The sequence below is a fragment of the Gossypium raimondii genome, chromosome 8 (assembly GCF_025698545.1).
Source record: "Gossypium raimondii isolate GPD5lz chromosome 8, ASM2569854v1, whole genome shotgun sequence".
Lineage (NCBI taxonomy): Eukaryota > Viridiplantae > Streptophyta > Magnoliopsida > Malvales > Malvaceae > Gossypium > Gossypium raimondii.
In genome coordinates this window covers 56,273,549-56,345,637 of record NC_068572.1, presented here as the reverse complement: position 1 = coordinate 56,345,637, position 72,089 = coordinate 56,273,549, and the positions used below count along the sequence as shown (strand labels likewise).

Below are 72,089 nucleotides of genomic sequence, written 5' to 3'. Positions count from 1 at the left end.
CCCAAAATAAACAGAAAACTTGATATTTATTCAAATATCATCTTAATATTTAATTTTTTATATTTTCATGTCCTTTTAAAGGTTTTTATCTGAACTCGTCTTTAAAATTGAACATGCATTTTCAAGTATTATTTGTTAAATCGAATGGTAAGTATTTTAATACTTTTTATATATAATGCTTTGAATAATAATTTTGTGAATACAAAAATTTTGCTTTTTGTATGAGAATCTTACTTGAATGAGCTCTCAATTTAATCTAATACAGGACAACAACAACAAAAAAAATAAATAAATTCTGCTATTAATCTTTGGATTTTAAGTAAGTTGTGGATTAGTTTTATACTCTAATTTGGTTTATTTCAGTTTCAGTACTTTTTTTTTTAAAATTTGAAATTCTAGTTTTGAGCCAAATAGTAGTAATTAAATCTATTATGTCAAATTTTGTCATTAGTTTCATAAGTCGGTGATTTAGCCATTGTTCTTCAATTTGATCGTTTTAGTCCTTATAATTTTTAAAATTTGAAAACTTCAATCTCGACTCATAGCCATTAAATTCATTAGCTAAAATAACACGTGGTATTTCGATGAGTATTATGTAAAAAATAAACTAACATGACATTAAAAATGTGAAAGATTTTGTAAACATCATAATTTATATTAACAAATTTAGCAATTATTGTTTGTTTAGGATTAAAATTTTAAAATTTGAAAATAATGGACTCAAATCAACAAAATTAAAATATAAAATTAACTCCATAATTTATCTTTTAGGAGAATTTGAAAATATATATTTTTTACACCATGCTTACTTTTTACCCATAACTCCTCATCAACCCTTAAATTGGAGAAAAAACAAATTTAAGCGCCCTGTTTATGAGCTGCGCTACTTGCCTAAGCCTGAAAGTCCACTTGAAATTTGAGAGCGTTTAGACAAAAAAATAAGTCCGTTTAAAATATGGGTCAAGTTCGAGCTTGAACACTCAAGGCTCAAACCCAGCTCGATTCTTTTTGTTAAGTTTGTAATATTTTATATTATATAATTTATAACACATAAAAATTAATTTTATAGTAATATATAATACTACTATAATGTAAAACATTAAAAAAATGTTATAATAACTTTAAATAAAAATTTTGGTAAATAAAATATATAAAATATAAAAATAAAATTATATAAATATATTTTTTAAAATTTTTCAAAAAATTAATATGGATAAATCTAAAATGAGTTCGAGTTAGTCATTTATAAATATAAATGAACTTCAAAAAAAATAAAATATTAAGCTTAGATTTATCTAAAATTGTTTCGACTTGACCCATAAATATTTTAATTCGAACTCGTATATTGCTAATTATTAAATAAAAAATCACTTTTTGTCTATATTTTTCTATCATTTATTTCAGTGTATTATTTTTAAAATTATTGAAGAAAAAAATTCAGTGGAAATTTGTTTTTTAACCCCTGGCTGTTTTTATTTTTCAAGGTTCCCGAGGATGATGAAAGGCCGTACAATTGGCAAGCGTGTGACTTACTCGGCCCTCTTTACTCTCTATTCCATTTAATTACTTTTAATTGTTTTTTCACGTCCTCCCGCCTTTTTTTTTTGATGAAAATGTGAATCCAAGCGCTAACATAGAGCGTGGGTTACACATACCGATGAAATCGTTTATAACGAGTGAAGAATAGTTTTTGGACAGGTTATACCTACGGGCCCAAAATTTCATGTTTTGCAATCGCTTTTTTACCGACATTGCCTGCAATTTTCTGGTCTCTTTAACCAATCAGAGGGCGCGTGAGAAAGTAAGTACATTAAGAATTCTCGGAAATAATCGGAAGCCCAAGCCCAAAACCTAAATAAAAGTTCACCTGTCAAGATCCGATTAAAAAAAAAAATTAAGACCGGACCTGAATCCAGCTCCATCTATTCAAAAGCTCATATTTCTGCTTGAAAGATAATAAAATATATAATTTCATATCAATATTTATAAATTATTTTATAATTAATTCAAATAAAATTATTTTTATTTAAATTTCGACCGGGTCGGATCAAATTGCGGGCAAAACTCTTTGTTCAAGCTTGATCTAAATTGGGACAAGCCGGGAGGGCTGGCCATCATGAATAACTCTATTATGAATTATAGACTAACAAAATGCACTAAATGAATCAAAGTTGGTTCAAATTAATTTATGATTAAGTTGGTTCACAAGATCAATTCAATTTATAAATTGGCTATGAATTATGAATTTTCATAACCGAATCGACGGGTTTAGTTGACTTTTAATTTATATATTTTTCTCGTTTTTACATATATTTGAAGTTAATGTACTGTTTGTAGATTTTTTTATATTTTTTCACAAATTTAACCAAATTCATGAAATTGATTCTTAGTGTAATCTCTGCATGCTTAACAGGTCAAACCATATATTCTCCAACCATGCTCTTTTTTTCACAAATACCCATAATTCTTTTAAACAATCTCATTATAGGTTCTGATCGTATTTACTCTTTTTGACATAATGCTTAGAGCTATTCATAGCCCATTCCAACTCATAAATAGGGAGATAATGTGCTTCAGTACACTCGAACCTACATCCTTTTACATTAGAAACAAAACTCATGTCAATTGAGTTAAGACCCAATAAATCACAAATACCCCTAACTTTGAATTATTGTCGTAAATAGGAGAAAGGGATAAGTGAATTAAGCTTAAATTTTTTAGTTGATATTAATCTACATTTATAAAAAGGAATATATGATGGAAAGAATAAAAGTTGCAACTGAAAAAAGAGATGTATTACTTATGCTTATGCGAAGATAACCCTTTATGGGTTTTGATGTTTAACTATACTCATTGGTTTGGTCCATTATGCTTTTTTGGGCTTCAGCTTGTATATATATATATCAAATCTGGGCTCACTTAATTTTAGATATTAATCATCTTAATAAAAGCAAATGTTTAATTATGGTTTTAGTTTATCAACTTATTAATTTTAGGATTTAATTGAATATTTTTCTTGGTGCATATTGTTAATTGAAATATGATTGATTGGATTTTAGGGTACCTCAAATTATAATCATATTAAGATAAAGGATTAAATCTAAAATTTCAACATAATAGGAGGGTTAAAATCAAATTAAACCAAAAACAACAAACTCGCTCGCTGTACATGGCGCGGGACTCCTCACGGCTCACGCCAGAGCCGCGTTTCTTTTGCCACTTAGGACCGTCACCGTCCTTAGCACATTAAAACCAACACGTGTCAGAAATAGATTGGATAGTAAGTTCTAGAAGGTCATAGAAGACTGCGAATCAAGCAGAATCTCGGAGCACCGAACAAACCTAACCGCCCAACTATAAATTGACCTCTTTCCTTTTAATTCGTCCAGTTTCCAATCTTACGCAAAGCGGCAATTAGAGGAATAAGAACTAGAAAAGTTATTGCGATTGCGATCTCGGGTGCGTTTCTCTCCCTCTCCGTACAGTTTACATTCCCCTAATAAATTTGAAAATTTGATTGCTTGAGTCAGTTTAGTCTTTGTGTTTATATTTTAAATTTGAAGCGATTTTGATTATGTATATTTCGGGTACTGTTCGATTCGGTTTCGTTTGTGGTTTGGATTGTGTGTTATGTTTCACTGTGGAGTTGTAAATTTTAATTTTCGTGGTTTGTTGTGAGGAAGATTGGGAGTTTTCAAGTCAATCGAAATTTCTTGGGTGAAAAGTTAGGTTTTTTTTCGTTTAAGCTAGTTACTAATTGGCTAATTTAGGTATAAAATTTGATATAAATATGTAATTTTCAAATAATGTGTTGAAGTGCTGAAATCTAGTTATTTTAATTTATCTCTAGTTATTTTAATTTAAGATAAACACGATAAGAAGCGTTTAGTAGGAAAAATTGCTTGTAAAATCAGAGAGTATTTCTCCTACAATTAATTGTATTAAGATTAATCAATCACAATTCAGAATTATGTAGGTCTAGGGTAGTGTTATACTTTTAAGCGGTGAATTCAAGCATAATTTTTATAATTATTGGACATCATAGTATTATAATAAATTTCATTGGAGGCAAGATGCTTCCTTATAATTGATCTCATTGATATGTTTGGACTTCGGTTTCGACAGGTTACCTTCTCCAATAAATTAGAGGTTGCATTTTTTCTTTTTCTTGCAAGAGCTTTTATATTGAACTGCTGGAATGGCTGAGGTATTAAATTCTTTGCACATATATTAACTTCTTTTTTTTATTCTTTCCTTTGCTCTGTTATATTTCTTTGCATATCTTCACTTGGTTCTTTACAATATCTTTCATCAAAGATGCATGTGACCTAATGATGGCTTTGGATTGGTGGCAGGAGGGTCATAAGGTCACCTTGAATGTGTATGACTTGAGTCAGGGAATGGCTCGGCAGCTTTCGATGACCTTATTAGGGAAGGTTATTGAGGGAATATGGTAAGCATTCGTTTGAGGGTAGACAATAGTAGCATCTGATTGTTTGAGATTTTCTGACTTGGTTTATTGGTTTATCTTTGCTTGATAGGCACACTGGTATAGTAGTTTATGGTAATGAATACTATTTCGGTGGAGGAATCCAACACATTCCTGCTGGGACGGCACCATACGGGAGACCAATTAAAGCGATCGATCTAGGTGTCACTCATGTGCCTAAAGATTTGTTTGAGATGTATTTACAGGAGATTAGTCCTCGTTACACAGCCGAGACCTACAGTTTGCTTACCCACAATTGCAACAACTTCAGCAATGAAGTTGCCCAATTTCTAGTTGGTACTAACATTCCAGACTATATTTTGCAACTTCCAAATGAAGTTATGAGCAGTCCAATGGGTTCACTTTTAAGTAAGTTACCATAACCTATGTTACTTGAACTCGAGTGTAATTGCCTTTTCAGCGATCTGCTAATTAGTTAAACAATATGTAAACTTGACCATTTTGTTTATGCTTTATACAGTGCCCATGATACAAAATCTGGAGACAACTTTGAGGGCTGGTGCTGTTCCTCAAGTTCCCCAATTCAAGCCTTCTGTTTCTGCTCAGCCATCTCAGCCCTCAAGTGCCAGTGTGAACAGTTCATCTGATACCACCAAGAAAGACGAGGTTAGCAGTAAGGTGAAGGCTGATCAGCAGCCAAACCACGCGGAGACGGATAAGACTACATCATCTGTCAAACCGACAGGAGCACAGGAGAAATCATCGAACAGTGGAACTGCAACAGACCCTCTTGGGGATGCTCGAGCCAAGGTCCAAGAAGAGATAAGCCGTGAATTTGCTGCTATCATGGCAGCTGGAACGCTGAGAGCTAGCGAGGCAGCTGCACTGGCCACCAGGAAAGTGATGCAGAAATACGGACACTTGAATGTTGTTATGCCACAGAGTTAGAAGCAGGGGAATGTGATTTATTCGGATCTTGCTCTGTATGTTGCAAAATATGGATTTGGGTTAAAAAGAAAAAGTGAAACAAGTTGTTTCAGCTTTGTTTTCAATTTTAAAATGAAAAATCAATCAAATCAAATTATTTGTTTCTGTGATATGATCGTGTTTACCGGTTAGTGAAAAAGTAATAGTGGGGTCATTTTGATTTTGGGGCTTATTTCACATTTTTTTCCATCATGGTTTCCTTGCATCTTACAAATTATATTTTCTTTTTTAAATTATCGTATTAGGTGAAATAGAAGATTTAATTTCATTGGGAAGGGTGGAGACTGGGGAGAGAAACAACTAGAAACATCACCAAATGCCAACAAACGAGTACCGATTAATCTGCTTAATAGTGGATTTGAAAGAGGGATTATGTTGCATGTATCCCAATCCTCATAGAAGGTTTCAACCATTTATACGAACACGCAGTAGTCTCCTAACTCCACTGATTAATGGACTCGAAAATTTTATGAAGAAAAACAAGTACAAGCACAAGAAAGTCGAGGAACACAACCATCATTGGTAGAAGGAAAAATTATTAATCTGGCTAGACTTCATCCTACTAGAAAAATTGGTCGGAATCTGGAATACGGACAGCCTATGATAGGAAAGGGGCCAGTGACTGGTTGTTCCATGACAAAACAACCAATCACCACATCAACAATAACTAAACAAACACAGCTGCTCGAGATCTCCTACCGAAGATTTCAGCAGACCAATGGCGGCAGAGTAGAAACGAAAAAGATAAGCAGCATACTGGAGGTGCTACCAACAATGGATTGAAGCAGTGGGAGGCCGTCTAGTCAAGGTCAGCGACAACCCTCTCTCCGACAAAGAAAATGCACGAAGCATGAAAGGCGTCGTTTTGTTATGCTTTTGGTTGAAGAGGGGAGAGACCTTTTGAAAAGCCTACAACGGTGGCCGGAGAAACAAATGGCACCGGCAGAAGTAGCTCTCCTCGGGAGAGCAAAACAAGAGAGAAAATGGGGTTATATTTTAAACCTTTTGAAAATTCAATAAGAATTTGATTAATAATTTCTAAATTCTACCTTTTTCTTTTCCTATCATACTCTATGATAACTTACAAATCACAATCTTTATGGTACCGTAAACCTCTCTAACACCTACCTATGACGACAAAATCTATTGCACATATAAGGTGTTTTTATGCCTTTAGGCCTAGACCATCTAGAGATGCTCCAACTTCAACTATGCCCCATACGCTCACGGTTTTGATGGTCACAATGTCTATATCAACACATCTTCCACCCTTTTTGTCGAGTTCTACACAATTCAACTAACGGTGGAACTTACAAAAAGAAATGAATAGATTAAAGTTATTGTTGAATCGAATTGCTCTGAGCTCATTAACAACGTTAAGGATTGGCTCAAGTTTCATAAGAATTGCATGCTATTGTTCACAACATTCTTGATTTATCTTCTTTTTGTACATTCTCTATGTTATGATATTATTATAGAACAACTAATTTAATCAATGACAAAAATCACTAATAATTAACTGATCATATCTGAACGCATTGATTAAACCCTTCAATCTCTCTTTTGTTGTAATCTAAAATTGTTTTATTGATAAAATAAAATATTTACTTGAAGATAGTGTAAACACTATCAATTTGAGTGTCATTAATATCCTTTTTTTTTTTCTTATGTCGAAGATGTTATTGAAAATAAAACATAATAATTAAATGAAAGAGAAGAGACATGATTGGATAACAATATATATAGTACTTATTCAACAACAGGAAAATAACACAGTAATAATTATCAAATCATGACTTTACGGCATCTCGACTTTCTCGTATTATGTGTTCCCACAAAGACAAAAGCAATGTCCAAATTTACTGACCCCAACCCCAAAATTATTTCTTCACACCAACACCAAACAAAAAAAGTTGTCCTTCTTCACTGTGACATAGATCTGTCACAGTCTACACACAGCTAGCTGCCCCCCTTCATTTCCCTTCTTATCCTTTCCTTTCATCTTTAAAGAAACATCCCCATGGGAGCTAATCAATGCACTTAAAAGCTTCCTTAATAGAAAAAAAGAAGCAAACAAAAACAATTCACTAGCAATCACACTTTCGTTCACTTGCAAAAAAGTTAAAAAAAAGAGATTCATATCCCAACCACCATAAGATATTAATTATATGAATGATAGGAATAAAAGTATCATCATGACTTAATTAATCCAACATGGAATTGAATGAAATCATATAAACCATACCACCGCCATTATCATCATCTATATATGATAAAACATGTAGAAATATATATATATATATATATATGTTTATATATATAATAGAGTAGCTTTCTTCCTATACATTCCTAGTCCATAACCAAAACAAAACTCATCACAAAAAGGACAACAAGTATATTAATGGAGGATCTAAAACAAGTAGCTAGGCATAAAGATATCACAAAAACAAATTAACAATATAACTTTTTTTTTTGGTCACATATTCCATATTCTTCAAGCTTCAACTCCGATTACATCACCTATTGGAAATAGGGTTCGGACCGCTCGGAACCTCGTGAGCTTCGGCTCCAAACTCTCTACGTGACGAAGACGACGTACCCAAGGTTCGTGTTTGCTTGGGATGCAAATTCATGTTTGAGGAAGCATCTAAAAGAAGCCTTTTGAAAGGGATAGAAGGGGTGCCATTGGGTGAGTCCATGGGGTAGTTTGTGGGTTTAGGGTTAAGGAGTAGAAGGAAAATGAAGAAAAGGGTGAGAAGGAAAAGGAGAGAGTGGGATTTGGCAAAGGTCTCAGCCACTATGGATGATGATGATGATGGTGTTTTAGGTGTAGCTGCCATGCAATCAATGAAAATAAAAAACCACCCCCCAAGATCCCACAAGGGTTCAATATCCATGAACCAGCACCAAGGCTAGAGATGGGGGAAGGGGAATTTGAAAAGAAGAGAAAGTTTTTAGTAGAAGTGAATGGAAAGTAAGATTTGGAATTCAAATACACATTTGTTGAAGAAACCAAATTAAAAAGAAAAGTGGGAAACCAACTTGACATGGAAGCTTTATATCAGAAGTCTCTGCTATTTGATTGATAAATTCACCAATAAGCCCTTACATTTATTATATATTATTCAATAATTAAGTTGTGAGCATAATATAGATTTAATTATGAATTTTATTCTTATATTTTCTTAAAAATTAAGAAATTAGTCCAATTTAATTTTATTAGGATTTGGTCCTCATACTATGCAATTACTGAGAAATTAGTGAAGTTGCTAGAAATTTGAACCCTTAATTTTTACTAATTGAACTCTTGTTTTTAAGCCAATGAGTTAACGACAACGTTTAATTTAATTAATTAAAGTGTGATAACCAAATTTAATAAATTAGAGGCATCAAATTCATAATTAAAAGTTTAATTTTATATAGTTATTTTTGGATGGGTATTTTTTCTTATAGTAAAGTTTGATTTTATTTTATTTTATTTTAAGAATCATCCATTTGACTAATGATTACATACAACCAAAAACATTGCATTAAATTATTGCCTTTTTCCAAATGCTGAATTCTTTACCTATGGAAGCAGCTAAAGTTGCTAAATTATCGAGGATCATGTTTTGCATGATAAAGCAAATTAAATTATTTGTACCGTTTTGATATTTCTAAATACCTATTAAAAAATTAGATTGATGAAAGATTTTCCATTATTTTGAAAATATAATAATAATTTAAGTGTCATTTATTCAAAACTTTTGGTATGGTGATTATGCAAGTCTTGAACTTACCATACTAATATTATTACCATCATATTCTGCCCAACTAAGCTAATAGGCTCATATGTAGTAGAGTAGAGGCTCAAATCTCATCAAGGGTTAAGCCTTAACATTTTATTAGTAGGTGATCATGTGTCTCGCATGGTTCTGTTCTTAGGTAACTTCAAACGCTCGAGGTTCTCATTAGAATCAAAAGAAAAAATTCTGGCAACTTGAGAAAGTTGATGGGTGTTATTGAAAATGGAAAGAAAAGTTAAAATGGGGTTGAAAACATGAAGAATATTTTAGTATTGATTTAAAACGCAAATGGGTGGAAAATCAAATAAAATAAAGAATCTTGAAAGATATGAAAGAAAAATAAAGGAAAAGAGGAATAGAATAGGATATGGTGGCTTTTATGGCTTCCCCAATAAATCTTTCTTTGACTGCTTCTACCCTTTAATAAATAATATGCTAATGATTTTCTTTGCTTTTCTTTTCTGCAAAATAACTATGATTTTACTTCCTCTTTCCGGCGCGTGAATTACACTCCCAAATTCCTATTTGTGCAAGGACTGGGGATGAAATAAACCCCAACTCCCCGGTTTTGACTAGACTCGAATTTTTTTAAAATTAGGTTTAATTTTTTTAATCAATCCGGTCATATTTACCAAAAACTTGCCCTGCATTGAGATAATTACTAAAATACTTTTTTGAAATGTATATTTATTAATTTAAAATAATTAACAATAATGTTTACATTAATAGTTTCTCTAACATAATTATACCTAGATAATAATTAATAAGATCTTTAAAAATAATAAATAATCAAATTATTTTGATAAAAGAAAATGTGATATATCAGGTCAGGTCAGTATAGCTTTGATTTTTCAGATGGGATCAATCGAGTTATATTGATGATATATCAAGTCGGGATTGGGGTGAACAATAAATTACCTCGACTTGTCTCATTGCTATCTCTACCAAAGATTAGGTAATTTGTTCGGTTTGATAGATTTTATTTGGTTTGAATCAAATTTGGATAAATCTAATTTTAAAGGTGGGTTTTAAATTAATAAACTTAGTTTATAGTGGGTAAGCCTCATAAAACCAGTCTCATAAGATCATAGGCGAATTTAGGGGGCCTAAAATAAAAAATTACTATTTAGGTTATTTAAAATTTTTTAGTAAAGGTAAAATTGTACTCTACTCCCCTTAAAATTATAAAATTATAAAGATACAGATTATTAAAAAAAAACTAAAATTTCATTCAACTCCTAAAGATTGTTACGCTTCATACAGTATAAGATTATTGCTCTTAGATATGTTAATGTTCCCAAATTATTGAGAGTTAAATGTAGAAAACATGGATTGTCCATTATTATTATTTGTTGTTTGTTATGCAACATACAATGATAAATGTGCCATTTCTAGTCTTAAGATTATCAAAGAAAAGTAAGCTAAAAGGAGAAATGATATACACCAAAAGTGATGAATGGTGTATCATATCATCATCATAATATTCAACATATACTTTTGTACAGAGAGGGTGATGGCCAAATTTTGTTTATATATATATATTAGATTTTTCACCCTCACCATTTGGGTGAACGGAAATATCTTATATTAAAATATATTAACCGATGTTCATTAGTAAAGTGGTAAGAATTTTTTATGTGAATTTGTTAGTTTTGGGCTCGATTCCTAAATATTATTTTTAGTTGTTTTATTTGAAAATTATATGAAAGTATGAAAAGATGAGAGTACCCTTATAATAATATTAAAGTAAGGGTGTTTTAATAAATACATAATTAAATTGGTGTTGAGTTCGTGACACCAACTTAAGTGAGCTACTTTATATATGGTATAGATATTGAAATTTTTTTATTAAACAAATTTAATTCGATTCTTAAAAAATTTCTAGATTTCCGGTTTCCAATACTTGAATTCTATTATTACATTTAACACTTATTGATTAAACTTGTTTTTCATTTAAATTAATATAAATGGATCCCTCAACATGTATATATAATTATGGGTAAATTACATAAATGATTACTCGATTATTGGAAAATTTCTTATTAAGTCACTCGACTTTAAAAGATTACAAAAGATCATTTGACATACCAATTAATTTATTTTAATCGAAAACCATTAAAATACTAATAGTAAGCTGACATGGAAGTTAACTTAATTACATGCATTTTTTTCCATTAAATTTTCCACATAATTTACACGTCATTTTAAAATTAAAATATATAAAAGAAACTATTTAAAAACCCCCAAAACGGTACTGTTTTGATAAATTTGAGTGCTTTTAAAACCCTAAAAATATAGGGGCAAAGTTGAAGAATAGAAGGCAAGGTTGCCGCGACGGCCGGAATGCGTCGCCGCAGTGTCATATAAGGGAGGCGCTGCCACCTCCGTCTCGGCTTCCGTCAACTCTGGATCCGGAAGCAACATGGTTCGGTTCTACACAGACGATGCTCTGGGCTTGAAGATCTCCCCTACCGTTGTCCTAGTCATGAGTCTTTGCTTCATTGCCTTCGTCGCCGCTCTCGACGTTTTTGGCAAGATATATCGTGCCAAAGCCGGAGGTGGACCATGAGTCGTGACCCGACCCGATGTCATTTTTTTAAAACTTTTAATACTGTAAATGATGGATCGGTGGCAAGCTTGTAATTATCTAATGTTGTTTGATCCAATTACTTTAATTCTTCGTTCACTGTTTCTACTTTGCCCTTTCTCTATAATGGAAGAAGATGGAGATATATCAGATTTTCATGGTTTTAAAGCACCCAAAACGGTACCGTTTGGGTTTTAAAATAGTTTTTTTTTAATTTTAATTATAAAATGGAATGGAAATAAGGTGGGAAAAAATATTTTTTTTTAATACTCTCATTATAGATTCTGATCATATATGTTCTTTTTAATACAGTATCTAGAACTACCTATAGTCTCTATCTAATCCATAAATAGGAAGATAATGCGTTTCAACACATTTGAACCCACGTTCTCCTGTATTGACAATAATATCCATACCAATCAAGTTATGACTCAATCAGCAATATGCTATTAAGTTAAGTACGGTTAGTATTTTAGTGATTTTGGACTAATTTTTTTTAAAAAAAAAGTTAGGTGACTTAATAAGAAATTTTTTAATAATCGAGTGACTATTTATGTAGTTTGTCCAATAATAATAATAATAATAATAAGGAGAATGGACAACACGGAAAGAAAAGGAAAGGTAAGCATCCAATTCTCTCTTCTTCTTTTAATGTTGTGTGTGTCTCCCCATTGAAACAAGGAGAGTGGTTGGATTCTCTCGGCATATTGCAAAGGCCGGTAGTCTGTATGTCTCCCATTATGGGTGCTGCATGGGCCCTTCCCCTTCCTTTCTCAACTAATTTTGATTACTTCTATATAGGAATTATATTTCTGCGTAATATAAATGTAAAATAGTATGTTCATAAAAATAGAATAAAAAAAAAAATGTATAATAGTATACATTTAACCAAATTTATGTATAATTATAATATTTAACCTTTTTTATTTTCAGTAATTTCTTAAAATTATTCATTAAGTCATTCATGATGGAATACCCTTTTGCTATGGATGTGGATCGTTTACGAATTATGCCAAAATATGATGTTAGTCCTTGTGCGTTTATAGAATTTGTGATTTAGTTTTGTATTTTAATAGTTTAAAGTATTTTTTTATTAAAATAGTCAATTTGACAAATTTATTTCTCATCAAACATATATCATGTTATATGCGAACACATTAGGTCAAATTTTGTTATTTATCCTTGTATTATACATAAATAACGGATTTAATCTTTATATTTTAATTTTTATATTTTTAAAATTTGAAATTTTAATCCTAACTCGATATAATTGTATTGATTGTGCTTAATTATAGGTAATGCTGATATCATGCATTATTTTCCCATTTTAAATAGTTTTAGTGTGCATAGTTGATGGAAAAAATGATTACTTGCACAATTTGTAGGCATTGATAGGATTGCATTTAGAGTGTGATTCAAGAAATCACATGGTTGACGCAGGTAGCAAAAATAATATAAGTGAAGTCTTTTCTTAATTCACTTCCGATTTGATATGAATATGATATATAATTAAAATGCATTAATAAAAAAGTGGGTTCCCAATTTAAATATAAAATTTATTATTTAAAAGTTTATATAATATTAATTATTATAATATTAAAATTTATTTAATTATAACATTAGGGAAGATAAAATGGATACGGATGTGGAAACGAACGAAGATAGAGTGACAAAAAAAGTACGACGTCAGGACGATGAGCCACCGAATGTGGGAGACAAAGGGATGATTTCCTTCTTTCAAATTTGTGCTTACTAATGGTAGCAGAGCCGTAGAAGACAAGGAAGATTATGAGAGTGATGATTTTGATATGAGGGAGGGAGATGTTATCACGTTCATTGTTGAAGGGATACTGAATATCTGTTTCTCTGATAGAGTACACTCGTTGGCTCGACAAAGTATGGCAAAGCCCATGATTATTAAAATAATGGGTAAAAAGATTGGATTTAGCACTCTATGTAGTAAGCTCTATTCTTTATGGAAGCCGACTTGAGCATTCCAACTAATGGATCTTGATAACGACTACTATATCATTAAATTTCAAGCCAAAGCGGACTTTGAAAAGGTTTTAGCTAAGGATTTAAAATTGGGGATCAATTTTATTAACAAGATGGATGTACCGTGGGTGAAAGTTTTACATGCTAAATATAAGGTTACTGAAAGATTTCTTAGTGGTGTATCCTTGAACCAGTGTAGCCATGTGTGGAGATCAATGATGAGCATTTGGGAGGATTTAAAAGAGAACGTGGCTTGGAGGATTGGTAATGGTTGTGATGTAAAATTCTGGATAGACTCTTGGTTAGGGACTTTGGTTCGTTGATCGATTATTGCACTCAAACGACACCTTCGTTCCTGGAAGCTACAATCCTTGGGATGGTGACAACTGTAGGGGATTGGAACTGACAATATTGTCTTGTTGGTGAACTTCCATTGGAGATTGTACATTACTTTGTTGAATCCAATCCACCTTTAGAAGCAAAAGGCAATGATATTTGTGTGTGGAAGGGCTCAAAATTAGGCAATTATACTGTGTCAAGGGGCTATAAATCTATCCAACAAGATATTTAGCCTGATATGAACGAGAAATGGAAAGCTATTTGGAGAATTAAGGTACCACAATAGATAGCACAATTCCTCTAGCTGTATTTACATGGCGCGCTGTTAGCTAACGAGGAGAGATGTCGTCATCAATTAATGGACGATAGCTCGTGTCAAATATGTGGTAATGTGTTGGAATCAATTGAGCATGTTTCAAGAGAGTGTCCATTGGCGCAAGCTGTTTAGAAAAGACTAGTCCCAGTGGTGCTTCAATAGAATTTCTTTATTGATAATTTTGAGTTATGGCTACTGTTGAATATTAAAAATTCAAAAAAGGTTCTGGTGAAAGAGATTAAATGGAAAATAATCTTTGCAAGTACATTATGGAGGCTATGGAAAGTAAGGAACTTGGCTGTGTTCACAAGCCAGGACCTGAATGGCGAGAGTGATCATGTATTCTTTTGCAGATTTGAACCAAATGTCTACAGAATGGGAATGTTCACAGGTGGGATGGTTTAAAATTAACATAGATGGTGGAGTTGATGTGAATTCTGGAAACGCAATGGCGAGTGGCTTGATAAGGTGCTCGAATGGCAATTGGGTTTTAGGATATGGCCGGAACATGGGAGTTCATTTGGTTTTAGATGCTGAACTGCAAGCGATTATTGATGGTATGAACATGGCTTGGGATATAGGGATGTGTCATTTGATCGTTGAATGTGATAGTAAATAAGTGATTGATTTAAAAATGGGACCCGGAGGCATGGGGTTATTGTTGTTGGGAATAGAGGCCTGTGGATGGATGAGGATGCATTGACAGATTAAAATTAGACATGTGTCACGAATGACAAATATGATCGCTGACGCTCTAATCAAAGTGACTAAAAGGTGCATATCGAGATTTCATCTTTTTCCTCCAATCGCCATTGGAGGTGCAAGTTGTTCTAGACCATGATCAATGCAATTCTACTTAATGTTTTTCCTTTAGGTTGAGCTTGTTGCTCAACTTCCTTTTGTAAACTAAAAAAAAAATTATTTAATTATAAAACACTTGAAATAGGACATGAGACAAAATACGATATGAAGATAGATCATCAAAGTCTAATCTTATGCCTTCTTTTCTCATCTTTTTTCTTCTCAACTAGTTAATGAAAAAAAATTAAATTCCCACTCTTATAAGCGAAAAAGGAAATGTTCTACTTCAAGTAGAATTTAAGGAATCTTTTAACTATTTATTTATTAAAATATGGCATACTTTGTAAATTAAAAAAAATTATAAAATTATAAAAATTAAAATTTGAATATAATATCTATTGCAATGTATCTTTGATTGCATGAACTAAAATCAACTCATTTAAGACTCGAATCCCAAAAAAACTACATCTTTAGGAGAAGTTTTATGTCGTCTTTTAGGAGTTAATAAATCTCTTAATGGGTTGATATTATCTCCAATTGAAGTTTTGTCTCTTAAAATTAACGAAAATCTAAATCTACCAAAAAAGAGTAAGCATTTACACTTGATAGGGTTTTAAGCCTGTGCCCTATAGTATATAGGGTATTTGTGGGCAACTATACTATTACTTGTCTTTTTAGGTAGCTTCATATATTGAGAATTCTCATAAGATTTTATGTGACACATAAACCAATAATTTGAAGATCACCCTGCATCAAAATTGAGGCATCTAATCTAATGTACCAAACAAGATTTTCTCTCTCTACGTTAAGGCTAGAGGAGCCTTGGCCTCCAAAAGTTTTTATAATTTTTAATTAAGTCTTTATTTTTTTGAAAATTCTATTTAATTCCTATAAAAGTTTTAAAAATTTTAGTTATAACTTTTAAATTTTGTAATTTTGATTGAAAATTGTTATTAAATTTCAAAAAATTTTAAAATTTTAATTAAATTCTATCAAAACTTAATTTCACGTTCCCTGGAGACAAAACTCAGTAGGCCTGCAAAATACCGTATATATGTGTACCTTAAAAGGGCTAACAAAAGGGGGCCTTCTCTCCATCTTTTTCTCATGTCCTTGTTCACGGGAGAACAACCCATTTGTGGGGGATTTCATTCATATTACCAGAGAAGCACCAAGCTTCATCCCTTTTCTCATCTTGCCATTCATGACATTGGCTCTCTGTAGGAGCGTAGATAAAGGCCTTCCTCCCTCCCTTAAATGGTAAACTTGTCATATAGACACGTTAAAATTCAAGGAATTTCAAGTTAATGTAGTAATAAAATTATACTTTACTAACTTTCAAAAAATTTATAATCCAAATTTGGCTTAAATAAATTTCTTTTAGTTTATCCTAAACAAAGTTAACCGACCATCTCCACGTACCTACACACATGCATTAATAATATAAATATATACATATTCGTACACATACTTACATACGCACATCATTATATATATAAAGCCACTAAAAGATTGGAATATTGACTTAATGAAATGCAAGTTAATTATATAAAAATTTGAAGAAATATTCTGGGACCTTAAGCAATTATGAAACAAGTATATAATTTGGTCAAAAAATTGCGTCTTTCAAGGCAGATGCCCTAAGCTTAACACATTACTTTCCCTCCCTCTTTAAAACTTCAACGATGCCCCATTATCTCATTTAAGCTCCCAATATTGCTCTATAATAATGCCTTCAAACTTTATGACAACAGTCTCTTTTCTTGTAACCTACAAAGGTGCAGTTTGTTCTTTTCTTTCTTTTACTTCTAGGGCTTGGTCAAGTGTTCATCTCGAGGATCATATATATATATTAGCTGGTCAAAATTGCAGCAGAAAGTAAAAGCAATATAATGTATGACATGGCAAGCTTTAACTTTGGAGAAGTGTTCTTTTCCATTGGTTTGTCATACAAATTCAATACAAATGTAAAGGGTAAAGACTATGTGGAAAAAGCTGTGTTGTATTGTTTAGGGGTTGATAGAAAGTAAACATCAACAACCCTAACTTAAAAATAGTCTGGAATTGTCAACTAAGCTACTAGTTTAGTGGCAAAAAAACTTCCATTGATATGATCTTTTTTTTGTTTGTTGATGTCATGTTTAGTGTTGGAATTTGAACGATTCAATTTTCTTAATTTCCCTTAAAAACCTTATCTTTGGCAACCTTTTTCTTCTAAAGTTTATACTTACATATGTATAATTGCAGCTTTTCTGCACCATGAACTTTGTTTGAAACAATTGTATACCATTCACTTTATTGAAAGTGAATAAAATTTCAAACTCATGTGATTCATGTCTAGAAAGAAACAAAAGGGAGAAAAGGAAGGCCAATGCATGGGTTTTTTTCATATTGTAGAAATAAATTGACCCAAGGCTTCAAATTCTTAATAAGGACAAAGGGATTTTTTTATTTATTGATGAGAACAAACTAAATGTAGCTAAGATTTGGGATTGGTTTGTATCAGAAGTGAAGTTAAAAAAAAAAAAATTAGAAGTTGAGATAAAATTAAAAAAATTGGGGAACATAGTGATAAATTTTGTGTCAAGATAACTTTAAATTGAATTACTAATTATTAATTGAAGAGGTCGAAAATGTAAATTTTACATTTAACGAAAGAGTTAAAAGAGACTAAATTGAATTATTAAATTCAAGAAGACTTAAAAAACAATTATACCATTTAACTAGACCTCCCATTTTCCACTTCTATTGATCATTATTAAAATTCGAATTTTAATATCTGGGGTAGTATCAAAATTTGAAAGCTGGAGGTTTTCTCTTATTTTTAAATCTGTGTTTGATGTATGATTGATGGCAGATGGTGGTCCTGATTGATCATAGCAATTAAATCAATTTAGAGAGATCCCATTCATGTCTTAGCAAGAAATATATCAGATTCAAATCTTGTGTAAGATTAGATTACATTAGAATATTAGATTTAACCTCTAACCATTTTTACTTTCTATTTTCTTTTAAGATTTTGATTTGAGTTGTGAAATGTAATCAGTTTTACAAGGTTTTTCTTTTTTTTTTTGGTTTAACATAAGTATTATATTTGTGAGATTTTAATACATTTAATAATTTATGTTATGCCGGTTGAGTCTTAGCTCGATTGGCATAGACATTGTTGACAGTGTAGAAGGACGAATACACTAGAGCGCATAAGGTTATGAGCAGTTTTAGATATTATATTAAAACAAATAATTTATGTTATATTTACACTATTGATACAAAAAAATACAGAAAAATTACAAAACAAAATTTCATCATGTCATATGTACATATATGTATCAATTCTGGACGAGCATTGATAAAGACAAGACATGGTAACTTGAAAAGTATTGCTTATACAATTTTCCATAGGATGACAAATAACAAGACAATACATTTTAACCAAGGAGCAGGAGAACTTTCTACTTTAGTACTAAAATCATTCACAATAATTCAAACAATTAGATCCTACAAAATAAAATGAAAAATGAGAATTTTTTACCTTTTCCTGTCATAACACTAAAAACACTGATGCTTTAATACTCTACAAATATGAACTGGTTCATGCAGTCACTCGTAATTACAATTAATATGAAAAGAACAACTCAATAACACTTCAAAATTAGGACCCATTATGATGAGAACAGAAGAGGGCAAGACAATGAAAGATTAAGGCAAAGTTGTCTTTTCTTTGCTTTTGTTTCAATGGAACAATAGAAAAACAAATCAAAAGGTTCCAGCTGCCTAACTAAATTCATTAAAGGTTACTTTCAAGAAGCCAACAAAATAAGGATAAGAAAAAGTGAGCAAGACCAGTGTGGTCCAAAGAAAATAAACAAAAGAACACTAAATGGTATCTAACATATTTGATGATTCTACAATGATGGCACATAAAAAAGTTTTCACCACTAATGAAAAAAAACACCCAGATTTATATTTTGAGATCTTTTTTCCCCTTTCAGTTGTGAACACCTTAAATTGTTTAATGCATCAGCAAGAAAAGAATATCATGTAAAGATGGTAGGGCACAAAGATTATCAATCTTTTTTCAAATGTATTATAGTTTATGTGCATGTCATTTTCTAATGTTCATTTTTCCCCCCACCATTTTTCTTCATTAACATTAAGAAATTCAACACAAATGCTAAATCAGTAACAATCAGTCAATAAAAAGTGTGATCTGCAAATATTATGTATTTTAGTATGTATCTTTAATAAACAGTGAATTTAGCAAGTGGTTAATACCTGCTTGTGCTTAAATGGGAAATGAGGATATTATTCAACCATCAGTGTGAAGAAATGGACTATGGGTGGGTAGAAATGTGCTCAACATACCATCCTACCAAGGTTGTTAATTCTTCTGGGTAAAAATAGTATGAAGGCTTTTGCATTAAAAGTTAGATTACATCTTGTCTTTTTTATTTAAAAAGTGAATAAATTAGTTATTATATGTTAAATCAAAGAGCAAATTTAAACTTCTGTTAAAAGTTCCGTTCATTTCTGTTGTTAAAAACTGGTTCTTGTAAGCTAAAATGAGGTACGCACGACACGTCATGTGTAATTGTCTAGTTACTCCGTTAGCCATGCTAGTTTTTAATAGCCGAAATGAATGAAATTTTTAACAAAAATAACCACTTTTCTCTTTAATTTAACATATAAGGATTAATTTACTTATTTCTTGAGTGAATAGGGCAAAATATAATCTAACTTCTAATACAAAGACCTCCATGATACTTACCTTTCATGGTGAGTTTTACAAAAAAAAAAAAATGAATTATCACGTCTAAACCCTAAACCCTTCTATATTTTCTTAAAAGACTAGGCTTATGAAGCCATCCATTTAAGAGGAGAGGTTACATACAAATAATGCATATATCTTGTCATCAATATGTTAAAAATATGGACATCACATATATAATGAGAGTAATTACATATTATTGTTTAGTATCATAAAATGTTAGCCCAAATTAAAAATGATCTAATTTGGTTATTGTTTATTGAACTTTAGTTATTAAATAAAGTATGAGCCAAATATGTGTAGATACTCTAGTAACTAATTTCTAATTGATGATGGGATGATTAGAAATTAGGGTTAATGTGCAAAAATTATATATTATTAGGGTTATGGTCCCCAAATTACACATATATAACTTTTCTAATATCTTATCTTTAAAAAAGAGAGAGCAACATTCTCCAAATTACTTGCGTGCTGATTTGGAATATCAAAATCACAAGATCGAAGATTTCAAGAAATCAATGGATTCAGGTACACTTCCGCATTTAGTTTTGTTTTTAATGATTTAACATGATAGATCCTGGTTTATGATTTATTAAGTTTTATATCATATATTATTTTATGGTTTTAACACAATATCCATCCCTTCATTAGCATGCATAGATGCATACAAGATTAACTAGAACAAAATAATTGCTTGTAGTAGTAAGGCACATTGTTAAAGAATTTGGGTTCAAACCCTAGAAACAAATTATTAAGAAAGGCAACTATGAACCTCAAAAGAATTAGCTTCTAGAGACGGTAAAGCTTTCAGACAAATTTCCATCGAAGAAACGTAGTGAAACTCAAGGATTTTCATTAGTTCTTCCTACAAGCAAACATGAAGTAACATAATAAAAGATGATTAGGAAAAGCTGACACAGCATGTGTGCTATTGTCAAAGTGTTGGAGAATTATGAGCGGATACGCATTTTAGATTCCACTCTGATTTTACGTTCGAAATCATGTGTAATTTTATAATATATATAGAGAATTTTTGGACCTTAATTCTGGAGATAAGCTCATTGAAAAGTGGCCCAAAATGAAATGGGCCTTTTTTTAAAATTTTTTTTATAAATGATTTATGGTAGGTGGTTTGGGAATTTCAAATATCTTTTTCAGCTACGTCTAGTAAATATGTTTTTATTTTTCTTCACAAAATTTATAATTAGTGGATAATGGATTGAATAATTAATTTTGTCCTTACCTAATTTACAAAAATAGGAAAATCTTTATCTTGCCATTAAATCAAGCTATTAATCTTTTCTCTTATTTTGTGAATTCAATACTTCCAATTTTACATTTTATATATTTTTTATATTTATACATAAAAATATGAATTTGAACTATTAAATTCACATTCAAAACAATTTATTAATATATTAGTAATTATTATGTGAAAATAACAAAAATAATTGTAGTTATTTTAAGGAAAGAATAACATTATATATATTATTAATTAATAAAAATAAATTTATAAAATTATTTAAAATAAATGAAACTAATGAAAATTCAAACCTTTATAATGAAAATTATATGTTATTATTTGACTTTAATATTACTTATAATTATCAATGTTTTATCATTATTAAAATCATTTTATAAGGATAACACTTAATTTTAATTTTTAATTGTTATTATAATTATCTGAAACATATTCTATTTTTAATTTTTATTTTTAACTTTTAAACCAAAAGAAAAAGAAAGCATGGTATGAAAAAATCATTATCAAATAATTAATTATTTTATATACTTAAAATTTTAATCATTTTAATTTTATAAATCGGTTTTATGTTTTGTTTAATTATTAAACATTCCACTGTCAATTGCTTTATTATCTGTACTATAATTTAAGTATTCGGTGTCATTCTTAACCGGATCACTAACTCAATTATGAAATTACAAAATATATTTTCTTTTTAAATTTTAATTAATATTATTACAATACATTTGACCTTTTATGATTTTATATCATCTTTAAATAAAATAATTAAAATTAAAATCTAAATATCAAACATGTGTTCAATAATATTAAAATATAATTCACCAAAAATAATATTAAAACATAAAATTATTACCATATTGATTATTTAATAATTTTTAAAAATAGATGAAATATTTTTCCACCAGATACAATCTAATTTAAATTTAATACGTTTGAAATTATATTTTATTTTTTTAATTATTTTTCAAGTATTTATTACACTCATCCTCGTTTAATTAATTAATAAAAATAGTCGATTGAATTTTAATTTAATTGATATGGGCATTGTTGTCAATGTAAGAGGATTTAGGTTCGAGTACGCTAAAACGTATTAACCTCTTATTTATGAATTGAAGAGAGAGTATAAACAATTATTAATAAATTAAAAAGTAAATCCATAAAATGTATGTTGAGAAGAGTTTTGAATAGTCAAAGAAAATCTCTAAATCTAATAAAGGGTATGAGTCCCTCAGCTCTCGACATTCATTCTTTATTTTTAGGTACTTTTATTTGACCAATAAACACCACACATATCACATATCATTCAATATTTTCATGCAAAATGGATATTAAAGTCATAATAATTTTCATTAGTCTCTCTGCTGTGTTACACTTAAAACATTAATTTCAGATCTTCGACCCTCCCTTACTAATATCTCCTTTTTATCCATCTAAATCTATGAAGCATTTGCTCATTTCAGCTTCTCCCTTCCATTATCATCCTCATAGCTCCAACACCACAACTGTCCAAAACAATAAACCATATTAATACATAGATATATATGCATATGCATGTATGTGTTAAGGGGATTTTGACTTCTTAAGAAAGAAAGTTTGTGAAGCATTCATCTTTAAGTGTTGACTTCAATAGATCTAGTATCGAGTTTGATTTTATCATTATGTTTTGTCATCTACTTTCGTCAAGAGTCAAAATGGATTCACAAATCGACTCTATCAAGAGTTTGAAGTATCAACGGGTTCACAGAGAGCAAGAGTGTCAACATTTGCTTTTGATAGGTAAAGGTGCTCTCTCTTCGTAAATCGAGGCAAAACCCGAAGATATAAGCACTCAAAAATTTAATATTGACACATTTAAAGGTCCCTCAGCTTCCAACAAATAACGCTTTGCAAAACTTATCTCAGAACAGACTCCCCTCACGTATATGCATGCGTGCATTTATATAGTTCTTACATTCAGAGTCAGTAGTGATCCAGTTTCCTCTCCTGCCAGAGCATCGATTCAACCCATGTATAACAGTTGAATTCAATGATATCATATTGCAAGCTTCTGCTTCATCGTTTCTCATCGAAGAAGCAGCCATTGAAATCCTGGAAATGGAACCATGATCCCATCTGAAACTTATCTTCGGTGATTCACTGGCACTGAGTCGACGACCATCCGAGTTTGATACTGTTGTCTTCGAAGCCCCACCACTGTCCCTTAACTTCGAAACCTGAAAAAAGAACACATAATATCCGAAATGCTCCCATTATTACACACATTCTCAGCCACTAAATAACAAGATTTAATGAACCCAATTTTTTTTTAGGTTAATATAGTTTTTGGCCCCTAAATTTGGTATCTATATATATATTTTTGTCTACTTTGATATATACAAACTTGATAACTAGATTCATTATAATCTTTAAACTTGGAAAATGTAAAAATTTGATGATATAACACTTTTAAATTATACCACATCATCATTCAAAAAAATGATTTAATGACACGATACAATTTTAAAGTGCCACGTCATCAAATTTTTACATTTTTCTAAATTCAAGAATCAAAATAAACAAAAAAAAAAAATTATACTAAAGTAAACTTAGTTCTTTTAAAATACCTTTTGGTTCAACTTTCCTCCTCTCTCAGCTTTGCCAGGGGCAGCCCATCTCAACAACTCCTTCATTCGAGACATGGTTTTAGGCTTATTACCACCACCATCTTTCTTTTCTTTGTTGTTGCTACATTGATGATGATCACCATTGATCTTTTTGGTCATCGATGATGGTGACACTGCAACTTCACTCAATGGTATCACTTTGCTGGAATCTGATTTGTGACCAACATCTAACCCGTTTTTCTTCATCTTGGTTATGGATTTGGAATTATTATGGGGAGGCTGATGAGGTGTGGTGGTATGAGAGCTGTGGACTCTTCTCAAATAGATAGTACTATAAAAGCAGGCTTTTGCAATGTCTTTATTGCATAGAAATATAATTGGTTTAAATTTCTTACTCTTTGATCTTCTTTTCTTCTTATATGGAATTATATCTTTAGATTTATCTTCTTGATCTGAAAAATAAAATTTAAAATCAAGAAAGTAATTAGAAAACTCATTTATATGTAGTGGGTTAAATTTTGTAATAAGGTTCTTGTATTATGCGTTTTCGATGGATTTAGTCTCTACCTAAGGTCAATTTTGATCATTAATTTCATCTGATATGACGTGACATGTTACTATAATTTGATAATTTGTTTACATATTAAAAAGGCCAAAAAATGATATAATATTATATTCGGCTAATAGTACAAAATGTACGTGTATGTGTCAAATCATTGCATGCCTTGAAACACAAGTCAAATTATATGGGGAAAAAATGTCCTTGAGACCAAAAGTTTACATTTTGAAAATTAAAGGGGCTAGAAATGATTATATCATCGTCTAGGGACTAAATATGCCAAAAACACATATTACACGGACTTTCTATAGAATTTAACCTTTTCCATACCTTTAATAGTAGTATTCTGAGCTCCCTGTTCACGAGAAACCTTAAACAGCCACTGAAAAATCTGCTATAAATTCACAATGAGGGATTTCATAAGCTTTTTGAGGACAATGCAACACTCCTTTTATCTTATTTTTTGAGTTACAAATCTCACCTGCATTTTTTTGGTATTTCCTTGAGGGGAAAAAAAGAACCTGGTAACTTACTTATATAGAGGTTCCAAAAATGGACAGGTTTTTGAGATCTATCTGGGTCTGTCTGTATGTTTTAAAAGATTCTTTGTTGGTAATAAAAGAAATGAAGCCACTTGTGGAGATGAAGACAAAGAAAATTTGGGTTTTGGGTGTAAAGGAGAAGATGGTGAGAGACAAATAAATGCAAATAATGGGGAAGTGCTGGGTTGAGATTTCATAGTAACATGGGGGAGGTTGGGGGTATTATTTATATAAGAAAAAAGAAATGGGTTCATGTGGCGTATTTGGATGTAAGATCTAGTTCAAAGTATTAATTAAGAACCAGAATGTTTGTTTGCACAGTGTTGGCCTTTGTATTTGCCATACAAATGTACGGTTGTAGTTTATTGAGTGGTCCCTAAGGGATAACTGGCCTTTGAAGTTGATTATCACTTGAAATTTTATGTTGTTTTTGCTTAGAGTACGTAGTGAATCGAGGCTTTTAATATCATTGTTGAAGGATAGGGGGAGGAAGTCTCAAGTTTTGTCGTTTGGGTTTGGGATTAGATATACAAGGCCAATAATGCCATTTGAGATTAAGATAATGGGATTAGGATGTAGTATTGGATATGTGTATATATTTAATACGAAATACCGTTGTATTTTCGCTTTAAATTCTTTCATCAAATTATTTGAGGATTATAAAAATATTCTAGCAATACTTAACTTTATGCATGACGAAGTTCGGTCTCAAGGGCCTCGCCAAATATCATGTCATACTAAGCAAGCTCACACAATTCCCAGATGATATATTGAAAAAGATTCTTGGTGACATCCATCAATCCATCATGTCTATGCCTAACAAGCACCTCGTTTAGCCTGTTCAAGTTAATTCCAACAATGTCCTAGGCTAACATCCAACACCCTACCATGGCATCTATGGGGTAAGGAACTCAATGGCTAGGACCCACGCCCAACCATCTTCCCTCTATAAATACCCTTCAACATTGTGGAAACGATAAAGGCATCCATAGAATAGATACTTAGTCCTAAACTCTTTCAAACCACCAATCTAATAGCGCTTTGCACCATTCATGTGTGAATCGCCCTTACTCTAGTAGCTTTCCACACCCTTTATGGTGTGAACAGCCTTCGTTGTACCATTAAACACCTTGTATAGCTTTAGTGTTTATAATAATTGATGTCGTCTATGCACACTCTAAAAATAACTATCTTTAGCCCCTAAAGGCTACAATTAAGAATAAGAAGACTAAGACATCCCCTATAACTAACAATAGGATAGGCTCAGAGAATGGGGCCAAGATAACGTAGTAGAGGCTTACCATACCTCCTATTACATATAGATATCGCAATGGAGTAGTAAACCCGTCCATCCTCTCTTTCTAACTCCCCAAAATAATGGGAAGAGGATTATTATTGTGATTTTGAGGAAATGGGCTCCCAACCAACTATCCAACAATATTGAAAGCTACAAGCCCAAAATAAATTTCTCTAGGCTCAACTCCAAGAATATGTTTGAGAATATGCCAAGAGGGATAAGGATTAGCTAAGAAAAGGAGAAAAAATTCATCTTGGGACCAAAGACAACCATTGGAACAGTAGATTGACCACAATTTTGAGAAGCTCTCACATCGTCATTTCGCTCAATGGAGGAAAGATGAGTTTATTGTAAAATCGTTTAGAAAATAGGCTAGAGTTAGCATAGGAAAATTTTAAAAATATTCTAAAACATACATTTATTGTGATATCTAGAGTAATAAATCTAATCAAATTAGGTACTTGTGTTCCGAGGCTTGGGAGATGTCCAAATCACAAAAGGGGCTTTAGAAGATGCTCAATTTTTTCAACCAAATTAAACTGAAGTCCAAAGTCTTGAAACTTTCATCTTAATGATCTTCGTTATGCCCAAACTCTCGAATTATTAGAGGGTAGACTTTAACATCAAAGAACTAAACACAAGACAAAAATCAAGACTTCATAGAGGGTGGAACTCGAAATCCTTAATTGTATGTGTCAAATCGAAAATTCAACTTCTGGACATAAATTTCAATTCCTAGATGATTGCAATTATAAGCCTAAAAAATCTAGAATAATCTGAACTCAAGAAAAACAAAATTTATTTGAGTAAAAGAAAATTATCCAAATTATTTTTTAGGTAAAATTTCGATAGAGTTTTCCAAAGTATTTTGATGCTTTTTAATTTCGGCTACAACATCATATATATACATGGATATATGCAAGAATTCTATGATAAATTTATATTCTTTCTTTTATAAATACCCCTCAACATTAGGGTAAAAATGAAGACATCCATACAATAGATACTTAGTCAAAACTTAGTCTCGAACCACCAATCTAATAGCTCTCCACACCATTCACAGTGTGAACCACCTTCACTCCAATGGCTTTCCACACCTCTTGCAGTGTGAACAACTTATGTTGTACCATCAAACACCTTGTATAACTTTATTGTTATAAAAATTAATACTATTTATGGGAACTGTGAAAATAGGATGAAGATAATGGCAGTGTATCGCAAAGAAAAGAGAGAAAATAGAACACACAAAATTTTAAGTGAAAACCTTTTCGGGAAAAAACCACGGGCAGAGGAGAAGAAAATTCACTATGTTGAATTCGAATGATACAAGAGGGGAGACGATTACGTCTATTTATTAGTTTAAAACCTTATTCTAATCAAAGTCAAATAGAAGTAATGCAGTAATGTTAGAACACCTTATTCTAATCAACATCAAATAGAGGAAGTAAACTTTTCTATGGATTCCATTTATGTAGCCTTCGTCCTCATAGATCCCCCTACCTTGCCACTTGTATTTTATGTTTAACAGGGATTTGGGTCACACAATTTCTAACAAAAGCACTAAAAGATGCTATCTTTACCTTATAAAATATATAATCACCAAGAACAAAAAGACTAAGATTCCCTATAACTAACATTGGGATAAGCTTGGAAAATGAGTCTAAGATAACATGATAGAGGCGTACCATTCCTCTTACTTACAAGTATCATAGTGGAGTAGCAAGCATGCCCATCCTCTCTCTTCCAACTCTTCAAATCATTAAATATCATTGTGGTTTTGAGGAGGAAAAAGGCTCACAACCAACTGTCCAACAATACTGAGAGCTATAAGCTTAAAACATTTTTTTAGTCTCAACTTCAAGAATATGTTCAAGAAGAAGCTAAGAGGGATGAAGAACAACCAATAAAATGAGAAAATTCATCTTGGAACCAAAGGCGACCTTTGGAACAACAACACTGCCCTTATTTTAAGGAGACCCAAACTGTCCTTTTGTTTAGTGGATGAAAGATGAGGCTATAGTAATGTGTCGTAACTATCACTACCCGAAACATCTAAAAGGAGTATCACTTGCTCCTTTTCATCATTATACTCCTTTTAAACACTTCGTAAGGAGAAATCCTTAGTGGGAATGTGGCAAACTATCCCTTTTCTCCACATGAATCAAGTTAGAAACCCTTCATCCTTTGCACAAGAGGTCATCAAAAGGAGCATAAGTTGACGCATAGGCTACGAAAACACCTACTACCAATCAATGACATTTCTTTGCAAAGGTTAATAAAAGGACACTCTGTGAAAATGGAAGAAGATACCACAAGGATCAAAGTCGAAGGCTATAATAAGTCTAACAGCAGATAAACTTATTCTCTTTTCAAGTCTCCTTACCTGAATCAAGATGCATACAGTGTCTAGGAAGTGGTGTGAAGAAAAGAGAAGTTTGTTTGAAATTAAGCCACTCCCTAAGAATAAAGAAAGGTATAGACCTTACGCCATACTATAACAGAATGAATGACCTTCAAGGTTACTCCTTAAATCTTGTTACTAAATGAGGAGATGTGGCGAAGATACGAGTTGAAACATTAAGGAACCAACCACGAGGGAAGAAAACCATTAGGGTGGGAATTAGAGGCAAGGAAGACAAACAACATTTTTTTAGATTCCCACTCAACTACTAGGATTATTCCCCAAGGTTTTAGGTAACACAAGAAGGAAAAGATAGTTTCAAAGTATTGACATAGAAGCGGGTGATGTACATGAATAAACACATTTCTCCTATAGAAAGAATATCTGAATATCAGGATAAATGAGGTTCTCAATTAGGAAGATAGGTCCCCTAAAGAAATATAAATGCACCCTCGCCAACAAAAGAAATTCGTCGCATCACGGTAAAACATGACAATGGCAACACTAAGGGTGACAAATGATACCCTAAGAAAGAAAGGTGTTGAAATTCTTGATTTAACTAAACTCTCTTAGGGATGACATGATGTTAGATATCTAGAGAAGTCAATGTTGGTATAGAAGGGGTGGCGATGGATCTTTAAAGAGGGCAACAACGAAAATGAAGGTTACTTGAGCATGAAGAAATAAAGGCAGTGCCACTTGAAAGATCATATACCCTCAATGTCTTAAATGCACAATTGTCACCACCAAACATCTCATTCAACTTCTTTTGTACACCTTATTTCCATAGAAACAAATAAAAGGACGATTGCCACCTCATCAATATGAGGGCTTTAATAGAATACGAACAAGGAACCTGACAAAAGAAAATGTTAGTGGAGGTGACCCAAAAATTCTCATCCACTTAGAAGGCACGCAACAACGCCATCAATGACATCACATTCAAAATCTTTACGTAACTGGGACATCTTGTTCAACCTCTTCATGACAAAGAACAAACATCACTAAGAAAGCAGCTGACATCCCCCCAAACAAGAAACAAGGAAAGCACGAATCCAACATAGTGTGCGGAAAAGAATACTATAGTGATAGGTTTGTCCCTTTTGATAAATTAACTAATGTGAGAGATCTCATTCCCCTTGGAAAAATTTACTAAAGACCAAGGTGAGAGGTCTCGTCTCCTATGGAAAAATCTATTGAAGACCAAGATGAGTGGCCTTGTCCTTCGTGATGACATGGCCACAACAAATATCTAAGCATAAGGGTTGATCACCCTCTCCATAACAAACTACCTTTTTAGGCCCAAACAAATAGTATGAACACACGTCATCCCCTAAAAAAGTATATTTAATTTTGTCATGTTTTTGAAACATTATATCTTTATACCCACATTATATTTAGAAATACAAGTATTTCAGTAAATGAATACTTGCAAATGATTTGTTTTTAATTGGGATAATTTTAGTAAATGTCTCCAAATTATCGCTTAGATTTGAAATTGGTTTATAATGCTCAAAACATTTTAATATTCAATCCTGAAAGTATCATTATTTCATTAATAAGCTTGATACATGCATGGATGAGGTGAAAGTTGTTAAAGTCAATTCAACCAAGTTGCCAATTTTCAAGTTTGAAAGATCAGTCAACTTGCGACGAATTTTTTGATGGGATCCAAGAATTTCTGAAATGAGATGTCTTATCATAGTGTTTGAAGATCTATTTCTTAGCTTCGAAACGCACTTTGAATTACTTGTTTTCGATTTTGAAAGGTCAAGTTATGACCATTTTACTAAAGGTTGTGCGAGCAAAATTTTTGGACAAGATTATTATGGGAAATTACAAGTTTCAGGCTTTAATTCAAGTTTAAATCATATTGGGTTCAAGTTTAAGGCCTAATTTTGATTATATATGAGCACAATATTGTATCTATTAGGTTTTATTTATTTATTATGAATTTAAGGATATTTTTAAGTAATTAAAATTGTTTAGAAGTTTTATGTTTCTTAGTTAACTAGAAAGTTTAGTTCTACTAAAATTGCTCATTGTTTAGATTAATTAGAGTTTCATTATACTTGAGAGTTTTATTTGGATGTAATTAATTAGCCTATATAATGACCTTTTCATTTTTCATTGAAGGCATTGATTCATTCATTAATAAAATTTTCAACTCTTGCAGTTAATTTCTTTAGCGCAAAATTGTTATTTTGTAATTTTTAAAATTAAAATTTTTTCTCAATTTTCTTCAAAGAGTCGTGCGAACCCATTCTTCATCCTTTAATTTGTCAAATATTATTTCTTGGGGGTCAATTAGAGTCATTAATTGAATTTATTGGGGTTTATATCTCAAATGGTTCAGTTGGACAACTATCTTCTATCCATATCCATCGGTCCATCTTCCTCCTTTTAATTTTTGTTTTCTTTATTTGTCTATGTTTTGAATATTTATTTATTTTTATTCTTGAATTTCTTCTTTTAGTTGTTTTCATTATTTTTTTGTTTCTAAAGTTGTTTGTTTCTTCTTTCAGGTTAGATTCGAACCTTTTTTCGAGTTGAACAATTTGAATACGATCTTAGTCCACTACCCTCTATCCTAGCTCATTTCGTCAATCTAGATATCAATTTAGGTGCTAAATGTCTATTCAAAGCATAAAATATGTTTAGAACACATGATTTAAAATATTAAAATGTGTGTACCTATGGTGTGGATAGGTTAAATGTATCATGTTAAAAAGAAACATTGTCAATAAAATTAGATTGCTACATTTTTTAACACGATAAATCCAAAATGTCTATATTGTAGGCATAAACGTGTTTATTATTTGATCAATGCGTTTTGATATGTTCACTTCAAATATGAGTTGACATTTAACGCCAAAGTTAATAGCAAAGACGAAAGAAAGACCTGGTTGATATGATACTGATATTAGACCATTTTAAAGCTAGGGGACCACTTTACAATATGGTCCATAATTTGAGGTTGGTTGGTGAAATTACTCTTTTTTAGATAGAAATGGTTAGTCGTAAACCAAAGAAACACATACACATGGTGAACTCTCATGAGAGCAACTTTTGTAAATCCCTTCAAAGTTTTGATGAATTTAAGAATACCAATGATTCTACACAACACACTGTTAGATATTTTTTAGCACATTGAATGCAAAAATGGTATCATAAAAACGTTAATGGCAATGGGGGCAAAGACAATGACCAGTTTTGTCTCAAATGACCAAAAAGAAATAAAAGAGACAACGCCAACAAAGCCCACAGTAGTTAGCTGTTTATGCTAAGTATAATAAAACACGATGTAACAAACATCATTTTTTTGTGGCTATAATCTTTGCAGTGTTTTTAAGCATGTGTCTCAAGCTTTCTCACCTTTCTATCTCATAGCATTTTGAATGGGAAATATAAATAAATTAATCAAAACTCAGGTGATTCGACGTGTCACTGTGCTGTCCATGGCGTAAAAGGTGGCGATGGAATCCACTGGAACAATGTAGAATATGTTTGCCACCTTCTATTATTATTCTCCACCCCCCATTGCATGGGATTATACGGTGGAATGTCGGGCCACGTTCGTTTTTAAAAGCAAAAATAACAAATGGAAAAAAAAAACTATTTCCCAAGTGTTGGAAAGTGGAAACTAGCAAGAAACTTCCATGGCTTTTACTGTCTAGATTGCACCATTTCTTTTAGCTTTTTTCTTCTTCTTCTGTTTTTCTTTTTTTTTTTGTTAAAACTTCGGGTCATTTTCGTTCTTGTTTGATATGAACTGCCGCTGTCTGGGAACGGTATTATCGGAAAACACCGTGGTCGGGAAACCGGTATTGTTTCTGAGTGTTGCATGACATACAACTAATAACAAAAGGAAAAGCAGAAGATCTAAATATAGTTTTGGTGTTTTGTTGTTATGCAAACAAGAAGTGAAATTAATTATCTAAAGTGAAATTATTGGAGGAGACATATTAGGGATAATGTCAAAGAGTATATTCTTATTGTCATGGGGATCTTTTTTTCTTGTCGGAAGAAGAGCGGATATTATAATATTTTAGAGTATACTACTGTCTCTCTCTGCCCACATTTGATAACATCATTCAGTATATTCCGAAAACACTGTGTTTTATATGGTATAGTGTTTTTCTTAATTTTATTTCTTTTTGCTTTCTTTGTATATTTAAGAAAAATATATATTTTACACACATATATATATCTCAAAACAGTGTTATAATGATTTAGCAAGTTTAACTTAATTAGTATTGTTGTTGTTGCAAATAACCAATAAAATATAAATCTAATTGCACCTAAACACACATATAGTATCTTTCGATTTAAGGGTCAGAAATAATTATAAATAACGGTAAAATTGTATAAAAAAACATGTTAAATTGGGGATTGGAACTGATTAGAAACATAATTTTTTTTATGGGAAGTTCAATATTTGTGACCCCGATGATGTGTGGTGAGAATAATATTTCAGATATCAATTTTAGATTTTGAAAGGTGAGATCTTTGAGAGGATAATTATATTCATTTAGTGAAGTTGATACAATATAAAAAATATAACTATCTAACAAAAGAATAAACAATGAAGATATATTTATCAACAAGGGGAAAAAATTTTGGCTATCAATGATCAAACTCTACATATGCACATCCTCAAATGGTGTGTTGGAGACATTAAGCTTTACAGGTATACCTAAAATAACAAAACAGGTGCTTGCATATAATGTTGAATCATACCGTTGACATTATGGCCTTGTTTGTTTCGGTTGATTACGAGGTCCCTTGGGTTTAAGCAACATAGACATGGATCGCAACCTCTTTGTTATCTCGGTAAATGATGGCCTTGATTCAGGATCAGGAGACCAGCATTGTTCCATCAGCTTTCTCCACTCGGGATCACAATGTTCTGGAATAGGAGGTCGAAGAGTGTTCTTCACTATCCCCCCTGCAATCATAGTTCACCAATCGAAAATAAAGCCAGATTTTTGGTGAAAAGCACAAGGCTTTTGTTTACTAAAAAACCGGACAGGAAGGATGGTTAAGTGCATGCAGTTTTATGATATCGCTTCAATTTGATTACTTGAGTTGTTTGGATTGCTGATTTATACTAAAGCAAAGAAAAAGACGATCCACCAGTTTAGCAAACATATGCCCTCCACATTGGAACTAATATCACGTCAATCACTTTTCCATGCATGTTATATTTTCTTGTTCACAATCGGGGCTATTAACATACTAGACAAATCAAAATCTTACCAATAATGGCACCGCAATGCATATCGGCATATGGCTCCTCTCCGGTCAAGATTTCCCACATTGAAATTCCAAATGAGAAAACATCAACCTGTCAAATTAAACATCATAAATTTTGGCTTTAATGAGCATCATTCTTTCCTTCACTGCGGCAAGACATATTAAATAACTAGAATACAGCTTTACTGACCTTTTCAGAAACCTTGGTGCTGCTACCATTTAGCAGTTCTGGTGCCATCCATGGGAGAGTTCCTCGCACACCTCCAGAGACTAGAGTATTGCGCTTGATTCTTGATAATCCAAAATCTCCAACCTACAGAAACATGAAGGTTTAAGGTTATTCTATTGTATACATATGATCAGCATTCATCTTGTGGACCAAAAATGATTTTGGACTTAACCAGAATTAAGAATTCCTCTTTCTGACCATTTATGGTTTTAATGTCAGTTAAGGCACCTTGAAATCAAAATGTCTACTAGAGAGGAATTTGTATTGATTACCTTGCATATGGGTCGTTGTGGGTCCCTTAGATTGACAAGCAAATTGTCACATTTCAGATCAAAATGGACAATGTTTTTGGCGTGCAAGTATTCCATGCCAAAAGCTGCACCCATGGCAATTATGAGCCTTTTGTGAAGATCAAGTGATCTGCATAAGAATTCCAAAAAAAAAAAAAACAGTAAGTACATTATTAACAAGTGAAGGACTATAGAATTGGGAGTGAAGATCAAGTGATCTGCATAAGGATTCCAAAAAAAAGAAAAACAGTAAGTGTATTATCAATGAATGAAGGACTATAAAATTGGGAGATTGAACCTATATTACCTTTCCTTCTTTGTTAGGACATTCCTAAGGGATCCATTTACCATATATTCAGTTACTGTTGCCAAGGTTCCTCCAATTCCATCTGGTACTACTCCGTAAAATGCAACTACATTTGGATGATGCAGATTTGAGAGGATCTGTGCTTCTCTCCAGAAGTCTTTCATCTGGTACAGGCAAACATTCATCAGCTTCAGGCATGCAAAATAACTCAAACTGCAATGAAGAATAAGACTACAAAAGTGTTTAAAGGATCTTACTACTAATTCCCATTTCTTCATGCTGTTACAATAGAAAAAAAATGGAAGCAAAGGAGGGAAAAACAACCCAGCTCAAAATGCAGAGGACTCAATCTCTCTGACTCCCTGTATATTTTTAGCTGTTTCTGCCTTTCACGTTTAAGTTAGTTATCCCAGTCTTGCTCAGTCAACACTAAATCTAACCTGAAGGATAACAGAAGGCCATTTTCTACTTTCTTCCCAACACCCTTTATTTAAAATTTGAAGCAATGATGACAAAACACAGGCTAATCTTCCTAAAACAGGTGATTTGCAGAAGAACAGAATAAATATCACAGCTAATCTTTCTTGTAATAAATGTCATAGCTTGCTACAAACAACTTTAACTCGAGAACTGACAAGCTTTATGAAAATAACAGAAGCAGATTATGAATCTCAAATTGCAGAATAACAATAGTGGATATATTTTACCCCCATGAATTTGACTTCCATGACATAATAATAGTGCTAATATTTTACAGCCTCTTTATTGTGTTTTTTGGCTGAATCCCAGAATACAAATGCACCATCCAATCCATCTAACCAGCAAAAATATTCCATTTTTCCCTCTAGAATTTTCAACACCCAAAGTTTGTACAACAGAATAACTAGTACAAATGAGAACGTCTGTCATGAATATTTACAAAGATAAAATTGCTTAGACATTAATCAAGCAAATGTTCATAAATAGATCAAATATGTACCCTAAATCATTATGAAGCATCTTACGAGATTCAATATCAACTCTCCTACTTAGGATTGCAAACTGGAAAGAGAAGGGGAGAAAAGAAAGGAAATCTATCTGGAAACCCACCAGTCGATCTTGTTCTGATGATCTCCCAGAAAAGCAACTTTTCTTTATTCTCTTTATAGCAACATCTGTTCCCCTCCATTTTCCATGATAAACAGTTCCATATGTTCCAGATCCTAGCTCCCTTAGTTCTTCGAGATCAGCATCTTTTATAATCTGTCCATCAGAATCAGAAAAGTTTCATTCTCCTTCAGAAACTAATTTTGCAAGCAAGGAGTAAAGTTAAAGGAGGGGATAATAGAGGATAGATAATTTTTTCAAATTTTTTTGGTTACAAGAGAAAACAAGACTGGTAGTTGTAGAATCAAATCTTCTAACTAAACCACTAACCTTGTTGCCAACTAAAAGTAGATTAATAGCAATATTGTTGATTTTCAATGAAAAAAGAAAAAAGAGGAAAGCTATGGGAATTGATTTTAAAGACAATTACCAATATACATGACGTAAAAGTCATGGCAAGGGAAGGAGATGGCAAAAAGACAGAAAGAAGAGGAGAAACTCCGTAAACAAGATCAAATTACAAACTGATGCATAAGTTAATTTGCTTATAGACAAACTAAATGGAACCTCATTCAAAAAAAAAAAAAAAGAATGCTTTGCTAACTCGCCAATGGGGAAACTTTATATTTGCAGCTGAATTTTCACTGTAAAATTTTCACTAAACTAAACTACACTGCATGAACTTGTCACCTGTTATACAAGAAATTTTTATAGAAAACAGGTATAAATCAGTTCAGCACGGAACCTGCAAGCCATAGCTGTTGGCTTCCATTTCAGCTATCACAGCATCACTGAAGGTCTCATCCTTGTCTGGGTCATCAGCTGCAGCATCCTATGAACAAAGCCATGAATATACCTAAGCTTACTAGCATCCAAACAGGTTAGTTGGACACGAAATTTAACTCGTCTTACCTCAAACTCAGATTCTGGAATGACATCCACCAAATCTTTAGCAATAGGAGATACAATATCTCTGCCAGTCACATCCACAGGTAGGACCATTGCAGATGAAACTTCAATCCTAGAAGGCACACTTGTGACCCCATCTTCCAAAATAACTACTGGGTCTTGCTGGATTTGATGTTGGTTCACGCTTGCTGTTTCTGTCTGAGCAAATGTAAACTCTTCTACAATTGAATTCCCATGCACAGATCTTATGGGGGCCATCTTCCCAGCATTTTGAATGGGATAATTAAGGTCATCATCAATGAGAGAGAAGTCTCTCCTAGGAACTGCATTCTTTGCTGGATTCTGTAACATAGACTGAAGGTCATCCTTGTCCAAGTTTGAGCACAGATAAGAATCAATATTAACTGCAGATAGGTACAAATTGATTGAGCTGATCAGCATATCTTCTTTAGATATATCCTTCTGACTTGAAACACACTGCAATTGTTGCGGTTTAATCAACAATGGGCCATTCAATGAATCAGAGATAAGAGCACCCGCTGAACTCTCATCTTTTATGTCTTCCATGGTCTTTGGAAATAAGCATGTGACTTCAGGGTTGCTGGTGCCTGAAGTAATGCTACCTTGTCCAACAATTACTTTCCCACTGAAATCACAACATTCAATTATATCATTCGTGGTTTTGTCCAAGGTCTGTGGATGCTTTATGTTATCCTTAATATCCAAGGATGAAGTGATCATCTTCTGAGAGACTTGTGAATCTTTTTTCCAACTATCAATAGCAACACCAGAAGTTCGGCTGCAGTCTGCATTAGATAATTTGTCGTTGCTTACCATATTGCTGTCAGGGGTTCTCCACTCATAAAACTTTTCATCTTGATGCAAAACTGGATCAATTTTATCAGAGCTGTTACTGGCATCCAAGATTGTAGTATCATAGTTGTTAAGTGTCAGGAAAATGGATTTACTCAAATCAATTTTAGCTGTTTGGCACTTGTCATTACAATCATCAGCACCCTTATGAATAGGTTTATTCCTGGATGAAGCGTCAGGATCTGGAGAAAAAATCAACATATCGGGTATTGAATCTGATGTAGCTTCACTATCTGACAAATCATTTTCTGCCCAGGACTTCATTAGACCAATACTATCTTGTTGTTGCATCAACGTTTCCTGCACTACATTTGAAGCTGATCGAGTTGTTGCAAAATTTAAAGGGGAAGATGGGCTAGTTCCTTCTTGTGAATAGTAACCAGACCTTCCTCCAAGTTCCTGCAGCTTTGAATCTGAAAATGCATGTGGCATGCCTGGGTGAGAGTCCATGGAATCAACAGATGCTGACAACAGGTTCAATGGATTGGCGGCTTGTGAGATAGGCCTCTCATGTGAGACACCATTATAATCCCTATTATTTTTAATTAAAACTGAAAGGGACGTGGAATTTGTGCTGGGATCAGGGTTTGATATCTGCCCTTCATATGGTTGGCATGTTTGGCTGGCATCAACCTTTATGTAAGGGAGACTATAATTCATCAAAGCTGGTGGAACCTGTTGAACTTGCTTGTATTTAGGATTTTCTATTCCACAGTTCTCAGAACTTAAGTGTACTGTAATGAAGGAGCTGTTGCTTTCCATCCCGGAGTTATCACCAATTGCTTGTGCACAAACAGTGTTTGAATCTCCACGCTGGAAAGCTAGAGGAGAAATAGGTGGAGATGTAATTAGGGATCTGGTTGTATACTGGGAATCAAGGAAAACTTGAGATGGATGCAAGGCATTGAAACAACTCATAGTCTCCAAAGGGAGTAATGAAGTTGGACACCATTTTAGAAAACTAGGGTTATGATCCAAAGCAGGTCCTAGTTGACTTCCTTCACTGGGTAAACACTGCCCGCCACAAGTTTTCTTAGGACTATGGTCTACCATCCCATTAACAGCTACCATGTAATGGTAATCAGGATTGCTCTGCTGAATGGTGCTAGCCTCAAGGGAAGGTGCATTTTCAGACTCCCCGAAAGGAATCAAAAATATCCTCAGCCTTTGAGAACCCTCAAGCTTTTCAAGCCCATTAAATTCCTCCATCATATTCTGAAGGTCTTCATCAGAAGAAACAGATATAAGGGCATCAAGATCCTCACCTGGAAGTTGGTACTTGATTGAATGAGGTTGGTTGAAAACATCTAATGTTTTCCTCACAAGCTCCTTCCAAGAAAGACATTTCTGAATGGAAATAATACGTGTCTCTCCCCCAACATATCTGAGTTTGCCATCGCTAGGCCTGGGCAATATTTTTCCACCAAAGCTGCAAAGAAGTTTCATTTTCCCAGATGGTGTTCGATCAGAAGCTCCCTGCCCACCAAAGTTGCTGGAACTAGTAGTGTCACATACATTACTGGGTGTAGTAGCTGGTGCAGAGACATTCAGATGGCTCCAATCACAATTCAATTCACCGAAAGCCTTCCTTGCCACTTGTCCAATATCATCATCTTCCTTCTGGTATTTACTTAATTTTTCAACACAAGACCCATTTTCACTCTCTCTAAAAGACCCTTGCGCAGAAGAAAAATCAGAAAGATCAGAAACACACTCAGAATCCATTCTTTTCAACCCAAGAATTTGGGCTAGATCCTGATACATCAGCTCTTGGTTCTGGTTTTGGTTTATCCCAACTCTCTTCTCATGTATCTGAGCTGCATCTGGTATAGCAGGAATCCCTCTTGTGCCAACACATTCCTTAAGAAACTCCACGGAGAATTCCTCACCTGTCTGTACAGAGATATTATAATTATTTACATTCTTTGCTACACAGGGAACAGCAGATGTATATTCTTGCTCAATCAATTGATCAGATGTGTTAGGCGCCTCCCTGATCATGTTCCTCAAACAAGTTCCTGGGTCAATGTACTTGCATAAACAATGTCTTAGCTTAGCTCTTCAAGCCACTCTTTTCCAGTTCAATCCATCAACCAGTAAAGCATAATCAAGATATTCTCATTTCAGCTAACATTCACAACCTCTCAGTCAAAATCTAGTATTCCCCTATGCATTACCTCCAAGTAATAATAGCTTAAACATCAAATCAAAACCAACAGACTTTCACACATCAGTAACTTCCTATCTCTACCATTTGCATCCCAATTTGCCTCAATCATGTAACAAAAGGAAGATCACTTCCACTTTTACATAAATTAGGTACAATTTATTCACAATATATTAGCATCTCTCGATCCAAGGCCAAATTTTAGCTAAATTTCTAAGTATGCAAATGCCTCTCTCGTCTACAGATTCCAGAATCAATCAGATCACCTTAGATCCAAACGAAGAAATATGCAAAACCAATCTAAAAACGAAAAACAAAACACTAAAATCTTATGTTTCATGATCGTCGCTCAGGATTACGTATACCGAAACCTAAAAAAAAAAAAAAAACAGCAAATATATATAAAAAAAATACATAATCAGCAAAGTTTCAACCGAAATTCAGTGGCATATCCATCAAAATTTTAAAAATATTAAACGAAATTACAACAAAATTAAAATAACAGTACCAGAAAATTCATCTGCTTCATAAAATCCATGTTTTGAGTCCTTGAGCTGACAATTTTTTTAGATTGGATCGAGAGAGGCAAACATTACAAAAAGAAAATAAACCAAAAAAAAAGCCTATAGAAGAAAAAAAAGTAGAAAAATAAAAGGAAAATAAATGATAAAAGATGAGAAATTGGAAATGGTGGAGAAGAGAGCGAAGCTTACGGCTGCAACTGGTGACATTCTTGAGCCTGCGAGAGCAGACATTGCCGAGAATTAAGCTTTCGCGTTAAAATTAATAATATTATTATAATAATAAATAAATATTAATTAGTTAAAATATTATTTTCTTTTAACCATTTTTCAGTTTTAAGTAACTTAACGGTTTTTTGCTAGGTATATTATAAAATAAGATGTAATATTATAATTATATTATATCCTACGTGGAGTTTTGGTATTTGAAAGGATTAATTGGTACTTGATTTTGACATAAATATTTAATTTGGTACCTAAGTTTATTTTTGCCCCAATTTGGTACTTGAGTCTGGCTTTAATATTTGCTTTAGTACCTTGAATTTTTTTTTCAGTTTGATACTTGAGTTTTGTTTCCCAGTTAAATACCTGAGTTTGACTTTAATATTCAATTTAGTATTCGAGATTTTTTTTATCTCAATCAAATACCTATGATGTTGTTTATTAGAGCATACATGTCAAATATTCATCAAACCATATGATATTGTTTGGCCTAAGTACCTAATTGAACATTGAAACCAAATTCGAGATACTAAAATGAGAAACTTAGGTATCAATTTGAACATTAAAAATATATTCAGATACTAAATAGTATATTAACCCTATTTGGAAAAGTTTGCTTCCCTGTCCTTTTCACAAGTTCACCCTCCCAAATATTTTGAATTTTTCTTTATAAAGTATATCTTTCTTTGGTTTGGCATATAATATATATTATTTAATCTTAAAACAGGAAAGGTTACTATAAATCTCATCCAAATATAATATATGTTATTTTTCTAATAAATCTTACAATTAGAGTTTTATCAAATACACATAAATATGAATTGAGTCTTAATTCGATTGGTATAAATATTGTTGTCAATGTAGGATGACTTTGTTTCAAGCCTTTTGGAGCATATTATATTCTTATTTATGGGTTGGGGAGGAATTATGGGTACTGAAGCATATTATCCTCTTATTTATGGGTTGATGAAGAGTTATGGGTAGTTCTAGACATTATCTCAAACAGAGTAAATATGAGCAGAACTTATAATATGATTTTAACACATAAATAAACTTGTGAATAAGTTTTATTTGTATTTATTTTATTTAATAAACAAATCTGAAAAGCTTATTCTTACATGTTTATTTAATTCGATAAAATAAAAAAAAACATGGACAAATGAAAATGGAATTATTCGTAAGGGTGAGACGAAACCTAGGAAGAAATAATTGGCCTTAAACTGGACGGCAGAGATTGTCGTTGCTGCCATGATTTTCTTTAGCACCAACCAACCTCTTCCACAAGTTTTACAATGATGTTATACGACAACGCTTTGTTCTATTGATGTAGTTGTCCACGTCCTTATGACATCACTTCGTTGTCCTCCACTACTTCAATTGGATGATTCTTCCCAACTTGGTCTAATTTCATTTTTGTCCCTATTAGACATTAGTGCTTCAATTTCATAATTTTCCTTAATTTTAGTACCTCATGATATGATATTTTAAATTTGTATCATATCATCATTTGAACTTTTTAAGCAATGGCGTGACATAATATTAGAGTGTCATGACATCATATAGATTAATATTGGGAAAAATTATCAAGTTTAGTCACTAAAGTGGATAAAAAAATTTCAAGGACCAATTTAGAAAATTTTGTTAAATTTAATGACTAAATGATACTTTATCCCTTTATATAGTGTTTGCTAGGAGTGTTCATGGACCAGATTAAATTAGGCCAAGTTCCAGCTCCAAAAAAAAAAATCGATTCGAGCTCAAGCATGATCCACCTAGGTTTGTTTAAATGGTCTATTTTATTAGTTGAAACACAATAAAAAAATTGTTAAAATTTATTTATAAAATTATATATAATTTATTATTTTTAAACAATAAAATGGTTGTTCGGGCTGATACAAGTAGAAAAATATAAACCCACATTTAATCTAAAGAGGTATGGATTCAACTCTCGAACACCTCTACTATTTACTCTTAAATTTGATTTAAAAACCAAAAAAACAGAAAGATAATAAAGTTTTGATATTATTGCGAATAGGGTTCATCGTTTGCAATTGATATGGGTGAGTTTTGTTTAATTATATTCTGATTTTCGTTCATTTATATTATTTTGATTAGATTTTATAACTATCTGAATACATGTTTGTAATTGTATTGTACTTGTTATTAAAAATATTTTTACTTGTAAACTATTAATAAATTGATAATAATAAGGAATTGGGCCAAGCTCAAATTTTCACTTAGTCATATCACTTTATTAGGCTCACGAGACATCATCAATGCACTAAAATTATAAGGGCCTTAAACAATAGGGTAAATTACATTACAGATCACTCTAAAATATTGTTTTTTTATTTTAGTCACTTTAAATTATTTTTGGTCAATTTTAGTTACTTTAATTAAGATAATTAGTCGAATTGGTTACTGTCATTAAAAATCCCATTAGTCCACTACCAGATTGCAGATATGACATTTTTTTTTTACTTTTGACTAAAATTAGAGATCTCTCTATAATTAGTTAAAACACTTTTTTTTCCGGTTTTTTGTAATATAAGTACCACCAATTTTCATTACCATCCAACACCCACCATAAGAACCACCAATCCTTGTCACCGCCCATCTCTTCTCCCCATCTCTATTGCTCCTCAGTTTAGTCATAAGAACCATGTTTCATCATAGGGGTGTACAATTGCGTTTTGACTGTTGTACGAATTAGTGTCGAAATACAACCAGACAAACTCCTGGTCGAATACTATCGGTAAATTGTAGGTGAAGTTGGAGCGAAAAACACGGGCAGTCATGTAAGGAACTACGAGTACCGTCGGATCTTGTGTAGCAGCTAGGGAGATGACAGATTTTTCAGTTCAAGGGAGTAACTTGAGTCCGATATCCCAAGTCTATTTTTTTATTACTGTTATAAGATAACTCGTTTTTTCACCGCAATTTAAGAGAATCTTCTCAGTTGGGACATAGTCAACACCTAAGACAAGGTGAAAGAGTAGCAACAAGGGAGACTAAAAAGGTAACAGGCTTGGGAAAGGATTAAGTAGCAACTGAGTTCTTCAAGGACTCAGTACGAGATCCAGGGGAAGGAAAAAAGATTCAATCTTTAAGAACAAATGAAAAAGACCAAAGGAAACTCGAAATTTCTTAATTAGAAAAGACCAAAGATATGAAAGATTTAGAGGGAAAACGAGAAGCTAGTTGAAGAACAATAATGAGAAAAAAGGAAAAAAAACAAAAGATAGGGGCTTTGAAATAAATTTCCCTCTAAGGCTAAAGCTTAACATAAATATTAATTGGGATAAATTTCAAAATTATACATAAACTTTAGTTTAATGTACAATTCTATACATGAATTGAAATATATATCATCAACTTTAATTCTGTGTAATTTTATACATAACATTTTAATTTGATTTATTCCTAACAAATTAGTAATATAATTATCAATCAAACATGTCCAAGGAATTAGATTTTTTTTATAATTACAAAACATGTAATTAATTACACTTTCTACCCATTGAAAGTCGTATCTTGCAGAAATCGTGTTCCACTTTGGGCAAATGAAATGCTCAAATATAAAATGGAGTAATATCATGATAGTCCCTGAAAACTTATCAAAATTTCAATATAGTCTATCCACTTTAAAATTTATCAGAATTTTGATATGGTCCCTCCACTTATAAATTTTATTTTCTAAATTAGAAAAGTACTAAAATTATAATAAGAATTTTAAAAATTAAAATATTGGAATACAATTACTTTAAAAATATAGGAATATAAAATTTACTAGTTAAAACCTATATGTTACTTTTAAACTTACAAAGTAGTTTTAATATTGGTATTCTTTTACTAATAATAAGAATTAAAAATTATAATTTTAAATTGGATGGACTATATTGAAAATTTGATATACATTCAAGGGTCATTTATGATATTATAATTTTGTAAATATTATTAGTAAAAATATCAATATTAAAACTATTTTGTAAGTTTAAAAGTAACATATAGGTTTCAATTTAAAAGTGCAAGTATAAATTTTAGATTCCCATATTTTAATTTTTAAATTCTTATAATAACTTGTAATTTAAATATTCTCCACTTTAAAATTTGGAGAATAAAATTCTTATAAAATTTAGATTCCCATATAATATATTATAGTTAGGGCCGAATGTAAAGGTAGTTGGTGGGTCTTGGTTCTGCAATTTTTCTTTATTATTAAATTTATATATACTAATATTATATTTTTATTTAAAATAAAAAATGGTTTAAAATGATGGAATCATAAATAAATTCACATATATATTTTAATTTCTCAAAATTTATAATTAAATTTTGATCTTAATTTCTTGAAATTTTTTATAGATTGGCCCTTGATTGGGGCCACAAAAAGAAAGTTCATATTCTAACTCTTGTTAAAATGAAATCAAAGTCCGTAAGAATTATGTTTATGGTCCATAAATAAAAAAGAAAACAAAAACTTTCTGATTTCTCTTTAGTTGAGAAAACGCAGAGGTAGGTAGGTATAAGGGTATTCATACAGTCGATTCAGTTATTAATCGAACTTTTTAATTCTTTAATCGTTAACTGAACTAAAATTTAATTATTCGATCGAATCGAATTAATTAATAATTGAATTTTTAAAAAAATATTAATTAATTTTAAATTGAATTAAATCAATTGATTAATGAATTAATTAAATTAAATTCATTTAATCAATTAATTCGATTTTAACTGAAATTTCGACTAGATGTAATAGGGGCAAATTGCATGGGATTGGCGGTGGAGAAACCGCACCAGTAGTGACTCACCTGACTGACTGGCAGTTTAAAGTCAGTTGATCCAAACAGCAGCAGAGAAAAAGGTTGAATATATTAATTAATGAGTAAGGGCACCCATGCCATGCACCCAGTGGTTCAGTTTCAGAGAATCAAGTGGGCTATACTGACTTTTATCCTTTAAGCCATTCAACACACTTCACAAACCTCATCTTCCAATATCTCTTCTGACACTCTGCTCTCCACCATGTGGATGTCTTCATAAAGCTCAAATGTAACCCAAAGTAGGATTTTTGATAATGTTTAAGTTTAAATATTGTAAATGAAAATGTTAATAATATTGAGAGAGGTTTTTTTTTTAATTCGATTCTAAATTTGGTTAAGAATAAAATGTAATTATCATGTAAAGATTTAGAATTTTATATGAGAATTAAACCTTTCGAAAGAGTCAAACAGTTTCAAATAAATAATTTTTGTACATTTCACCTGAATTTGTAGTAAATGCTAATGCATTTAGATGATAACTATGTTAGAAACTTGGTATTCATGGCACCAACCAAAATCCTTTTGGGTAAATAACACTTAACGTCACTAAATTATTAGTAAGTTTATATTTTGGTCACTTAACTTCAAAATGTTACAAATTAGTCGTTGAATTATTCAAAAATCTAGCTAGTAAGCTCCAAGCGATAATTCGACAATTATAGTAGATTAGTATCCACCAACGAGTATAAGAACATACCTTAGATCCAAGTCGATTTGACGCTCAGTGTTGAAAATTGAAAAAGAAAGGTAAGAAAAAGGAGAGCTTTCAATTAGTGCAGACATTGTGAACAAAAAAGGTTATACAGTAATGATTTTAATAATCCAATGACTTAAATGAAAACTTTCGAATAGTTTATAACCACTTTATAATTTTTAAAATTGAGTAACCAAAATATAAATTTACTAATAATTTAGTGAAGTTAAAGTGTAGTTTATCCGATTTCTTTTCCAAAACCCAAAAACATTTATTCCCACCAACGAACACACACTTGGCCTCAACATGCAGAAACGTCTTGGAGTATACTTTCTCCTCTCTTCAATTATTTATTTTTATCTCTTTGAGTTCCCATTTCCCAAGCCCATACAGTTCCCATGTACAGTCAAGCTCAAGCTGAAATCACTCCATTCAATAACTATATATACATATATATGTTCAGAGCCTTCACGTTCTCCAGTACTTACATTCATCTTCCATTCTTAATTCAATTACTTTCCCTTCACTTGCCATTTCTCCTTTTCAAAGCTCTAACTTCCATCAATGTTCACAGTCAGGGAAGACGCCCCAACAGCAAGGGTTTTCTCTTGTTTGTTCTGTTCCAGAAAGTTTTACAGCTCTCAAGCATTGGGTGGCCATCAAAATGCTCACAAGAAAGAAAGAACCGCTGCAAGGAAGGCTAAACAACGAGCACCCGAAAATGGATCAACAAGTAGCTTCTCGCCTCCTTGTGCACCACCACCAACAAGACGGTGTTTGGGGTTTTTGCATTCTCCGATGTATATAGCAACTCAAGTTGCTAACAGATTTGTATGGAATGGTGGTGGTGGCGATGGAAATCGGCACCTTCGATTTGAAGATGAACAGCCAAGTTGCTTGGATTGGCAGAGTGGCATACGGTGCAATGGAGGGTTGTTAGCAATGGAAGAGGTTAACAATGGAGTTGTTGATCATAAGGGCGATGATCAAAAGCTTGATCTATCTCTTCATTTATGAGCAAATTTTTTTTGTTGGGGTTTTTTGGTTTCAATTATTTTACTTTGTTTTAACAATAAAAAGAAAATATCATGACTTGATTCATTCTTTTGCAAAGTGGTGTGGAAGAGGTTGGAGACGAAAGGATATCACAAGTTACTTAGTCAATTTTTTAGATTTTTGCTTATAGGCCATAACAATTATAATGCTCTTATAAGAGTGAGTTGTGAGGGTGCGCTTGTATGCACGAAAATAAATCAATGAATTTTTCTTAATTTTGTCTACTTCGATTCTTTTTATTTTATTTTTACTTTTTAAAATAAAGAGTACCTCCCTCTATTTTAGTTATAATATATTTAGATTTTTTTTTTAAGATAGAAGGGTTAGTGTTTGATCGGACCGAGTAAAATTTTTTTTTAAGTTAATTTAGTTGATGAGTTTTATTTTATCATCTTAACTTGATCTGAAATTTTTTCGAATCGAGTCCAGTGAAATGATATTCAATTTGAGTCGAATTGAGTGAAATTGTTCGAGATAAATTAAAAAAATTAAATTTGTCAAATTAAAATATTATTACAATACAATTAATTCCATTTTAGAGCACATAAATTTGAAACCATATATATTTGAAAATTTTTCAAAGCAAAATAAGAGAAAAAACATATTTTAATATGATAAACTTTATTTTATTTAGTTCCCAAAATTATGATTTTAGAAAATTTTAATTTTTATATATTATTTAGAATTTTATTTTTTAAAATGTTTATATTTTTTAAATGTAAATTTTAGAAATTTTATAAATATTTTAGATTTTAAAATTTATTTCGAAATTTTGAAAATGATTTTGAAGTGAACTTTTGCAACTCGAACCAACTAACCATTGAAATTTTCACCAGACCGTGTTGATATTTGAAGTTAGGACACATGGCCGTGTCCCAATCCGCGTGTCTGACCGTGTCGGTATTTGAAATTGGGTCACATGGTCGTGTCGCTAGGCCGTGTAACTCTCTGAGCCCATGTGGTTCGTCTTGCACCTAAAATTAAAATGACACACGGCCGTGTGAGGTGATCGTGTGTGGCACACGGTTGTGCGATGGCTCGTGTCCCAAACCGTGTGCTCCCTTAATAACCCCTAAAATAAGCCTTTTCAAATACCATTTCTTAACCACCAAACCATACCATCTATAGCTACATTTACATGCTTAAATCACATTCAAAATCACCTAAAACATGTCAAGAATCATTCAACCTATAACCATTGTGCCTACATTAGATTTCACAACTCATTTACCTAAAACACGTCAATTTCAACATCATAAATTCATGACCAGAACATACATTACACACATATCATATAATAATTTCATTCTCAAATTATACCTAGCCTATTTCACATGATCAAAAGCACATTCAAATCACCAACAACATGCCAAATATTCATCTATTTTATGTCTAACCAATATGTCATTCAAAGGCATCACATTTCACACACCAAACTTAGTCCCATTTAACATCTCAAAGTCTTAATTTGAACCTATGCCAAAATAACTCATTCCAAAATATACCATCATACCATATAATATCTACTAACTATAGAGTATGCATAAGGGTTCATCCACTCATATTTGCACCTATTATTTACATGCCATCATCTATCATCATTAACCACAACAAGTTTGGCATAACTCAAAACAAGCCAAATCATTTGAATAACCTTTTAACCCTATCAGATGCTACTTATAACCATTAACCAAAACTACCAATATGGCGAATGGATAGTGTGATGATGCTCCGACGAGATTCCAATTGATTGAGCTTTCCGATAATCTACAAAATAAAGAAAACAACTATGTAAGCAATTAGTGCTTAGTAAGTTCGTATAAAAGAAACTTAAACTTACTGAACACATTAAGTTAAACAAACATACTTTCATCATGCCATATGTCAATTTTTCTTTCCTATACACATCACCTCATAAGGTTAGTAAGCATACATTACATGTAAATTCCAAGTAAATCATGTCATATACATAATAAGACTTTAGGCTTTATATATCATCCATCACATATATACCCATTACACATTCTTCTCATTTGAATCCACATAGTTAATAAATAATAAGTAAACATAACATCTATGAAACATAGCATATATTAAGAAATGAATTCCATGCATATTTCATCCATCACATGATTAATTCTCCTCCTTTTCATTTCATATATGCATATCCATCTTTTCATTTCATATGAACATTAGTAACATTAAGTTTAATACTTGTCTTTCCATTAACCTTTACTTACTCGTTGAACCATACAGAATTACATCGGATACTCGGGAATGCTCACACAAAGTGTGCCTTTTCATATAACCATAACCTTTCTAATAGTGCTCATACGAGCTATGAAATAGGTCTGCTCACACAAGCTATGGGTCGGGATGTTAGCTACACGATGCTGCTCACACGAGCTGTGGAGAATCCACAATAAATGCATGACCTCAGCCATCGGTAGGACATCCAGGACCAGCACCCGAAATCGTATAATCCCTAATGACATGTCATCTGTATCCTAAGAATTCTCAAGGTTCAAACGAGACCCTTTTTCTATATCAATCCTTTAACTCATTCCATTGCTTCATTCTATATTTATAATCCACATGATTCACATTTTTCACATTTTGCTATCAACTATGTTTCCATTACAACTCAATCCAAAATACTAAATAAAATGTATATTGATTCAATAATGGTTCAACCAAACTTACCTAGATTAGAATGGTTGCTAAAACGAAGTCGACAACTAGTTCGGAACCTTAGCTTTTTCCTCGATTTAAATCCAATTGTAACATTTCTTGATCTAAATAATAATTTTCATTCAATTAATAAAACTCCATCACTTAAATAATCAATTTTATTCAATTAAGTCCTTCCATAACCATTTTTACAAAATTACCCCAATAACTTGCAAATTTACCATTTTTAGCTAAAATCTAAGTTAGCCGATTTTCCCTAGGCTCATATTAGCCTATATTTTCCCCCATTTTATACATTATACATGGAACTTTTACTATTTCTCAAATAGGTCCCTAACATTAAAATCATTAAAAACTAGTTAAGAAAATATATTTTACAACCAAGCTTAATAATCTAACAATTAAATTCACAAACACACTTAAACCATTCATGATAAATCCCTAAATTTTTAACAGTTTTACGAATTGACCCCCGAGTTAGCTAGATTAAGCTACGAAGATTACAAAAACATAAAAATCATTGAAAACATAAAAAAATTTACGTACCATGCAAGTCAATTTAACCAAGGCTGAAAGCTTGGTTTTTCTTTCCATGGAGAATTGGTTTCCACCAATAAAAGGTAGAAGATGATAATTGTTTTTCTTATTTGTCTTATGTTATTTTATTTTGTTTAATTACAAAGTTAACCTTAAAACAACATATATTATAAACTAAAATGCATGCTTATAACCGTCTAACTAAAATTCTTTGCATATTGAAATATTTACGGATCTTGGTTTATAGAAACGAGGTCTTGATACCTCTTTTTTTAAAACCACTTGACTTTAAGGATATACCACTTCAACTTAACTATTCAATCAAATAATATAAATTATCATATAAAATTTTATTATAATACTATATTTAACTCATAAATATTAAATTGTAATATTTACAGACTCACTTGTTAGATTTGTGGCCCCAAAACCACTGTTTCGACACTACTGAAAAACAGGTTGTCACAGTAAAAGTCCAATCGTTATAGAATTTTAGTTGTTAAAAGACTTGAGGACTTATATGGCAATTAGCTAAAGGTTCAAAATGGTAATTAAACCATTTTGCTTTATGAATTAATGGATGATGAGGGAAGATTCCACTAATGTTGATTAAAAGTAGATTAGGCTAATTAAAGCATAGTTAAGTTAATTAATTTGGGTAATTAAGAATTTAATCATGGTATATAAAGCTTAAGTTAGTGGAATTGCTCATCTTCTCCACCTCCCCGAACTGCACCAACCTTGGAACCTAAATAAGAAAACCCTTTGAAAGCTTTTTACACCCGATAACTATTTGGTATGTGTTTTCAAGTCTTTTTCTTGTAATTTTTTTATTGATTTGAGGTCATGGGAGCTTGATTTAGCTAGCCCATGTACCAATTTGTAAAATTTTTAAAGTTTTTGAAAGTTTTAATTGTTTATTTCTTGAAGAACTAGGCTTGAAATTAGTAGATTTTAAGCTTAGAATATGAAAAGGACTAGAATCAAAATTTAATTTAGCTTGATTATTAACTTTGTTACATTAGGGACCAAATTGAATAAATGTAAAACTTGCTTTAAAATTATTTTAGAAATAAAAAGTATAAGGTCCCTAGTGAGAATAATTGAAATCAAATTTTAATCCGAGGCTAGAAATTGAAAGTTATGACTATCTCAAGTACAATGACTAAATTGAATAAATTATAAAATTTTAGGGATATCTAAAAATAAAATTATATAGGTTCATACATATTATAGCATAAAGTAGAAATATTTAGTATTTATTGATGATATAAATAATTATTTAGATCAAGAATTGGAGCGAAGTGGAACTGATCAAGGAAAAACTAAAATTACAGATTAGTCCTTGCAGTATCCACTTTACACATTTTGAGCAGGTAAGTTCATATATTCAAATTGAACTCTGTTTTATTTTATTTTATGTATGACATATACTTGAATTTATATATATTACAATTGAGTAGAATTAATGAATTTGGCACCTAGGTCTCGATATGGACTAATTTGTAAATTCATGTAACTATTATTTAAATGGAAATAGTCTTGAGTGCAAATATGATTATTGATTGATTATATGACTCAAAAATGAGAAATGAAATTATGTACAAGAAGTTGGTATTGTCAATTATACGAAAATGATGCTCGAATGAACTTAGTAAAAGGTTAGGATATATATGGCATACAATTAGGGTTATACACATGATTAATCAGGGATTTTACATGTTATTATGAGATATTGCATTTATTATAGATTCTAGAGTTATACGTATCGTAGGTTTAGCCCGAACGGAGTAACCTTGATATGATGTCAGCTTGTGTGAGCAACTCTATTATAATGCCAACTTGTGTAAGCAACCCTGATATACTGTTAACTTGTGTGAGTAACTTATTCCCGAGTATTCGAGTCTATTTTACTATAATTCCATCAGGCGATGGTCAATTGATTGGAAATGGAATTTAAAGCATAAAATGAATTGGTATTGATGACACTTGACATATATATTACTACATGATTCTATTTTAAATGTTGACATGATACTTATGATTCGAGAGCGTATCTAATGCATTCGATTTATAATGATGTTGTATGTAGAGATATGTCTTAACGTGCCAAGGAGAGTTAACTTGATTGCCAAATAGAATATTTAACTATGCCTTAGTGATCAATGTATGTTTTAGTTTCCATTTGAACTTACTAAACATTCTAAATGCTTACTTTAATTGTTACTTCCTTGTAGATTTGCATCCTGCTAAACCTTCGCACCGGACCAACGAAGAAGCACACACTATTCCATGACGGTAGTTATATGTTCATTTTGAATCTAGACTATGTGGCATAAACTTAAGGGTCCTGTCCTTGTATGCTTATGGTCATTTTGAGTTTAATGGCATTATTTGCCTACGGTAATGGTTAATGATTGATATACCATTTGGTGTTTAAGTTAATATTGCATATTTTGGTGAAGGTTAAATGATATTTGAATGATGATTATGCTTTGATTGGTTTGACATCTTAAACTATCAATTAGGTCATTGAGTTAGTCATGTGAATAATGCTTTAGGAGTGGTAAGTTGAATGATAAGCATGTTAGGTATGTTAGTATATGTTTTGATGAATTCATGTCATCTTTTGAATTGATAGTTTCCAATTAATAAAATGTTTATACTTGAGTTGAATTGGAAAACATTTGGATAGAAATGAGTGAATGCATATGTATTTGGCTAAATGAGAATGATTAGTTGGTAATGTATAAATTGGTAATTGAATGGTCTTATACTTGAGTTAGTTGTAAATTGGTTTGGTTTAATGATCTTATCTTTATAAAGATAGAATGAGAATAGTTTGGGAATGGTCACTTAAAACAGGTACAGAATGTGCATTTTGGCAAAAACAGTGGCAACGACGCAACGAGAAGTCTTTATCATCGCAATGTCATTCGATAGTGAGTGACATTGCAACATGGGTATGTATGATGTCGTGAGGTGATTCATTGTAAGGACAACGCCACGACAAGGAATCTGAGGTCGTGATATTGGCCCAAAACGTTTAAAAACCTTATACTTTAGTCTTGCTTGATATTCAGGTTAGCAAAAGAGCTTTCAGAAGCTCGAGTGAGACCAAAAAATGTTTGTGTATCATGTTTTGAATAATTTTTAATGTTGAATCACATGTTTAAGTGATTGAAAAGTATATGATTGCCCGTAATTACTCCAATATTAATCGTAACACTTGATAACTTAGACTCGACGATCGGGTCGTGTAAAGGGTGTTACAAATTTACCAACAAATTTATCCCAATCCCAGGTATTATACTCATTAACCATGTCACAAACTAAGGAAGTCTCATCCATTAGAGCCAGATCCATACAATGATTCCACAACGGCTCTAACTTTGCAATCTACACGTTTGCCTTGAAGTTAATTGATTTTCCATCATCAATGATCCAAAGCAACCCTTGTTTTAAATCATGTAAACTTTAGCAAGAAATAATCACATAAAATAGCAATTTGGTCTAATAGTGCTAGGCAAACAACCATCACCGGCTTTATATTTATCTCGCATAATCACACCCAATAAGCCTCCCTCTTATGGATTAAATTGAACCTCGACTTAATAAAAAAAGATTGGTTCTGTGGTTGTAGCAACTAATGCCTAAGCCCTTGCATTTAGAAGGCTGACAACATTTATCCCATTTTTAGCATGTGCTAGTTTTCGTTCACTGTTTTGGATCCCTAAATGAAGTTCTTAGCCAACTCCTTAATCTCTTGACAAATCTTAGCTAGAAGAAATACTATATGCAATAATTGGGTATAACAAGGATGACTCGCTTAGCTAGAGTAAGCCTTTTTGCCATAGAAAGCAGTTTCACATCCCAACCATTTAATTTTCCCCTCACTTTATCAATGACACATTGAAAAGTGGAAAAGGACAATGTTCAACATGCCTCAAATTTTTGTATTTCTTGTTAAAATTTCGTAACAAAAGATTGAGTTAGTTTGAATCATCGTTCATCAATAGATTATGTTCATTGTTATGTTTTGTATTGACTGTAATATTGGATAATAAAAAGGGCTATCAATTCTTAATTTATTACATGTTGCCTTTGGACAAACCAAAATAATAATAAAAATATTTTTATCCAAATCCCACCTAAAATGGATTGGACAAGTCACTCAACTAGATCTGTTCAAAGACCAAACTACCCACTTAAGCTCGAAGTTATGCACAAAATATGGAAAGATTTGGAGAAGAGTATATAACCTGAAAGATGGCTTCGACACAACAATTAGGCCTATTTAAAATATGAGTGGGGCTTGGACTCCAACATTCGAAACCTAAGCCCGAGCCTGGTCTTGACTTGTATAGAGCAGTAATTAAAGCTTTTGTTAGACACCGATTTGACATGAGTTCAAATTGTGTTACCCCCATCCTTCTAAGGTGTTTATGTTAAAAATTTTAATAAAAGAGAAAACATATAAAATTAATAAATATTAAATTAAAATAATACAATGAAAAAAATTAAAATAATAATATAAGTGGATCTAGAACAAGTTTAGGTTGATCATGTATAGAGGTGAAGCCAACGAAGGGGCCTTTCCTTCCCTTGACCAAATGGGAAAATATTATTAGTAGTCCCTCTAAAGTATTAATTATTAATTTTAAGTCTTTTAGTGATTCAAATAAATGAAAATTTGTATTTTTGGTCCCTGCTAAAAATTAATTATAAAATCTAAGCCCTTTTAGAATAAAAGTTTTAGTTTTGCCCCCTCAAAATTTTAAAATTTTATATCGATTCCCTAAACAAAATTTCTAAATTCATCCGTAAGCATATACCATGATACAAACAAACTTGAGCAAGAATAAATAAAATATGTTAATACGATAGTATATTACTCTTCACCATCAACACCTCTACACCCAACCCATACAGCTAAAACTCAACTCTAACATTTAAATCTTGAGAAATGCATGCATTAATAGACATTCGAAAACCCATGCCGAAACCTCATAAAAATATTTGTTCAAACCCCTATTAATCATATTTTTACAGTAGGTCTTGGAAATTTAAGACATCAATGTCCTTTGCCTGCATTTAAGCTCCATTCAATGCTCACAACTGTCCACCCCTTTCTTTTTTAGCCTTTAAAAGCTGATCTCTAACAGTCCAACACAGACCAGATATACTTAGAACCAACACACCAGAAATTAGATTAGATTAGATTGTGTAATAGATATAGAGAGACATGGCAAAGTGGAGTTCATCGTTGCTTGTTCTTCTTGCATTAGTTGTGGTTCACGCTAGTGCAAGAAATGTTCCCACAACGACTACTACAATGGCTGCTGACGCCGTGCCTAGTGCTGCATCTGCGTCCGTTGGTGACCAAAAGAACTTCCTTACTTACGGTGGTGCAGGGGGCTTCGCTGGCATTGGCTCAAATGGCATGCCATTTGGTGGTGGTGGGGTTCTTGGTGGGGTTACTCCCTTTGGTGGTGTAGGTGGACTTGGTGGTGGTGGTTTGGGTGGACTTGGAGGAACCGGAGGATTCGGTGGACTTGGAGGAACCGGTGGAGTCGGTGGACTTGGAGGTACCGGTGGAGTCGGTGGACTTGGAGGTACCGGTGGAGTCGATGGACTTGGAGGAACCGGTGGAGTCGGTGGATTTGGTGGTGCTGGTGGTGGTGTAGGTGGTGGAGTAGGAGGTGCTGTTGGCGGTGGAGTTGGAGGTGGAGCAGGAGCAGGAGCTGGTGGTGGCGGTGGCGCTGGTTTACTTCCTTCCCCATGAAATATCCTTAATGCATGGGAGCTTTACCAAAAATAGTTTACTCCGAAATCGTCTTCTTTGTTTAGTTATGTTTTGTTTTGTTAATGTTTTTTCTAAAAAAAACAAAATTAATGTTTGTTCTTCCTAGTTCTTGATTTCGTGGGTCTAAATCCTATGTCCGCATGAAACAGATTTAACTTATCTGCGTTTAGCCTTTTATTTTTGTGCCAAAGTCACCCAATTATTACCATTAAATTATTCTCATCAACTTTTTTTCTTAAAAAAATTACAATTAAAACTCAATTGTCCAAATATATCTACACTTACATTAAAATCCTCAACATAGAAATCGAACTTAAGACACAGATTCCAACACAATTATTATCATAAGATTGTTTGCAGATTTTTGAGACATTTATATATTTATGTTAACACTTTACTTTTAAGTTAATCAATGTGACATTAGTTTTTAAAAAATTAATGTGACGTTAAAAAGCAGAAATAAATTTTCTCCTGTTTCTTTATTTGCTAGTAAAAGCTCTCATGCAAGAGAAATGATTTCGTTCAGGATTTCTCTTTCTGAAATTTTTTTAAAGTGAGTGGGGACTCAAATTTTTGAATAATAAAAGTATTATATTTAGGGTGTTATGTTCGATTTAGTCTTGGGTTTTGTCTTCCCATCTTAAGGAGAGTCTAAAAAAACTCATGGAGTTTAATAAGAGAACTTAATCTATCAAAGAAACGTTTCTTTTAACATTTTTGGCCTTGGTGAGGTTCGAACCCATACCCTTAAATGGCCTGGATGGATTCAAAACCATCAAGGACAAATGCTAAACATTCCTTTGGTTGTGAGGCGCTCCACAAACTTCGTGAACCTTTTTACGCTCTCTTCGAAATCGAGAGGTCTAAGAGAAAACCAAGCATAGATCCCTAGGAACAATACCTCTATTGAGGGTCTAAGATCAACTTAGAAAACCACCTCCCCTCTACATATATGTCATCGTATAATCTTTTTCATTTAAATTACATACATAATCATGTTTCTTTAAAAACTATGAGAAATTATTTTATAGACCATTTGCATTACATCGTCCATAGTCCCTGCCTAATTAAAAGAAGACACATCATCTTTAATTTGGAAGTTTAGTCTAAATGCATGTATGATATGAAAAGAAAAAAAAATGTGTTCTCTTTTAATTGGACGGGACCATAAATAATGTGGTGGAGAGGATCCATAAAATAATTTTTTACCAACTATTTATAATTTATTGCACATAATAATTAAATAATAACAATATATTTTAATAAATACTCATTAGTGATTCTAAAAACATTTTTAAGAATCTAATTAAATGATAAAAAAAAAAACAATATAATGCAATCATTTTATTTTTTCGTACAAGACGGATCAGGAACATGTGAAAAGTTAAGAAGAAAGCATGCATGCGAGGTTATTGTGATGGCAGGGTAAAGTTTTTCATTAATGAGGATGACCTACTATGAGCTAGGCTGTCAGCCAAACCTGAAATCAAATTTACTAAGGGTTCTGGCCTGGTGACCAAATTTATTAATGGGGGGGCTGAACCAGTGGTGCAAAAGCTAGCCAGCCATGACTGGTTTACGTCTTTACCTACTGCCCATGCAAACCAGGCTTCATTAGCTTTTAGGTTTTCATTTAATTTAGGGTTTTGCTTTTACAGCAGGTAGTGTACAGACAAAAGATCTTTAATCAGTATGGATATTACAGCAAAAAGAAAAACACAGTTTCATTTGTACATGTAGTAAAGCTAACTGCAATGAGTATTCGATTTTCGACCACTTCAGCAACATCATCATCATCAAGGTAGCAGATGACAGACATCGCTATAGAAGCTTCTTCCTAGTTATTGTCGGAATATCAGTCATATAAGAAGAGAGCAAAGGTTACGTATACACACAGACAGTACTAGTACTCTTATCTATTCAGTTGCACAAAGCACACCAGTTTCACGAAGCCGCTGTGTCTCATTTAATACCGAAAGTATAGATTTCGATGGTTAAATTTATAATTATATTAATAAAAATATATAAATAATATTAATGTTGAAATTAATTATCTAAACTCGCTTTTGAAATTAGATAAAATTAAATTGCCTTTGAAATGGTAAAGTTGGAACAACAAAGATCATGGTTTTCAAGGTTAAAGTCTCATGATTTTTATTATATGTTTTTTTCTAAATTTATTAAAATATAAGAGACATGAAGACCCTCAATTATAATATTTCTTGCTTTATAAAATGAATATATTTTTTTTGATAATTTTATAATTCAATTGTACCTCGATTGATTGGTAACATCAAATTCAATTAGACACTTAATAATAATATGGGTAAACTACCCCGTTAGTTATTCTAAAATTAGGTCGTTCCTATCATGGTCACTCCAAAAAAAATGTTAATTTGGCCCCATCATTAAAGAAATTTATCAAATTGATCACTCCATTGTTAAATTTAATGGAACGCTCTCCGTTCCTATTAATGACGACGTTAAGGGATGCTTCTTGTTTCTTCCTATTGTCCTTGTTTTCCTTCTCCTTTCTTCTCCTTACCTATGGTCATTGCTTTTCACCGTCACTATTGAGATTGTTCGACGTCTTCTCCGATGTTAGTCAATCCAAAACCACCAAAATGAAACTCAAAGCCTCCTCTTCAAACCCATAGGGTTAGATTTCTAAAAAATAAAAAGATCTCTCAAAAATTGTGAGGTCACTTCAAAGTTTTAGAATTTAATTTCATGGTCCAATCTCCTATTCTTGTAATTGATATGCCTTAATTTTGAGATGATTTTCTACTTTTGAGTTTATTTGTGGTGGTTCAAAGAAAACAACGACAATATCTTTAAGGGAGGCAATAGCTAAGATTCCTAAATTAGAAGGGAGAAGATGAAGAAAAGAGAGGAGGAGAGAGGGGAAATAAGTAAAAAAGAAAAAGGAAAAAGGTAAAACAAGAAATTGAAAAATAAAAACAATGAAAAAGATGGATTTAACAATTTAGAGGTCATTTTAATTAATTTTTTAATAGCGATAAATAAAAAAAAATTAGATGAGCCAAATATAAAACAGCCTAATTTGAATAAAAAATATAAAATATTGCAGAACCAATCGTATTTGTCGAAACCATTTTTTTTTTGTAAAACGGTATCGTCGACTTTAATTTTGAAAACGAAAACGAACATGGGAGTCGCCACCAATCCTTTTTGATGCGGTGTGATCGGGTCACTTCAGAACATGGCTATTTTTAATAAACGGTTCGATTTATTAAAATAACGCTTTTTGGTCTATGAAATTCAGAAAGACGGGTTTGGGAGTCGGTTACGTACGAGGAAGGATTAGCACTCTCGTAATACCCAAAATTGGTACCTAGTTGATTATTTAATGTCTTAGTGTTGAGAATGGAAAATTTGAAGAGATTAAAAAAAAGATCCTTTGTTGAAATGCTGAGAATTTTCGAAAAAGGGGTATTTTTCACGTTAATCGAGAAAGAGAATTATGTCCCGTAAGTTAGGACACAATATCTTGAATTCTCGATACGAAAATAAACACCGAAAAGTTTATTTATTAAGAGGTATTTGATCCTCTCGGTTTTAGGAAGAAATCGTACTCCGTAAGTTAAAATACAATTTTTCCTAATTCCCGAGATTATTTTAAAAGAAAAATTTTACTTTTAAAAACGTTCGTTTATTTAGATTTATCAAGAAAATCGAAACTCCGTAAGTTAGAATATAACCTTTCGAATTTTGAAGTATGTAATATTAAAAGGATTTTATGCATCGGGTAAAGATTTGATGTGAATTTACAAGAGCAATGAAATAACACAAAGTGATAATACTGAACAAAATATTAAGATGATAGTTAATAATAAAATAAAATACTATGATGACAATGTCGGTAATCAAATTGCAACAACAAAATAAATTAAATAACGTAAAATAAAATGAAAGTAAGAACTACACAATAGTAATAAAAATGTAACATGAGGATCTAATGATTTAAAGAAAAGATAAATTAACAAAATATAAAAACGAGTAAACTACTAACACAAGACACAAATAAAAAACAATCTAAAATTTTAATAAAAGAGGTTGATTATATAATAGTAAATAAATAGTAAATGCAAATGATAGGTAAGAAGTAAATACATAAAGTAATGAAAATAGAAACAGTATATAAAATTTAATATAAATAATGATAAAAAACTTAAAATAAGTAAATAATAAAAGACATAATAAAATAAATATATTTAAAATATTTGGATGAATATAAAAATAAAAGAGAAATATAATAATGCAAAACTTTTTAATTTAATAATGTGATAAAAATAATAAATAAATAAATAAAAGAAAAATAATAGTAATAATAAAAAAAACTAATTAGTTTAATAATAATAAAAATAGCAATAGAAAAGGACTAAATTGAAAATAAAACACAATTTTAGGGGAGAAATCGGGAATAAAATGAGGGAGAGGGCCCAATTGAAAGGTGCGCATAACTCAGAGGGACCAAATGGGGAAATATCCCCGCCCTCTGAAACGCGCCGTTTGGCGCGGGATAGAAATGAAACAAAAATAAAATTACGCGGCTAAATTCAAAGAAAAAGAAAAGAAAGAAAAAGGACCAAATTGCAAACTATCGCAAAAACGAAGGGACTGCGCGTAAATATCCTGTCGAAGCAAAACACGCGGATCTTTCCCCTGGGTTGGGTCGATGCACGGGTAAAAGGATATTAAGGCCAAAACGGCGTTGTTTTGACCAATGGGGTTAAAGCCCAAAACAGCGCTGTTTCAACCATAAAAACCAAATTTTTTTTCTAAAATTTTCATTTCTCCTCTTCCACTAAAAAAACAAATCAGAAATCCTCTCCCCCTCTCTCAAAATTTCTAGAAGTCGGCCAGCCTCCGGCGTCGGACCACCGTGGCGGCTGCCGGTGGCCGATGATGGCGCCGCCGTCCACGATGGTCGAAAAATCACCCGAACCCCTTTTTAATCCTTTTTTTTAGCCATAAAAAGATCTAAAGGGCGAAAGCCTAAAAAGGAAACAAAGTAAAAGAAAAACAAAGAATCCGACCACCCCTTTTTGAAGCCCAAATCCGACGACAGCGAAAGGACCACCGACGGCAAGACTGCGGGCCAATTCAGGTGAGTCTTCTCCTTCCCTCTTTTGTTATTTCTTATTTATTGTATAAAAAAGGGATAAATAAATAAATAAATAAAATGGATAGAAAAAAAATACGAATCAGTAATGAAAAAAAGTCACCTTTGAAATTTGTTTTTCTGTTTTTATTTTTCAATCTCGTAAAAAAAAGAGAGAGATTACAAGCATTAGATTTAGTCTTTTTATAGCCGATTTGAACAACTCTCTATTTCTATTGTTTTTTTTTTTTGCGATTTGTTTTCTTCTCTCTGTGTGTTGTCTTGTCTTGCAGATGTCAGGAGAGCTGGTGGTGGTGGCAGAGGTGTGCGACGCGTGGAGGTGACGTGTGGCGGTCAAGGGCTGCACCTAGGTGCGGCGCACCTAGGGTTTTTTTTTTGCTGAAAGCTTGTTAAGTTTTGTAGGCCGGTTGGGCTAGGGTTTAATTGTATTTGGGCTACTTTTGGTTTTGGGCTGGTGATGGACTTTTGAGATATTTTGGTTTTATTTTTGTCTGATTTGAGTGTGTTGGGCCCAGGTAAAATTGGGCTCGTACAATATTTAAAAAAATTGATCCGAATAAAACCGTTATCATCAAAATAAATCATCAATACTCAAGGTAAATCAACAGATTGAGAAAAATATAATGTCGGTAATGACAATATATCGCAAAGAAAAAGAAATAGAAAAATAAAGTACACACAGATTTTATGTAGAAACCCTTTCAGGAAAAAACCACGGGCAGAGAAGAAGAAAATTCACTATGTCGAATTCGAATTAATTACAAGAGGAGTGGACTATACCTATTTATAGGCTTGTAAACCTTATTCTAATAGGAGTGAAACTCCTTATTCTAATAATATCAAATAGATGGAGTTTAATAAGGTTTAAAAAACCTTATTCTAAAATAAAATAAAAGAAGTATAATTCTATAGGGATTTTACTTTTATTTTATTTTACCACAGTATTTAATTTAAATAAGATTTTGGGTCACTTAACTCTAACAATCTCCACCTTGACACAAATTCTTAATGAACAAGTTCTTCATCATGAACTCTAAACGAACAAGTTTCTCCACCTCTTCCATAAAACCCCTTAAGGGTTTATTTTCAACAATGAACACCAACCAAGTCTAAGCAGTGCTAAAACTTGGTTATAGGAAGTGACTTAGTCATCATATCTGCAGGATTTTCATGAGTACTAATTTTGCTCACAATAATATCACCACGAGTAATAATATCACGAACAAAATGATACCGAACATCAATGTGTTTTGTTCTCTCATGAAACATTTGATCTTTTGTAATGAAGATGGCACTCTGACTGTCACAAAATACTGTATTGATTTGAAGGTCTTCATTGAGTTCACTAAAGAGTCCCTTCAACCAAATAGCTTCTTTACAAGCCTCAGTAATCGCCATGTACTCAGCTTCAGTGGTAGACAAAGAGACTGTAGTTTGCAAAGTGGCTTTCCAATTGATTGCACAACCTTCGATTGTAAAGACATAACCTGTGAGAGATCTTCTTCTATCGAGGTCTCCAGCAAAATCAGCATCAACATACCTAATGACTCCATCTCTAGTTCTTCCAAACTGTAAGCAAACATCGGTAGTACCTCGTAAGTATCTTAAAACCCACTAAATTGCTTTCCAATGTTCTTTACCGGGATTTGCCATGTATCCGCTAACTGCACTAACTGCATATGATAAATCTGGACGTGAACAAACCATGGCATACATGAGAGATCCTACTGCACTAGAGTATGGAACATGTGACATATACTCAATCTCATCATCTGATTATGGAGACAAAGCCGATGAAAGTCTGAAATGGGCTGCTAAAGGAGTACTAACAGGCTTAGCATTCTGCATATTGAATCTGCAAAGAACTTTCTCAATGTATCCCTTTTAACTTAGGTACAATTTACTTACTTTTCTATATCTGAGAATCTCCATACCAAGTATCTTCTTTGCTGGTCCCAATTCTTTCATCTCAAATTCTTCATTTAGTTGGGCTTTGACCTTTCTTATCTCTCTTTTATCTTTTGCTGCTATCAACATGTCATCAACATAAAGGAGTAGATACACAAAAGAACCATCATTGTTTTTCTTAAAGTAAACACAACTGTCAAAGCTACTTCTTTTAAAATCATGAGAAGTCATAAAGGAATCAAACCTCTTATACCACTGTCTTGGTGACTGTTTTAAACCGTAAAGGGACTTTTTCAGCAAGTAAACATAGTCCTCTTTTTCTGAGACTGTAAAACCCTCTGGTTGTTGCATGTAAATATCCTCCTCAAGTTCTCCATGCAAAAATGCAGTTTTTACATCTAACTGCTCAAGCTCCAAATCATGCATGGCCACAATACCAAGCAAAGCTCGAATTGAACTATGCGTCACAACTGGAGAGAACACATCTGTAAAGTCCACTCCTGGAATTTGACTGTAACCCTTTGCAACAAGCATTACTTTATATCTGGGTTCTTCAACTCTTGGAGTCCCTTCTTTCTTCTTAAACACCCATTTACAACGAACAACCTTTTTACCTTTAGGAAGTTTCACAAGATCCCATGTTTTATTTTTGTGTAGTGATTTCATCTCCTCTTGCATAGCAAACATCCACTTTTCTAAGTCTTCACAACTAACTGCCTCAGAATAATTAGATGGCTCTTGGTTCGTATCTATATCTTCAGCCACATTTAAAGCATAAGCAATTAGATCAACCTTTGCATACTTCTTTGGAGGTTTAATTTCTCTTCTAATTCTATTTTTGGCAATAGAGTATTGTGGCGAAGAAGCAACTCTATTTTGAATTTTTGTACTGGCTTTAGTAGTCGATTCTGTTGTAGATTCCAGATTAATCTGATGCTCCACCTGCTTTTGATTTTCTTTATTGGAAGAGTCTTTAAGAGATAAGTTAGGTAGCATAGCAGTTTCATCAAAAATAACATCTCTGCTAATCATAACTTTTCTATTTTCAGGACACCATAACTTATACCCTTTTACACCAGCTTTATAACCAAGAAAAACACATTTAATAGATCTTGGTTCCAATTTTCCATTATCAACATGAGCATATGCAGGACAACCAAAAATCTTTAAATCAGAATAGTCAGCAGGATTACCAGACCATACCTCTCGTGGAGTCTTTTTCTCAATGGCAACGGATGGAGATCGGTTGATCAAAAAACATGCAGTAGAGGCTGCTTCGGCCCAAAATGACTTTGGTAAGTTGGTATTTGACAACATACATCGAACCTTCTCTATGATCGTTCTGTTCATTCGTTCTGCAACCGTTTTGCTGTGGAGTATGACAAACTGTCAAGTGTCTCGCGATCCCTTCTGACTTGCACAATTTATTAAACTCATCAGAACAAAACTCTAAGCCATTGTCTGTGCGGAGGTATTTTATTTGCTATCCTGTCTGTTTTTCAATCATGGTTTTCCAAGACTTAAATGCAGAAAACACATCGCTTTTCTGCTTCAGGAAGAACGCCCACACTTTTCTGGAAAAATCATCAATAAAAGTTAGCATATAATTAGCTCCACCTCTCGAAGGCACTCTGGATGGCCCTCAGAGATCAGAATGAATATACTCTAATGTTTCCTTCGTGTTATGTATTCCTTTGGTGAATCGAACTCTCTTTTGCTTCCCAAAAATGCAGTGCTCACAGAACTTCAGTTTGCAAATTCCTTGCCCATCAAGAAGTCCTCTTTTGCTCAATTCTGCCATACCATTCTCACTCATATGCCCTAGGCGCATATGCCAAAGTTTAGTAATATCATCGTCTGACAAGGAAGAGGATGAGACAGTTGCATCACCAGTAACAGTAGAACCCTGCAAAACATATAACTTGACAGTCTTTCTCTGCCCTTTCATCACAATGAGGGAACCTTTGGAAATCTTCAAAACCCCACTTTCAGCTGTGTATTTATACCCTTTTGAATCAAGAGTACTCAACGAAATTAAATTTCTCTTTAATTTTGGAACATGTCGTACGTCACTGAGCGTTCTGACAACTCCATCAAACATCTTAACTCTAATTGTTCCAACACCTGCAATTCTACATGAAGCATTATTTCCTATCAACACAATACCTTCAGACACTATTTCGTAAGTTGTAAACCAATCCCGATTGGGACTCATGTGGAAGGTACAACCTGAATCAAGGATCCACTCCTCGCTCGCTTTGGAATTGTTGACAGAAGCGACTAGAAGTTCACCATCGCTGTAATCTTCTACAACATTAGCTTTACCAGAATTTTCTAGTTGTTTTCCATTTTGATTCGCAGCCTCCCTTTTGATCTTATTCTGTAGCTTATAGCACTTATATTTAATGTGCCCTTTCTTCTTGCAAAAGTTACAAGTTTTACCTCTGTTTGAAGACTTCGATTTACCTTTAGATTTACTGCGAGGATTTCGTTCCTGTGTCATTCCACGATCATCATCAGCATTCCGATCTTGTCTCCCACGAACAATAAGACCTTCTCCCTGAGAGTTGGTTTTAACCACAAGATGCTTCATCTTATCATACGAGGTTAAAGAATCATAAACCTCATCAACTGTGAGAGACTCGCAGCTATATAAAATCGTATCTCTAAAGGTTGAATAAGACGGGGGCAATGAACAAAGTAGAATCAACCCTAGATCTTCCTTATCATACTGAACCTCCATGGCATCCAAGTTTAAGAGAACTTCTTTAAACACTGTTAAGTGTTTGTGCACAGATGCACCTTCCTCCAAACGATGAGCATAAAGACGCTGCTTCATATGCAGCTTGCTAGTTAGAGTTTTTGACATACATATTTGTTCCAACCTCTTCCATAATCCAGCGACAGTCTTCTCCTTCATCACATCCTGCAAAATTTCGTTAGACAAATGCAGATGTAATTGTGTTAACGCCTTTCGATCCTTGCGCTTCTTCTCTTCCTCCGTCAATGTTGAAGGCATCTTATCTACCCCAAGCAGGGCTTCCTCTAAGTCCATCTGTGCAAGAACTGCATGCATCTTTATCTGCCACAACGCAAATCTGGTGTTGCGATCCAACAGCGAAATTTCGTACTTCAAAGACGTCATGACCGTGATTTGAGATGAACAACCCGGAAGCTCTGATACCAATTGGAGAAAAATATAATGTCGGTAATGACAATATATCACAAAGAAAAAGAAATAAAAAAATAAAGTACACACAGATTTTACGTGGAAACCCTTTCGGGAAAAAACCACGGGCAGAGGAGAAAAAAATTCACTATGTCGAATTTGAATTAATTACAAGAGGAGTAGACTATACCTATTTATAGGCTTGTAAACCTTATTCTAATAGGAGTGAATCTCCTTATTCTAATAATATCAAATAGATGGAGTTTAATAAGGTTTAAAAAACCTTATTCTAAAATAAAAAAAAGTATAATTCTATAGGGATTTTACTTTTATTTTATTTTACCACAGTATTTAATTTAAATAAGGATTTGAGTCACTTAATTCTAACACAGATGATATGGGCGTTTGCCATATTTGCCTCAAATATAATAGGTTAAATTCTACTATTAGTCTATGTACTTTGTGAAAGTTATGGATTCAGTCTCTATACTTTAATTTGAACAATTTTAGTCTTTTACTTTTCGAATTGGTCAATTTTAGTCTATCAGTTTTGAAATTTTAGTCATAACTCAAATAATAGGAGTTGAATTCGTTTGGTTAAATTCAATTACTAGTCTTGTACTATGTCTAGGGTTCTAAATTTAGTCCATATTCTCCAATTGGGTTATTTTAAGTACTTTTCAATTTTGAAATTTCGTCTTGATGCAAATGACATTTGTTAATTCATTAATTAGATTTTTAGTGTGTAATATATAAAAATAACAAGTTAACATGGCATTACACATGAAAATATGCTTGACGTATTAAATTTTGAAAATAGCAGAACTTAATGAATTAATAACTATCGTTTGGTGATGACTTAAATTTTAAAATTAAAAATTACGAGGATTAAAAATGACCAAATTAAAGTACAGGATTAAATGCACAACTTTCACAAAGTATGGAGACTAATAGGAGAGTTTAACCAATATAATATCAACTAATCACCTCAAATGCCAAAAGATCTATATTAATATAAAATTTTTACAGCTTTGGAAACATTGTAATTCCTTTAACCAACTTTATCGTTTTGTTCTCTTTTTGGTACTTGCTTTAAATTATCTGATTTTGCTTTAGGAAAAATATCCAAAAGAAAATATATTGCCTTATAAACCTCTTAATTTTTTTCAACTTTCACATATACAGATATACTTCCATTATATATAGCTACAACAATGAAGAATTAAAACAAATACAAAACTAGAAAAAAGAACATGAACAAATTTTGTAATAACATTATCTTCTTCGTGCTTGTTCAAGTAATAGTCATAGCTCTGTTAATAGCTTCATCAAGTTCTGAACCTATTAAAGGCCACCATGATGATATCAACAGCCTTATTCCGTATTTCAAGACATGGCATGTCCATACTATCAACGGACTGAGCAACGGTAAGATGCTGTTAGTTCATTGTAAGTCTAAGGACAATGATTTGGGCATCCATAATCTCACTGCCGGTGCTGAATTTAGTTGGCAATTCAAGCTAAGTGTCACTGGAAGAACACTTTTCTGGTGCTACATGGCTTACGACAACTTTCATGCTGCGCTCAATGTATTTTGGGATAACCCGATCTTTTTTAATAAGTGCAACAATGATAATTGCATTTGGATCGCTAAAGACGATGGGATCTATTTTAGAAATTTTGCTAAAAAAGTTGATGAATTGAGACAAACATGGGGACAGGGACCATTATAAAAATGAAAAGGGATTTGTTATTTGTCCTTCTATTACCTGTTTTTGTAATAAAAAAATTTATTTTTATTTAAATTTGTCATTAATTATTTAATCCTTATTAGAATAGTACATGTGGTCGAATTAGTCGAATTATTAATTTTTTATTTAATCAATTTAATTATTTAAAAAAAAGTTTAGAAAATTCTGGAAAATTAATAAACAAAGATAAATAAAAACAATTAATTTATATTTAACTTTTATTTATTTTTTTATGCGATGTAATGTTTATTCAGGCTATATTCTCATGTCTAAATCAATACACTTATCAATCCTTAGTCCAATCGATTTGCCCTTACCCGTGCCTCTATCCATTCTCCCTTCTTGAAATTATGCAACATGTAATTTCCTTTGCTTTTTCTTTTCATTTTCTAAGAAATTGTCTATTAAAGTTGTAATTCATTTTCCAAAATTTATATTAATTATAGAAAGATTGAAATTGATAAGAAATAATAATAGTAATTAGAAATAATGTCACACTTGGTATTTATATTTTTATCAAATATTCAATGTGGTACTCACAACGTAAAACACTGCATAACTCAGCCAGCAATCTCTTACAGTCGACAGACTCTCGAAATCAAGCCACTCAGACAAACTCTTGGAGAATTCCTCCGATCCATCTACATTGAATTTAAGCGTTCCTATAGTTGGAGGACTCCAACAGCAAACAACTTTAATGAAAGCAATGAAAGAGCAACTCTCTTCTCAACACAAAAGGTATGAAGAGCAACAAAAGTTTATCTAAGACCAAATGGAAAGAAAAAGAAAAGAGAAGCAGATGTACAAAATGAAAGAAATGAAAAGCTCATGGAGGAGATAAGGGCAGCTAGAGAAGCCCCAAAGCAGAATCCCCAGGAGCGAAAAGACGAAACCGCCCATTCTACCCGCAGGCTGTTAGAGTAGTTAGTAAAGTTGTTAGTAGTTAAAACTGTTGTACGTTCAGTTAACAGTTGAGCTGTTAAGTAGTTGACCTGTTAGTTATGCATTCATTTGAGTATAAAACTATGAGAAGTCTGTACTTAAAGATATGAGTTTTATAATGAAGAAATTCTAAGTCTTTGTTTTTAAGCTGCTTGTTTAGCTTAACATGGTATCAGAGGTAGGTTCTTTCCTGGTGTTTTCTTAAATTTTGTGCGTTTTCATGGATCCTCCATCCAGTCCATCTGCTGTGCGTTCTCCCTCCTCAGTGCCAGTGTCCAGCGCTACTGACGGAGTCGTTGATGGTAGGTTTTTCTCTACAAAGAAAATTAGTATTTTTCTTGATGATAGCAACTATCTTATCTGGCGTCAACAAGTTCTCTTGGCTGTCAAAACATATAAGCTTCAAAGTTTCTTGGATTCAAGAACGATTCCTCCTACTCCGTTTTTATTTGATGACAATGGTATGCGTCATGGAAATCCAGACTTTGCTCGTTTTGAGCAGCAGGATAGCGCCCTAGCCTCTTGGCTGTTGTCTTCCATTAGCCAAACGATTCTTCCACACCTTATTGGCATGGACACGAGTGCTCAAATCTGGGATGCTCTCCTCAACTTGTATGGCAGTCAGACTACCTCCAGACTAATGTCCTATAGACGAGCCTTGCATTCTCAACGCAAAGGTGATCTGAGCATGAAAGAGTTCTTGATGAAAATAAAAGGGTGTTGTGACAACCTTGCTAGTTGTGGTGAGATTATTAGTGAACGAGAACACGTAACTACTATTCTCAATGGACTTTCTCCTGAGTATGAATCAGTGATTGCCATTATTACAGCAAGTCAGGTTCCATACACTGTTCAAGGAGTAGCAACTATGCTTGTTGATGCTGAAGCTAGACAGCAGGTTGTTCTTGGTGACACTTCTAGTTCTGCAAATGTGGTTACTGATCAATCATCTAACCGTACTGGCTCCACTGGTCATGTTCCATCTTATCGCCCTTCCTCAGCATATCGGGGGCGTGGGCGAGGACGCTCTTCTGCCTCGCTAATTCAGTGTCAATTGTGTGGCAAGAATGGGCATCTCGTTGATTGTTGTTATCATCGTTTTGATTCTTCCCACAAGAGTGCCAATTATAGACCTCCTCCTCAGGCAAATATCTGCATGGTTGGTGCAGGTCCTCAAGTTGCACCATGGTGTGTTCCTTCTTTACCTGTAACACAGCCAAATACCGCATGGTGTCCACCAGGTTGGTTTTCTCCACCTTCTTTTTCGTCTAGTTAGCCTAATGTCTTTGCTGGAAGTCCTACTTAGCAGGTTGGTGCATCTCCGCCTCAAGCATATGTTGCCACACCTGACACAGTTAGTGATAATGCATGGTACCCAGACTCTAGTGCCACACATCATCTTACAAACTATGCTGCATCAATAAGTGACACTACTACCTACAAAGGACCAGGTAAAGTATATGTAGGAAATGGATCAGCTCTTCCAGTGTTGTCTACAGGACAGTCATCTCTGCTCACTCGTTCTCGTCCTCTATATATGCGATATCTACTTTTTGTGCCAGGCATTACTAAGAATCTATTACCAGTGTCCAAGTTCACGAAAGATAATCAAGTCATGTTTGAATTTCTTCCTACTCAGTGTCAGGTTCGTGATTTGAACACCAAAGAAGTACTTCTTCGAGGATCAGTTGATCGTGGACTGTATAAGATACACTTCAACAATTCTGACAAAGATGACTTGGATTCCAAACGAGCTCAATGTCTTACAACCAGTGCCACGCTTCCACTCAGTATTTGGCACACTAGATTAGGACACCCTTGTCGAGCCATACTCACAAGGGCTCTTAATCATTGTAATATACATTTTGATGATGATAATAAAGCTAATGAATGTGTTGCCTGTCATATGGGAAAAGAGCACAAGCTTCCATTTTCAAAGTCTGTTACTGACTATACTTCTCCACTACAGTTGGTTGTTGCTGATGTTTGGGGACCAGCACCGATTCTATCTAATGGTTTTCGCTACTATGTTGCCTTTACTGATGTTTTTACACGTTACACATGGGTGTATTTTTTGAAGAAGAAATCTAATGTCTATGGTGTGTTTCCACAATTTCACAGACAGGCTGAAAGGATACTGGGCTGTAAACTTCAAGCATTACAAACTGATGGGGGAGGGGAGTTTCAGGTGCTACAAAGTTATCTTAATAATCAAGGGATAGTACATCAGCTCACATGCCCTTACACGTCTGCGCAAAACGGTGTTGTAGAGCGCAAGCATAGGCAGATAGTTGAAGCAGGCTTGTCAATGCTTGCTCATGCATCCATGCCTTTGACATTTTGGAACGAAGCGTTCTGCAGTGCTGTGTACCTGATCAATCGCTTGCCTTCTTCTACATTAGGTAACATCTCCCCCTATGAGAAACTATTTCACATGCAACCAGACTACACATTTCTTCGAACCTTTGGCTGTCTATGCTTCCCAAATCTTAGACCATTTCACAAAACCAAACTGCAGTTTCAGTCAACTCCTTGTGTATTCTTAGGTTACTCACCCTCTCACAAAGGATACAAATGTCAAGGCCCAATAGGTAGAGTCTACATTTCCCGAAGTGTCACTTTCTATGAATTTAAGTTTCCATACAAAAGTAACACTATTTCAGTATTCCCTAATACTACACATGTCCCATCCAGCTCTAAACTTTTAGTACTGACATCACCTCAACATACACCTGTCATTTCTACTATCTCTAATACTACATCCCCATTAATTTCCCACCATCCATCTGTCAGCCCCTCCACTGTTGACCCTCCCAATATTACCTCTACACCTATCTCTCATGAGTCGTCTCTACCTAGTTCATCTCTACCACTTAGAAACCCTACACCTGAGTAGATACAGTCCTCTCTACCTACTGCCCCTAGTATGTCAGCTCCATGCAATACACATAATATGCTAACCAGAAGTAAAGCAGGAATTTTTAAGCCAAAGGTCTTTCTGAGCATGTCAGCTCC

At 32.7% G+C, this 72,089-nt stretch overlaps 5 protein-coding genes across 9 annotated transcripts; 3 read left to right on the top strand and 2 right to left on the bottom strand.

Annotated features, from left to right (window-relative positions):
* The first annotated feature begins 3,311 nt into the window (after positions 1 to 3,311).
* Positions 3,312 to 5,547, top strand: LOC105792344 (uncharacterized). Of its 2 annotated transcripts, XM_012620874.2 has the most exons (5): positions 3,312 to 3,459; positions 4,126 to 4,207; positions 4,356 to 4,453; positions 4,542 to 4,858; positions 4,971 to 5,547. In XM_012620874.2, the coding sequence occupies exons 2-5, from the start codon at positions 4,199 to 4,201 to the stop codon at positions 5,396 to 5,398; spliced, it is 852 nt and encodes a 283-aa protein (XP_012476328.1). In that variant the 5' UTR covers positions 3,312 to 3,459; positions 4,126 to 4,198; the 3' UTR covers positions 5,399 to 5,547. The 2 variants fall into 2 exon arrangements, with proteins under 2 accessions (XP_012476328.1, XP_052490678.1); XM_052634718.1 differs by lacking the exon at positions 4,126 to 4,207 and having other exon boundaries at positions 3,388 to 3,459.
* A 17,068-nt stretch (positions 5,548 to 22,615) lies between these two features.
* On the bottom strand, positions 22,616 to 25,214 carry LOC105792345 (uncharacterized). 2 transcript variants are annotated; one of them, XM_012620877.2, is made up of 5 exons: positions 24,933 to 25,214; positions 24,782 to 24,845; positions 23,893 to 24,344; positions 23,241 to 23,502; positions 22,616 to 22,791 (listed from the first exon to the last, which is right to left on the bottom strand). In XM_012620877.2, the coding sequence occupies exons 1-5, from the start codon at positions 24,936 to 24,938 to the stop codon at positions 22,772 to 22,774; spliced, it is 804 nt and encodes a 267-aa protein (XP_012476331.1). In that variant the 5' UTR covers positions 24,939 to 25,214; the 3' UTR covers positions 22,616 to 22,771. The 2 variants fall into 2 exon arrangements, with proteins under 2 accessions (XP_012476331.1, XP_012476330.2); XM_012620876.2 differs by having other exon boundaries at positions 24,782 to 24,842; positions 24,933 to 25,213.
* Positions 25,215 to 33,270: 8,056 nt separating this feature from the next.
* Positions 33,271 to 40,585, bottom strand: LOC105792343 (uncharacterized). Of its 3 annotated transcripts, XM_012620871.2 has the most exons (10): positions 40,522 to 40,584; positions 40,317 to 40,362; positions 36,772 to 40,179; positions 36,605 to 36,691; positions 35,863 to 36,015; positions 34,774 to 34,937; positions 34,449 to 34,596; positions 34,138 to 34,260; positions 33,951 to 34,038; positions 33,271 to 33,639 (listed from the first exon to the last, which is right to left on the bottom strand). In XM_012620871.2, the coding sequence occupies exons 3-10, from the start codon at positions 39,640 to 39,642 to the stop codon at positions 33,440 to 33,442; spliced, it is 3,834 nt and encodes a 1,277-aa protein (XP_012476325.1). In that variant the 5' UTR covers positions 39,643 to 40,179; positions 40,317 to 40,362; positions 40,522 to 40,584; the 3' UTR covers positions 33,271 to 33,439. The 3 variants fall into 3 exon arrangements, with proteins under 3 accessions (XP_012476325.1, XP_012476326.1, XP_052490551.1); XM_012620872.2 differs by lacking the exon at positions 40,317 to 40,362 and having other exon boundaries at positions 36,772 to 39,534; positions 40,522 to 40,585; XM_052634591.1 differs by lacking the exon at positions 40,522 to 40,584 and having other exon boundaries at positions 36,772 to 39,534; positions 40,317 to 40,513.
* Positions 40,586 to 46,563: 5,978 nt separating this feature from the next.
* LOC105793698 (protein LATE FLOWERING) lies at positions 46,564 to 47,307 on the top strand. Its single transcript, XM_012622544.2, has one exon. It carries the CDS (start codon positions 46,633 to 46,635, stop codon positions 47,083 to 47,085), a length of 453 nt encoding a protein of 150 aa, XP_012477998.1. The 5' UTR covers positions 46,564 to 46,632; the 3' UTR covers positions 47,086 to 47,307.
* An 8,201-nt stretch (positions 47,308 to 55,508) lies between these two features.
* LOC105792342 (glycine-rich protein 23) lies at positions 55,509 to 56,317 on the top strand. Its single transcript, XM_052634316.1, has one exon. It carries the CDS (start codon positions 55,598 to 55,600, stop codon positions 56,135 to 56,137), a length of 540 nt encoding a protein of 179 aa, XP_052490276.1. The 5' UTR covers positions 55,509 to 55,597; the 3' UTR covers positions 56,138 to 56,317.
* The last annotated feature ends 15,772 nt before the right edge of the window (positions 56,318 to 72,089 follow it).

Coding starts and splice junctions, on each gene's coding strand:
- LOC105792344 (XM_012620874.2), top strand. Junction 4,454..4,541: donor AAGGTTATTGAGGGAATATG/GTAAGCATTCGT, acceptor TTTGCTTGATAG/GCACACTGGTATAGTAGTTT. Junction 4,859..4,970: donor TCCAATGGGTTCACTTTTAA/GTAAGTTACCAT, acceptor TGCTTTATACAG/TGCCCATGATACAAAATCTG.
- LOC105792345 (XM_012620877.2), bottom strand. Junction 23,503..23,892: donor GAGGAAAGTTGAACCAAAAG/GTATTTTAAAAG, acceptor TTCTTTTTTCAG/GTTTCGAAGTTAAGGGACAG. Junction 22,792..23,240: donor GATCACTACTGACTCTGAAT/GTAAGAACTATA, acceptor TGTTTTGGACAG/TTGTGGTGTTGGAGCTATGA.
- LOC105792343 (XM_012620871.2), bottom strand. CDS start 39,642: ATGATCAGGGAGGCGCCTAACACATCTGATCAATTGATTGAGCAAGAA. Junction 34,597..34,773: donor GTCCTAACAAAGAAGGAAAG/GTAATATAGGTT, acceptor ATTCTTATGCAG/ATCACTTGATCTTCACAAAA. Junction 34,261..34,448: donor CACAACGACCCATATGCAAG/GTAATCAATACA, acceptor ATGTTTCTGTAG/GTTGGAGATTTTGGATTATC.
- LOC105793698 (XM_012622544.2), top strand. CDS start 46,633: ATGTTCACAGTCAGGGAAGACGCCCCAACAGCAAGGGTTTTCTCTTGT.
- LOC105792342 (XM_052634316.1), top strand. CDS start 55,598: ATGGCAAAGTGGAGTTCATCGTTGCTTGTTCTTCTTGCATTAGTTGTG.